The 62,432-nt window shown below is 36.0% G+C and overlaps 3 protein-coding genes and 1 long non-coding RNA gene across 5 annotated transcripts; 2 read left to right on the forward strand and 2 right to left on the reverse strand.

Moving 5' to 3' along the window:
• Positions 1–12,093: 12,093 nt before the first annotated feature.
• Positions 12,094–13,703, forward strand: LOC149989821 (uncharacterized). Its single transcript, XR_016506485.1, has 2 exons — positions 12,094–12,512; positions 12,805–13,703. It is a non-coding gene; the product is annotated as an uncharacterized LOC149989821 (long non-coding RNA).
• A 681-nt stretch (positions 13,704–14,384) lies between these two features.
• On the reverse strand, positions 14,385–20,184 carry LOC112281158 (uncharacterized). Of its 2 annotated transcripts, none has more exons than XM_024517395.3 (15): positions 19,562–20,184; positions 19,331–19,434; positions 19,062–19,197; positions 18,213–18,670; positions 17,800–18,105; positions 17,583–17,681; positions 17,403–17,465; positions 17,200–17,268; positions 17,032–17,077; positions 16,358–16,863; positions 15,958–16,071; positions 15,621–15,779; positions 15,384–15,438; positions 14,988–15,145; positions 14,385–14,758 (listed from the first exon to the last, which is right to left on the reverse strand). In XM_024517395.3, the coding sequence occupies exons 1-15, from the start codon at positions 19,635–19,637 to the stop codon at positions 14,600–14,602; spliced, it is 2,508 nt and encodes an 835-aa protein (XP_024373163.1). In that variant the 5' UTR covers positions 19,638–20,184; the 3' UTR covers positions 14,385–14,599. The 2 variants fall into 2 exon arrangements, with proteins under 2 accessions (XP_024373163.1, XP_024373157.1); XM_024517389.3 differs by having other exon boundaries at positions 17,403–17,477.
• A 3,563-nt stretch (positions 20,185–23,747) lies between these two features.
• On the forward strand, positions 23,748–25,615 carry LOC112280696 (uncharacterized). Its single transcript, XM_090254289.1, has 4 exons — positions 23,748–23,812; positions 24,416–24,519; positions 24,801–24,938; positions 25,079–25,615. The coding sequence occupies exons 2-4, from the start codon at positions 24,432–24,434 to the stop codon at positions 25,330–25,332; spliced, it is 480 nt and encodes a 159-aa protein (XP_090110415.1). The 5' UTR covers positions 23,748–23,812; positions 24,416–24,431; the 3' UTR covers positions 25,333–25,615.
• A 21,678-nt stretch (positions 25,616–47,293) lies between these two features.
• LOC112281373 (MAG2-interacting protein 2) lies at positions 47,294–56,312 on the reverse strand. The gene is made up of 9 exons (XM_024517803.3): positions 55,864–56,312; positions 55,670–55,725; positions 54,971–55,094; positions 54,159–54,846; positions 52,825–54,031; positions 52,286–52,645; positions 50,804–51,905; positions 50,325–50,578; positions 47,294–50,139 (listed from the first exon to the last, which is right to left on the reverse strand). The coding sequence occupies exons 1-9, from the start codon at positions 55,931–55,933 to the stop codon at positions 47,476–47,478; spliced, it is 6,525 nt and encodes a 2,174-aa protein (XP_024373571.1). The 5' UTR covers positions 55,934–56,312; the 3' UTR covers positions 47,294–47,475.
• Between the last annotated feature and the right edge of the window lie 6,120 nt (positions 56,313–62,432).

Consider the following 62,432-nt stretch of genomic DNA (forward strand, 5'->3'; position numbering starts at 1 on the left):
ATCATTTACTAAAAAAATCTATTTTGAAGGAGTTTTGTTACAATTTGAGCATTTTATACAAAGTAAAGGGATTTTTGGATGTTAAGACTTTATATGTATTGAAGATGGATATATAGAGCTATAATTAAATTTTGACATAAAAATAAGTTTTTGAAAGGAGATTATTGATTTTCTTTGGAATTATTTAAAATCCAACTTATCAGCAAATGATTAGTTATGATTTGGTGTAACCACGAATATTAGGAAATTTCTAGATATTTTAAAAAGCCTTATGTACAAATCTTCTTAAATATAAAAGATTTTATTAATATAATATCTTTTTGATATTGTAGTATTTATTTGACTTCTAGTTTAAAGGTTAAATAACTTATTGGAACTTGGCAAATAAGTTAAAACTACACTCTCTATAGCTAGGTACCCAATGTATTTCCAAATAAAAAACCATGCAATATGACAACATGCCTTCTAATAATATTTTACTTCACGAAACTCTAAAGAGTGTTTTTCATTCTATTTTTCATAGGTTTGAGGTGCCTCATGCTCCAACTATTGTGGTAAGAGCTCAAAGGCTTACCACTCATTGAAAGTGAAAGACCTTTGATGCTTCTTCTTTATTCATATTTGAAACATAAATTTCCAATCTGACAAAGAAATGCCTCCAACTCTTCTTGAAAATCTATCTCTCACTATATTACAAGGATCGTCTTTCATCTCGTAAAATCTCTCTATCCTTGGGATTAAAAGCATTTGAATAGCATTCAATACTGAAATAAGTTAAAAAGCCTTATTGGTATCCATCCCTAGCTTGAAGTTATTGGTGTGGTTATTATCTAAGTAGTTTGATAAGTGAGATCAATAATATTGATTCCTAGTATGTAATATAAAAGGGACTACTTGGGCACTTGTAACTATCTGAAGGCTAAAAGATAATCTCCATTTACAAAACTACCAAACTTTATAGTTTTCCAACAATCACCTCCGGATTATTATAGATCCAACATATCTATAAACAAAAAGATCTTGCTAGTCATCAATCCAACTTCATCCTTATAATATACCTATCAATATAAACTAGTATAAATACAAATTAGAATAATTATAGAAAATCTCTAGAACAATATCTTGAACTAGAAAAAGGTACCAAAAACAAAATCTAGAAATCCACACTAGATCCTAATCTTCAACAATACATAAGCAAAAATCAAAAATGAATCAAAGCAACCAATACTTGCCTATGGTTCATGGTTACAAATTACAGAACTAGTCATAATAAAAGATAATTATAATACAATGAAGATATAGAGAAGTGAGAGAAAATCAAAAACTCACTTAGAGAGCAATCAACATTTAGTGATGTCACTTCAATGCTCCAAATAATCTCCACTCTAAAAATTGAATATGCCAATAAATTATTTGGATCTTTTCTATATAAAATTGACTCAAAAATAATCAAATTTCGACTCCATATGCATTTGGAGGGCGCTTCCAAACTTGACACTTAAAAGTTCTAAACAATGTATTTATTTTTTTATTTTTTTATTTTTTTAATGCCTTATAACCATGCAATGAGGCTTATAACTATAGATCTGCTACCATGTGATCCATATTACTAAGCATATCTTATCACTATGGATCCTATGACTACAAAATCATATTACCATTGATTCTATATTTATAAAGATGTCTTGTAACCATATAACTTTGTAACCATGCTCACCTAAGACCATGGCTTAATGCCTTGAGTCATAGGAGGATGCTCCCTTGTCACTGTGTTTTGCTATCAACTGTCGTAAGCCATCATAAGAGGTCAATTTTTATGAGTGTAAATACTTCACACCAAGCACCTTACACCAAGAGGCGCTACATCAAAATCCTCTTACGTCTTGCAACTCCTACAATAAAAATCCTACATGATGATATCCATGTGTTGCCTTACAAATAGAGTCAATATCTCATTGACGCACCTTTATAATGTAGCCTTGCCTAATGATTTCCACTTCCTATAATTTTCCAGCATTGCAATTCCAAACTCTGACCTTGTTATCTCTCGCAACCTTGCAATATCAGCACCGCCTCACACTATTCTTTGTGATCAATCTCTACAACCCATATGCCTCTTTTACTACCTTCCTGCAATCGCGCTTTGATACATTCCATCTAATCTAGCTCTATCGTAGTAGCAGTAATAAGATGCACATTTGAGCTCTTATATGTCATTTCATAGCTTTGTCTTGCTTCGAAACCATATTGCTATCCCAACATAATATTACTTCATTGCAATACCATTGGTTACAATGCCCAACACATAATATGCTACTCCAATGCCACGCTGTTGTGTTTTGGTTCCACTACTATGTGAAAATATTGTGTTTATATATTTGATATAAAAATTATTAAGTAATATAATAAAAGCTATGTTAATATATTTTAATTGGTTTTAGAATGTTATTAGATTACTACTTTAAAAAGAGGTTGTTTAAAAGAATTACTATTAGATTTTTTTTATTTTTTTTTATTTTTTTATAGTAGCTTTTAAGGTTAATTTTGGTTGATAATAACTTTTATATATTTAAAGTTACTTTTGTTAGACATTGGTGATCTTAGAAGTCTTATTTTGTTTCTTTTATTTGATATTTAGGATATATATTATATAAATCTTATAAGAAAAAGGGTTGAAGAGGAGTTTTGGCAACAAAAAGAGTAATTAGGACATCCATATGGATGAATGGAGATGGACGATGAAAATCTCCATTCCTATTGGCCAAAAATCTTGCCCAATGGGCTTCAAGGAGGCTGCCCGAGGCCTTATTAGGGATTAAGGTTACTCTTTTAAGGGCATTTGAATTTTGGAGGCTAAGATCAGCAAGTTTATGTTTTTGGTTATGATTTTGGTAAAAATTTTGTGTGAATCGGAGTTTATATGAAAGAGATATAGACACTCAAAGTTAAGGTGTTGATTTTGTACCTACTGTCATTCTTTTGGATATAACACGCACGTACAAAAAACAATAAAGTATCGGCAATTAGAATTGAAGAGAAAACTCTTTTGGCTACATTTTTAGCATATTTTTTGCTAGATTCCAAGTTGAAATGAAGGAGATATTAGAGGTTGAAGTTAGCACTTACAATCTAAGGATAATAAGTACCCTAATTTAATAGTGGTTGTATTTTGAGCTATATCTTTAGCAAATTGACAAGATTTTGGCTCAAAATTTTTTAAAATGAGTACAATCGTGTAAATAAACTTTATGCATAAATTTTGTGGCATTTGAATTTTGGATTTTTGAGATATAAAGAAAATAGTGTTTAGATGCTTGTAAGTTAGGGTTTAGAGTACCTACTAGGATTTCTAAGATTCCAAAATATTGGTAGAGATTTTATGTTTTATTATTTTTTATAATAAATTTTAAAGATAATAGCTATGTTATATAAGAATTTTAAAGAAATTGAAAAATTGAATTAAGAGATATGAATTTCTAAAGTTCTAAAAGAAAAAATCCTTTACAGAAAAAAATATGTTTTGAGGGATTTTGTTACAATTTGGGCATTTTATATAAAGTAATGAGGAATAAAACTCTTATTGAAACTTAGCCAATAAGTAAAAACTAAACTCTTTAGACCTAAATATCTTATATATTTTTAGATTATAAAACATGCCATACGATAATGCTCCTATATTCTGCTCCAAGATAGCAACTATATCCCAACTAGATTCTAGCCCACAACAAAAAAAATCCAAATTGTAATTTTTTATTTATTTATTTACTTCATTTTAACATCCTATATTAGAAATTAAAGAAAAGAAGACATTCTTGTCAAGTAAAAGATTAGAAATCTATACCAAACTAAGTCAAGCTATCTTTCACATTACATAGAGGAAATTCAAGAGTATAAGTGTGAAAATAAGAAAAATCCTAAAGCTTTATTAAAATGGCTAGAATACCATAGCCGAGCAAATCCTAACAATAAGTACTTGTACTCTCAAAATCACTCACAAGACTTGACTTGATAAGAATGTCAAGTTAAGGATTTTTTTTTCACTTAAGTATTCAAAATTTAATTAACATGAATAAGTCAATTAACAAAAAATCTACCAATAGATGAAAAATCATTAATTAAACTAAACTACATACATTTGACAAAATTTGGCATCTAATGCCATATCATAAGACAGATATTTAATTGAAGTCATTTTTGAAAAGTTTCTAGAATTGAAGTTAGGGTAGTAGTTCATATGGGATCCTCCATAGAATCTTTTAAAAAGGCTTAGGATAGTTATCATGGTGGAATCTTCCTCTAAAATCTTTTAGAAGGACGGCTATCTTGATGGAACCAATCATTAGGAATATTCTAAAAAGTTCCAAGATAATTAAGTAAAGTATAAATAGAACTGATTCATGTCACTTGGATATTTAGTTAGATATGGCTTCAAACTCTTTTTTTTAATAAAGTTTGATTTTCTTTTTTTATTCTATTTAGTTTTGTTTTATTCTATTTCCTTTTACTCGGCCCTCTCTTTCAAGTTCTATTTGATTTAGTTACTTTTAATTTTATTTAAGTATGCTTGGTCTTGCGTTGTGTCAAAATCTTTATTATTATGGATTTGGTGAGGTTTTAAATTTTAAAAAATCTAATAATGTTTCACCACATCATCATCATTTTCAACATCTTCATTGTCTTCATTGCTAGTTCTAGTAATTATAGATACTTTTTGATCTACCTTCTTTGATTCTTCATCTTGATTTATATTTCTTCCATCTTTATTGTCATCATCTTTTTTTTCTTTTTTATTGGAAGTGAAGATGTATCCACAAATACACCATTATTTTTACTTGGATATATCTCTAAGTATTCATTGGCACTCTTATGCTCTAAAAATTCTACATCATGACTTTTGATGATCTTCTTGGTTTCTAAATACATAAACCTATACATCTTGGTATCTTTAAAATATCCAACAAACATATATTTTGTACCTTTTGCATCAAATTTGGACCTCATATAATCGAGTATCTTTGCATAAGCAATGCATCTAAAAATCCTTGTGTATAAATAACAAGGTTTTTTACCACTCCAAGCTTCTTGTGAAGTTATTGATGTGAGTATACTTATAGGGCACCTATTCCTTGTATAGACTGCTACAACCATGGCTTCTATTCAATATTCATGCCCAAAATTTTATATATGAAGTATACTCCTTTCTATTTCTAGAATGGTATAATTTTCTCTTTTAACAACTTCATTTTATTATGGAGTGTAAGGAGTCGAGGTTTCTCTTATAATACCTTGAATTTCCAAAAATTCTTCAAATTACTTTTACATATACTCATTTTTATTTTCTATGTATAATACTTTAATTTTTCACTTACATTGCTTTTCAACAAGTGCCTTAAATTCCTTAAACCTTGAAAAACATTCACTTTTTGATTTAAGAATGTAAATCCACATCTTTTTTTTAAAAATCATCAATAAATATAATAAAGTATTTTGTTCCTCCAATTCATGGCATCCTTATTGGTCTACAAATATTAGAATGCACAATCTTCAATAATTTTCTATTATGTGCTATAATTCTTCTTGAAAATAAAGATCTTTGTTATTTGCCTTGGATACAATCTTCACAAGCAAATATTATAGCATTGTGATTGAATTGACTAAGATTTAAGCTCCTTATTATAGATTCAAGGTCTTTTATGCTTTTGGAATTCAAATGATTAAGTTATTGATGCCAAATTTCAAATTTATCTTGATTTTGTATAAATTCAACAAAAACTGCTACTTCAATTTTATTTATCTTTTTACAATTGATAAAGTAGAGACTACCATCTCTTAGGCCTTTATCAACATGTTTTCCATCTAATGTCTTTATAAAATATTCATTTATATCAAATTGCATGTTACAACCATATGATACAAATTTGCTCATCAAAAGAAGGATCTTCTTCATCTTTGGTATATATAAGACTTCTTTCAATTCGATCTTTTTTATTTGGTCCTTTACTATAATCTCCACCATAATGGAGCCAATTTCAATGGCTTACACTATGCCATTGTCTTCCAACCAAATATTTGTTATTAGAATTACTTCATATGTGTCAAATAAATACTTATATGTTATTATATGCTTAGTAGTACCTGAATCTATAATTCACTAGGATATTGCAGCCATGGAGGCTCCTTTATTTACTATAAAAAGATGATCATCTCTACTAAAACTATCACTAGAATTTTTTGCATTCTCTCCAACTTTTTTTTGATCTTATAGTAATTTTTTACAAAGTAATTTGATTTTTTATAAATATAGTAATTTTTCATATTCTTTTTTGAATTATCACATTGGTGATAATAGTTACTTTTGCCTTATCTTGAGAATAGAGCTAAATTATCATTTTGAAGTTTATTTTGTTTCCTCTGGTCACTTTATAGACTAGTCTTGGCATGACATTATTCATAATAAGTTCCTTCATATTCATAGATTCCAATGCCATAATGAAGTAGTTGTATGTATCTAAAAAGCTCATAAGTAATGTCAACAAAATGTCCTTAACATCAACTAGCTTAATAAGAATTGTTAATTGATTTGCAAGTACTTTTACTTAGTTGATATGAGCCATGAAGTCATTTCTTTCTTCTATCTTTATTATTAAGGAATTCTTCCTTATTCATAAAATGTTGGCAAGGTTTTTAGTCTTATAGATGTTGTAAAGAATCTTCTATACTTCTAATGGTCTATTACAAGTAATTATATTTGAAAAATTGGTATCATCCAGATTTGTTGCAATTATATCAAAAGCCTTCTTTTTGTAATGTTTGTACTCTTTCTTCACCTTGACATCAGGATTGTCACTTAGAGACTCTTTACTTTCATCATCAATATTCCAAAGGTCCAATAAAGCCAATAAAAGATCTATTTTCTTCTCTTAATGATAAAATTATCAACTCTAAACTTTTCAATCACTCTCAAGCCCTCATCTTTAATTGAAGCCATATCTAAAAAAAAAGATGTATTAAAGAAAAAATAAAAAAATAAAAATAAAGCTCTTAAAATTAATAAAATGTTGCTACTTTGAAAATCCAAAATGCCCCTTTTGTGAGTAAATGAGTGATTTCACTCTTTAATCACTTTCAATTCTTACAAAAATACTTCTAATCTTAGAATTACCTTCTTATTATTATAAGAAAATCTTTAAAGAAATTCAGCACATAAAAACACAATACTAATGCATCGATGATATAACTTAGCAAACAAATACAACATTAGTATTCTAAAATATCATTCTAAGTTTTTGATACGTTTTAAGATAATAAATATACTTATCAACAAGTAAAAACAAAACTACATCAATAATTAAATACAAAAAAGAATTTAGAAGATATTAAATCCTAACATCAACAAAAATCATAAGATCAACTCTTCACAAGAAGCAAAACTTCAATAAGCTTCAAAACTCACAACTAAAGGTGAATGGATAGTATCAGCAAAGTTACTCACAAAGAGAGTATGAAATAAGATATCTCTCACTTCCAACACCCATTACTTATAGGCAATGGTTGTTGTCTTAATTGAAAACTTCCATCCTTTGATGAATACATACATCTAATATTATATCAAGACTATCTATTGATATCTTATCTACTATAAAAACATACCTTTAGTATATTCTTTATATCTTTAAGATCCTTTTTCTATTCATCTATCTTATTTCTTGGCCTTCTTACATACCAAAAGCCAACCTTTTGATCAATAGCAATTTACCTAAAGTAATATCTTCTACAATGTAATTTATTATATTTTTCTTTTTATTTATTTATTTTTTAAAAATATACTTTTTAAAAATAATATAATTATTTAAATATTTTTTATTTTTAAATACTTATAAATCAAATAAAAAATTTTTGTTATTATATGTATTTACAAAAAATTATATATATGTATATAGATACATAATTTTTAAAAATATCTAATATATAAATCACTATAAAATAATATAAATTATAAAAATTATATATATATATATATATATATACAAAAACAGATCATATTTATCAAATTTTAAACCTAAATAAGTTGGATTTAAAATTAAACTTTACAAAAAAAATTATAAGTATTTTAAGAAGACAACAGTATTGTCCACATAATGGTATTAGATTTGTAAATACTTAGATTTAAAGTCATTCTTATCTAACAAAATATTTTATTTTAGGATTTTTAGTGGTTTTTTTTGTTATATAAGCATAATGTGGTTATTAAAAAATTTAATGGATATGGCTTGTATAGAAGTTGAATTAATCTAAAGATTTTTTTTAGGTATAAAATATAAATAGAAGAATACAAGTAGATATATTTTATACAACTATTATTTAAAATGAAAATGTCATAAAAACATGTAAATGATGATTACTTTAGCATTTTATATAAATAAGATAATTATGGCTTTATACATCAAACTTATTATAAAAGAATTTTTTCAATATAATAACTGGTTTTGTAGAAATATGGTTGTAGTAATACATTGATGTCTTTAGCTTTAAGTAGTTTAAAAGAAAATATTAGTCAAATATATTGTTAAAGAGTGGAATGTTGGTATGAGTAAAAAATAAGTTTATATTAAATATAAAAAATAAAATTTAAATTTTTATAAATATTTTAAAAAATCAACTACTTGAAATTTTTTTATTACATTTGATAAATTTATTTGGTATTCAAAAATTATATAATCGATTTGAAACTATAGATATTTTAAAGCATTGGATATATAGATTGGATGCTCTGATATGTATATGTAGATGTGTTAATGTATTTTTTTGAATTGTAGTATTATATGTAAGAATTGATACAGATATTAATATAAAAAGGATTTTGAATTGACAATAGAATTGATATAGAAATAAATATGTTCTTATTATGTTATTTATTTAATTTTTTTGTATAAAATATTGGATATTAGAGGTATGTGGCCACAATTCAATGTAATCATTACTACCAAAGATATTAACTGTTGCTATTATTTTATAAAAACTTAAGTATAGCATATTCAATTTTTAAACTTAAATCTAATATAAAGGAGGGATATAGGAATATTAATAAAGTTAAGTTTACTACATAAATTAATTGCTAGTATTATTGAATAGACCATTGCTTAGACAAGGTTAACTTGCTCATATTCTTGCTATTTGTCAAGGCTACTATAATCAATATTACAATAGGCATTCAGAGAAAAGATGATGAGTTATATGTGTATTATATACTACCTACAAAAAATAATGCAAACTCTAAATTTTAATTAAAAAAATGTATGAGTAGTCTGAAAATTTTTATTAGAAATTTTAATAGGATTGAATAATAAATTATATTAGGATGAAACAACATTTTAAGATAAAAATAGCAAAATTAATAGTTATCAAATGGATTTCTTTTAATTTATCATTATTGGAATTTCTTACAAAGAAGGTACAAAGTTGATATAAAAGAAGTGTATCAAATGATGGACTTGAATAACATCTTTTGTTTAAAATTAATGAAGAAAAAGAAATAAAGAAATAAAAATAAGAGAAATAAGAAGTAAGCTATGCAATTTAGTATAAAGATTGCAAATATGGATATAATATCAAAATTTTATATAATAAGCAAAAGAATAGTAACATCAATTTTTTCTTAAAGGTTGGTGGCTAAAAAGATGTTGGTAGCTAGAAATACTATCAATTTAATGGATCAATGAGAGAAGCTAATAAGAGATTAAACTTTGAATTATCCTAACTTAGTTTTGATTCATAAAAAAATAATAGAAAAAATAAGAAGTTCATGAAGCTTCTAGATGAATACAAAGGAAGAGATGTTGCATTGTGAAGCCAAAACACTTGTAGTTCTAGGTAAGCTTTTACTAGACTTTCTTAATAGCTAATATTTATATAGAAGTAAAACTGAGACCATCTTCAATTTTATTAATATCTTTTTATATTTAAATGATAGTTTAAGATTTTTTAGTTTCTTTGTAATTAAAAATAGTTATTTTAATTTTTTATGTTATATATATATATATATATATATATATATATATATATATATAATTTTTTTTAAATATTTAAATTTATATTTGAAATAAAAACAACCAAATTTATTATATGAAAATTTTTATCTTTATGTAGAATATGGATAGAAATCTACCAACTATAATGAAAACAAAATCTCATTCAAACTATTGAATGAATTCTTATATATTTAATAGGTGTAGCATATGCAAGAATAAGACAAGATGGGGCTTTTATAGTTTAAACTCTTCTAGTAACATTAAAAATAGATAATTTAAAATAATTATTTAAAAATAATATTAAAAATATTTTTAGTAATTAATTTAATTCTTCATCTTAATTTAAATTATATATCTATTTCAAATTATAAATTTATATACATTTTCTTATATATAAATATATATATAATAAAAATAAAATAATAGAATTAAAAATATTATATCTTATTTATATTAAATATAAATATTATATAAAATTTTATTATTATTATTTGTACTATAAATTTTTATATATTTTTTATATATTAAACTTGTATATATATATTTTGTATATTTTAACTAAAATAAGTTTATTATAATATATATTTTATTTTTAAAATTAAATTATTTCTATTTTGAGAATAATTTTAATTTCTTTGTTATGCAATCCTCTAAGCATATTAATTACTGAATCTACCTTTTGCTATTAAATTATTTCATTTTGGTGATTGTTTGAATCTTTTAGCTATCTTAATATGAGATTTTTTAAAATAAATGTAGCATTAAAACTAAATTACAAATTTATGAGTTAGTTGTTGTGTATTATGAATCAGTTGTGAAAGAAATTCAAGCATATGTCAAGGATATGAATCTTGAAAAAAGAAAATCATCATTACTCTTTTGTATCATTGAAAAGAATTAGAAAGTCACTCAAAGATGATATAATATTGAACTAGAATGGCTATTGCCAAAAACAAGAAGACTGGAAAGTCTTAAAACAAGACTAAGGATTAAAAAGGCATTGACAAGAGTGAAGAAGGCTTCACTCTTACCTCTATATATACTCTTAAATAAGAGCTATGTAGTAATGTCCTATACGATCTCCAAAACATGTTGACTTTGCAAGACATGTATCTTAACTTGTAAAATAAGTTTTTTATATGTGCGCCACATAGTTAGCTTATTCCACAAGGTACCAATTTGTGGTTAACTTGTTGACCAAGTTTCTAACCTACCAATCAACTATGAGCACATGTAAAGTCAAAGCAATGTCTATGAAGCTTCTAGGAGGCTTTTCTAGAAGGTATTATGAAATTAACTTATTTTTATCTATTTTTACTTACTTATACCTAATCATATAGATATTTATTAGAATACATATGTATATTTATAACAGCATATGAACTGCATATTCCTACTGTTGGTGTGTTGTTTAAAGATAAAAGACGTAGTCATTCAAATATATATTAAGAAAAAATAAAACAAATAAAAGATTTATTAAGGTTTAAGATTTGCTATTATAGGACTGCTCAAGTTGGAGGAAGTAATTTTTAATAAAATTAATTGAATGAAAAATAATTAAAAGAATAGAATAATTTTTTTTATTTGGTGGAATGTTCTAACTTAAATTGTATATAATATTATAATTGAAAAGCGTCAAGAAGTGGTATTGAATGTATTTTAAGTATGTTTTAATTGCCTGACCACAAGCATACATTTTAATGTAATGTTGTGTAGTAATTAATTATAATATTAAGCATAAAATAAATTTTTAATTAAATAAATATTTATAAGAAGGTAACACTAAATATTATAAGATATTAATAAAAAAAAAATCAAATATCTAAAATTATTTAATCTTTGTAGTAATACAATAATTAAGAAATTTAGTGAGTAAAGCTCATTTGTTAAAAGATTTTTTTGGTTGTGTATTATAGCTTTTAGGATAGGATTTCTAAATATTAATTATTTATGGCTTAAGATTATAATTTTGGCTATAATATAAATTTAAATTGGAATTGAATTTTAGAGTTATTAAATATGATATTATTTTTATAAATTAGAATTAGATCATTAGAATATTTGTAGGAATTAAGTATTATTTTTAATATTATTTGATGTTTAACATATAGGATTTTTATTATATTTTTAGTACATAGAAAATAAGATTATATATTTAGTATAATAAAGTTTAAAACAATTAGTTTAGAATAAAATAAAAATCTAATATTTAATTATAAATATTTGGTGATAGGATGAAATTGAAATATTTGTAAGTAATTTATCATATTATATCTTTTGGACTTAATCAAGAATAGTTTGTGAATGGCATAGATGTCTTTATTTAATTTTTAAAACATGATATGAATAATGAAAATTAGTTGAGATATTTGGAGAAAAAGTCAAATCTTTGTTGTAGCATTGAAGATTTTATTAAAGAAAGAAGACATATTAAATAGAAACCGATGTATAAATCTATACAAGAAAGTTAAACATATTACTAAGGTATTTGATTACCTAATAATATGCAGTAGTAATAAATTACAACATAAGCCATTAATAAGAGAGTTATTTTTTGTATTGGAAAAATTATATTTACTAATGAAGGATTGTAGAGAAAAAAATTGATATAAATCAATTATTTATTAATTAAAAATTAAAATTAAAATTAAAAAAATATTTTGGAATTTAATTTATTGTTGTAATGTAATAAATAATATACTTATAAAGTACTATTCTAAAATATTTGAAGATAATACAATTACTACTTTTAACATGTTAACTTATGATGAAGTAGAAGATGATGGAAAATGTCTACAAGAAAGATTGATCTTAGCAAATTAAGAGTATTTTCAAAATTATGGATTAACAAAGGATCTATTACAAAGTTTTGAAGACTTTTGTCACATTAAAGGTGGCAAAGTGGATTATCTAAGATTATTATTAGATACAAAAGCACTTGAAATTATTAAATCCATATGCAAAGAATTTTGTAAAAAGGCTTTATAAATCAAGATGGTTGAGTCTTAAGTGTGCAATTTAAAAGATGGATGCTGAATTAAATTAGGTATATATTAAAGATGTGAGTATTTTAGTAAGTCTAAGCTATTCCAATTTGATAGTAAATTATTTTTCAATAAAAAATAATACAAAGAAAAGTATCAGATCTTCTACATTTAAAAAAATAAAATAAAATAAAATAAAATAATTTTTAATGATGGAGTAAATACAAACAAGTTTATGCAAGATACTTAAAAAAGAACATAAATGTGAGATTTTTGTCATTGATATTATGTCTCTAAATTTCTAAAGGAATGTATTACTTGAATGATAGGTATGTTTCACATTGTGATTTATAACTTGATAATATTTTGATTAATACTATTAGAATAAAAATTAGAAATAAGATTGTTTGACATGTCTCTATGAAAGTAATTGATTTTGAAATATCTAAGATTGAAGTTGAAAACAATCCAAAAGTTATAAAAAATAATTATGTTCATGGTACCACAAATTATATGGCTCCAAAGGAATTGAAGAGTACATTTCAAACAATAAACATTTCTCTTTTTGAAGTGGAAAAGTATTTATTTACAATGGTATGTTCTAAGATTATTGTTCAAAAATATCTATTTCATGATGTTTATGAGATAAAACAGATAATAAACAAAATGAAAAAGGTGAATAAAAAAAAAATCATCTAATTTTATATATATTTTTGAAATTTTATTAATTTTAAAAAATAAAATATTGATGTAATTAATTCAAATTATTACAAATCAAAGTTATTTTTAAAATTTAAGAATAAAACATAGCTTGGTATTGCAAGTTTCTTTGAAGTTTTTTTTTTCTTTTTAAATTCAATTTTGGGCTAAAAGAATTAATTAAAAAAGTGTGTATATATATATATATATATATATATATATATATTAAATAAAAATTTATACCTAAAATTATTTTGGTTGTATTTGTTAATAATATCTAATTATTTGTATTACATTAAAAAAAATCATGATTTTTTAGATAAGAGTTATAGATGTTTTGTGTTTATGTAATATTATCATTCATGTCATCTACTTTTCAGCACTGAAATTTTTATTTATTCATTAAAAAATTTAACTTTTAACTTTTCAGAAATATAAGATAATTCTGGCCTTGCAAAAGGAAAACTGAAAAATATATTTGGAATGTTGAAGTCATAACCTTTTGCTTAAAAATGGATGACAATGATATAGGGATTTTAAAAAAATTCATTGAAATATTACTACTTATTAAAATATCCATAAAATCAATTAAATTCTATTTTAAACAAGAGAAACAACAGCAGAATACTTTTGAATGAGATTATTATTTCTAAAGAAACATCATACACATGCATATAAAATACCTGCATTCCTTACATTTTTGTTTAATTTAAAAGTACATTATTTGAGTTTTCCTTTTTCTAAAAATATACTAAGAATATTGAATAGTATATTTATTTACAAGCCGAATGGAAACACAGTCAACTAGTTAAGCCAAGCTAAGGTAATCCCTGAGTGGTCAATTGCACCAGTTATTAATAAAGTTGACAAAAAGAGCTTTAAATGTCATCAATTGACCCAATCTCCAACAACATTGACGCACAAATTTGTTGGATTACCAACTCCAGTACAACTTTTTACAACCTTGTCTTCATCTTCACTTGCCAAAATGTGTTTAACCTTCACTTGAAGCCTTCTTTTCACATGGTTCACAAAACCCTCTTGCATCTAAAAAGAATAATTAAAATTAAGAAAATGAGATTTGGTGCTTGTTAAATTAAATAAAGATATTGAAATTAAAATTTTGAAAAAATTTCATTTTAATTTTTTAAAAAATTGCCATTGTGTGCAATTAAATTAATCATGTTTCTACATGTTTTTAAAGTTTTTAAGACAAAGAATTTACAACTATTCCAATTGGTGAATTTAAATGCTTTGATTTTATTGTAAAAGAAACCTGAAATGTTGCAAACTTGCAGTCAGCAGCAAAAATATTTGAAGTGAGATAATCATCTTCATTGCCATCTAGGAATACTTTAGAGGCTTCGCTGGGAGCCATGCGACGGGCATTATGTAACTTCACATAAACCTCTTTTGTTTCCTGGTATGTTTGTCCTGCAAATTTATTTTATTTATTTTTTATAATACAATACAAGCATGTTGTTTGAATTAGAAATGATCAAAAGTGCCGGGTGTTGTTTCAAAAAACTCACATCAGTTTAAAACAACTGGAACAAAAGAGCACTTTTGTGATAATTTCTAATTGATAGGTTGTCATATTTTTCAATAAAAAATATACTTAAATATTTCTAGAAGAATACAGATAAAATATTTTAAATGAACGAATATGTACCCAAAATGCCGTGCACTATTGGAGAAACTCTCACTTCATTCAATTGAAAATTGATCTATACATTATAAAAAAAAAAAAGAAAACATTTTTGTTGGAAAACATAAATTAATATTAGTTTTGGAAGTTTTAGCATACAAAAAACATAGTTAGAGCTTTCAAAATATCACAAAAAAATCAAAAGTACAAGATTAAGTTCATTTTAAAAAACACTGCGATACAATTATACTTATGACTCACATAATTTGCTCCAGATCCATGAATACCAAATGTGGGCTTCATTTTTGTTACATTGAAGTCCACTACATCGGGAATACGAACATGAACATATGTTGGGTAATAGCTAATAGTCATGCGATTGCTTTTGCTAATGAACTCATGGCCCATAGCAACATCCATCTACAATGTCATTGTTTTTGTTATTTTGAAGCAATTATGTTTATTATATAAATACGAAATTTAAAAACCATAATCAAATGTTTGCATTGTTAAACTCTATTATCACATACCTCATACAAGAAAAATTTATGTTACCACACCATTATTCATTCAATGAAAACATCTTATAATAACTTACATCATTTATTTGAACCACCATTTGTTTGCCAGTTGCTTGGGTTTTATTCACAAGAGGATGTATGTTGATGAGAATGTTGGAATCTTGATGTACAACACCGATCATTGATATGAACTACAAATATTAAAGTTAGTATTAGTTATTAACACCTCATATACTCCACATAAAAAAATAAAAAAGTAAAAAAACTAAATGATTTTATGCTCAATTCACCATATATACGTACATGTATATATACACATATACGAAAAGAAAAGGAAGAAGAAAGAGAACTGGTGGACGCGATGACCGCTAGACGAACGAAAGGATAGACGGATGAACGAACAGACAAACGAAAAGATGGAGGGGCGAACGAGGGACGAACGAAGGGTAGACAGAAGGGGGGGAGGAAGCCGCTCACAGAACTGCCGCGATGGATTCCTGGGAAGACATGCATGTTGATTTGCAGGCCTGGATCGCTGAGGACGCAGTAATTCCGGTTGTCTTTGCCGTGGAAATCGAAGCGCTCTCCATGTTTGCCGAAGAAGTGCGGATCTCCCTCAACGTAACCCGGGGGATGGTGCGATGGCGGTGGCGGTAGTGGACAACTACAGTCGCAAGCTGGAGGGGGTGGTGGTGCTTTTGGAGCACTGTTGGAGATGAAATCCGGAGGAGGGGGTCTGAAAATCTTCACAGGCCTAGGAGCGGGTGGTGGCGGTGATGGAGATGGCGGAGGTGGTGGAGATGGTGGAGGTGGGGATGGAGGCGGAGGTGGTGGTGATGGAGGTGGGGGTGGGGGTGAAGGGGGAGGCGGTGATGGAGGCGGAGGTGGTGAAGGCGGTGGGGGAGAAGGTGGAGGAGGCGGAAGCGTGCATTCCGGAGGCACCCAGTCGCACAGCGGGGGTGGCGGTGCCGAACAATTAACACCTGAAATCAAAATGGAGAAACCAGGAATGTCATCGCTGTGCATGAATGCCTTCACATTTTTGTTACTGTTCATGTTGCAATGCACAATAGTTCGTTCCAAACTGTTGCACGTTCAGTATCTGATGGAGTATATAATTCGAAATCATTGGCCTCAGACTAAGAGTTTACCGGGGCCTATAGGTGTGTCAAGAAAGACGTCATTAGAGGGCGCCATCTGCAAACCATGTGTGCTGGTGATTAAATGCATTTTCCATTTTTACCGTAAAAAACCACAACCAGTATTGGGAAGTGATCCAGATGAGGTTATGTATGAGAATCAAAGGTCATCGCTGATACCGAGTAGAGATCTTGCTCGCTGGGACAGAAGTCGCACGTCCCTCCTCCACAGTCAATGGCGTTATCATTCTACACACAATGCCCAGAAACCTATTTCATTACAACCACAAATGATGAGCGACTCTACAATCACCCTGATTGCAACCGTAGCTGCTATCAGATCTCTACCAGGACCTTGAGAAGGTATTGATTCAGGGAGTTACCGTTGTTTGACATCGCACGAAGTTGGCGGTTGCGAAGCTCTTCACTGCAACAGCGTGAACTCCCTGCAATATACCCTGCAAAAAACCTCCGGTAAGCCTCACATACAAAGCCCTTCTCATGAAACAATCTGAATAATACGGATAGAACTCATACTTGAGAGTTGGAAATCACTTGCATACCATTCCTTCTGTGCCAGAGAATACAGTCTTGTAAGCATCTAGCTCCACGCCGTGCGTATTATTTTGACCTGCTTGCAACTCTACATCACCTCCTGAATTCTACTTATCCAAAGCGCCGAAAATATCACTCAAATTAGTTCTCGCTTCATGCGAACGAATGGGCAAAGTTTTATATGTCGACAAAAGAAAAAAAGAAAAGGCCAGCATGAAGGTGTACATTGGCTTTATTGTTGATGAAGCTGGTCATCTTAAGGTGACCAACTGCTCCACTCGAGAGAAACGCCAGCAAAATGGCGCCTCCGTCCTCCCAGGCGGTATTATTAACAAAGCTGCAAGTTGAGCACTCGAATTTAGCTCCACCATCGCCAGGGCATCGACTGGGAGCGTCATCGACATAAACAGCCCCTCCCCAGCTCGCTTTGTTGTGCCAGAACGCAGTGTTCACAACCGTGACACACGTTTTCAAGCCACACTCCTCGGTCTCCTCCCTTGCTCCCACATAGAGAGCCGCTCCTTTGGAAGCCTACACAGACAAAGGAAACACGAACGGTCACCGAAATTTCAATCGTTAATCTGACAAGCCGGAAGGTGGCGAGGGATTCTTTCAGGGTGAAATGAAACTACACTTGCCTCGTTTCCTTCGAAGACGCAGCTGCGGATGTTGGCCAAGGCGCCAGCCTTCACCGTCACTGCTCCTCCTGTGCCTGAGACTGTGTTGTTACGAAAGACACTGTTGAGGGCTAATAAACGGCCTCCTCCGCCATGGATGCCACCCATGACTAGCACCGCCGCTCCTTCGCCACAACTTCCGCCTGTGATTTCCAAATCCTTCAGTGTGAGAGTGCCACCTACACCAACCACAAATATCTGGCCATTGCCACAGCCATCGATCCGGCAAGGGCCGTCGGTGCATAATCCCACTATGGTTATCTTCGATATGATTTCCGGAAGTGGTAACGACTCTGAAACGTCAAGATCAGCGTTGATAACGATCTGTGGCTCCTTAGCGAGGATGGCTTGCACCAGGCAGAGCGCATTGGAGCACTCGGGTAGACTTGATGTAATTCCAATAGTCATCGGGGCATCACCTGCAAAAACCCCAACGCACCAACAAACGTGAACATATATCAGCAACCCTCGTGAGAGATTCTGATAGAAATGCATGCAGATGATGAGCAGATTGTGTCATTTAATAATCTCTCGCAGGAGGTATTCTACTTATGAACGGGTCGCTATCTCTTTGCTAATCGCTTCAGATTCTTTTTCTTTTTTCTTACTGGAGCTTGTTCTGCCATCTTGAGAATAAGACCAAGTAATGTGGGATATATGAATACATTAAATGAGCTGCCTGAAGGCGAACAGTGTTGGGGACCTGTGTAAACAAATCACAATTGGTTTTTTTTTACCTTTAAATAGTTATTTTTGAGTGGCCCTCGTCTACAGAAACAGCGGATTGTTGCAACGCTGTGAACGGATTACCTGATAAATCTTCAGGCTGCTCCATAGTATCCCCTTGAGGGTGCAGATGAACACGGCAACCAGCAGAGTTACTTAGCATTGGATAAAAAGAATTTCGGTGACGCTTGGATCTGGGCCTTGGCACAAATGTGGATAGCTGCAACAATTTATTTTCCAGTGTAACATATACGTTACAACCAGTGACTGAAGGTCCTCATGAAAGTCACATGCCATGATTTCAGTACTAATGTTCATGAGAAATGGAGTGAATCTCTAGCTTTGGAGCTTACTTCACGGGAAATATGGGAGCTCTTGGTGGCTTGCTGCACCCAGCTGCGGGTACCGCGTGTAGCATCTTTCTTCATCTCGGGCCAACATGACGCTTTCGAGATAACTGTAGATAATGCACATGTGAATCTGAAAGTTAGCGAAGACGCGAAGGATTTCTGTGGTCATTGTTGTTTAGAACGTCTGGATATAGAAGTTCGGATACAAGGAATTTAATTGAACCGATGATGCACCTTGATTGAGCAACAGGGTGACCACGATCCATAGAGCTGAAGTTTTGCTACTCGCCCCAGCTCGCAGCAGCCCCATCTTAGCAGATAGACTTTACTCAAATCCCACCGTTATCTCTCATTACTCTCATATTTTCTTGCCTCCAGATATAAATGCCAATGGAATTAAATTCTAATTATTCCTTCGACTTGCGTAATCGAATTGACAATGTTGATTCATGTAATGAATAAATTCTTCTCACTAATGAACTAAGCATAAGCTTGTCAGCTTGTTCGTGCTCAGACTTTCGCGCACTCAGGAACATTTGACGATCAAGACAGTGTCAAAGATTTCGATTGAACGAATTCGTTTAACTGATAATCCTCATGACCTCCCTCACTTTCAAGGTGAGTGGTGAGACTTTGGCGAGCCTTCACCTGCTCTCCGGCTGTGAGCTTGCTTCGAGGCTATCAGGTTCAAATGGTTGAACCTTACAAAATCCCACCACTGCCTGAGGGAGGGACAGGGGCGCACACACACACACAAACATAGGGAGAGAGAGAGAGAGAGAGAGAGCAAGGCGAGTAGGACTCTTCCACAGAACTGAAGTGTAGATTGGGAGCCTGAGGTTTCTATGAGGTGAGGGTAAACTTTAACCAACGAAGGGGAAGGGTAGCAGTTACTCGTAACTGTCCGTTTCGACAGTTAGCCTTCCCTACTACCTGAACTCTTCTCCCTTGACTTCTTATCCACCTCGCTTCTCAAGCAGGGCCAATGCGAAACACTCCTAACCTCAGTTAGGATTGGCCCTCCGTTGTGTTCAGATGCCTCACAACCCCGCATTAGCTCGTGGGTGGCTCCATTCGAACCCACGTGCGCAAAAGCAAGAGGCAGTTTCCTTTCTCATCCACCTTCATTCGGCGGGGAAGGAATCCTGCCTACCCTCTCGAGACCAAGCACCGACTCGTTAGTTTCCCTCACATCGTAACAGACACACGACTTCCTAACCCACACGCGTGTTTACAGTTACGAGGCTGTTGAGTGACTCCAGATGGATATTTTGTTTTTTTCCCCCAACTCTCTGAACGCACAACAGCTTCTTCTGCGCTGTTGCACTCGCCGTGGGAGATCGCAAGCTATACACACACCCGAAATTCATGGGCAGGTGCCTGGTTCTACGCGATCAGCTTCAGTCTTCGCATCTTGCCAAGCTTTTTTGCTCGCGGTGTCGCGCTCTCTAACTGTGAGACGAATTTCGGGTTCAGGAGGGCCCACGAACACGAAACTCCCGGACCGCGGCTAGTTGGGTACCAGTTATAACCAAATTGTGAGAGGAAGGCGGTTGGTTGTGCAATTGGGTGTGGTAACCGACGCCCTTGAGTCGAGTGGCGTCGAGTCCCAAGTGGCTCCCATGCACCTCCACATCTGTCGTCCTGAGGCTTCCTCCCCCCCCCCCCCCCCCTCCATCTCCGTCATAGCCGAAGATAGCTGGCTCCTCGCCTCATCGCGGGGGTGCACCGAAACCTCTTTCACACGGGCCCAAGTGGTTTCCTACGTGGCGTGTATCTAACCAGAGGCATCATTTATTCCTTCGTTTGTTCATGAGTCTATTTTATTTTTCTAACTTGAAGGAACAAAACCAAAAAAGTAAGATTGATTTGCTTTTGAAATTGGAAGTAGAAAATATCTGAAAAGGGCGAATATCCGCTACGAACTGCTCGTGTGAAATTATCGGTGAACTGGAATACGATATTTAATCTACAGATCCTACGCTAGACTCATTTGAAGCTCATTCACTGCTTTTTCGTTTGGCTGCACAACTGGGGAGTGTTGTTTTCCAGGTCAACTGTTGTTTTATTTTACTCAAATTGTAATGCCTTTAGTGTTATAGAAAATTTGATAGTTACTTGTGCTTGGTAGATTTATTGCTCTCCTTCATAGATGCTTCTATATTTTAAGCAGAAAACTTTCATTCAGTTGTGACAAAACTGCATAAAAAACTCATAGTTTAATAATTACATTTATAACAACAAAAATAAAATTGGTAAAATACAAAATCACAACATTACTGCAATCAGTTCTTGAAGCCATTTAAGTGAGCACTTTTTTTGCAAAAAAGAACACACAATATTTGAGCCCTATCAACATTACAATATTCTTGAGCCCTATCAACATTACAACATTACAATATTCTTGATACTTAATCACAACATTACAATATTCTTGATTGGTTTACTAAAAAGGCGGGTCAATTTAATATTTTCCTTAAAAAATTATTTCTATTTTATTTAAGTTTATTCTAAATCTTTTTCTTTTGTATTACTCTTATTTTTAGTCAAAATGTTTGCTTGTGCACTACACTATCTAATAATTTTCTTTAAGAAACATATAGATATATATATATATATATATATATATATGTTTACATATTTAATCTATTTTTATATGTATATATATACATATATACAAAGAGAGAGAGAAAAAATTGTTACTGCTACATCCCCAATTGATATTGCTATATTCCCAATTGATGTTGCTATAGCTCACATGACCTCCACACAACTTAAATTGACTTAAAAGCAAGCTTCTACACTTAGGGTACGTTTGACAGCCCAATATTTAATCCTAAATGGATCCAAAAATAGAATAAATTAATAAAGAAGTATTAATGGCAATCAAATAAAAAAAAAATTAAGATAAGTATTTGGTTTAAAAAAAAAACAACTTGAAATATGTATTTTCATAAAGTATTCATTATCTCCCTTTCTACCACCACCATTTCTTAGGACAAAGAAAGAAAAAAATGCACAAAAAAAAGAGGCACATTATTAGCTAGTTGTCTATAAGAAGGACATGTAGGATACTTGATTATACTCTGCAGTCTTTTCTAAAACAAAAAATTGGAAACTTGAATAAAAACAACTTGAACCATACATCCTATAATATTGACTTAATGAGTAGGTTTTGTCTACCTTGGTAACATAAATTTTATAATTTCATTGTATGTTCATTACCACAATTTATTTATAGCATGTTATGCTTAGTGTTGTGATTAAGTTAAATGATATAAGATCTTACAAGTTAAAGATCCTACACAAAAATTCAAAATAATAGATTGAACTTCCAAAAGTTGGCATATTTATCATCAAATAATACCACAAGTAATATTATAAATAAAATAGTAAAGACAAAAAATTACAATACAATATAAATTGAAAAAACTGATTTGACACTATATTTTTGAAATATTAAAATTAATATATTAGAAATTTCTGTAATCAATAAAAGAAAATTTAGTAAAATTTATATATAATTTTAATGATTTTAAAACCTATACAAATGATTGTATAATTAAATGTAAAAAATTCTAATATTAACTAAAATACTATATTACATTTGTTTACACAAGAGTTGTATTTTTTTAAAAATATATATATATATATATATATACATCATCCTAAAGAATTAAATCATGCTACTCTAAAAATAACACAAAACTAAATAATACACATCTTTTACATGATTGATCTTAAAAAACAAAGAATTAATAATTATTTTTAATCTTTTTTGAATTTTTTACTTTCCATGTACAAAATTTTATTAACATTGTAATAGAATTCAACAATAATATAGGAAGTGTATGAGCTCAAATCATGCTTTAATATTCACGTTCATTCTCACAAGCCTGTTCATTCCACTAAATAACCTATTATTGATTTAAAAAATAATTAATAAATAAAATAAAACCATATTTAGTACTATCCCAATTCCACCTACTCATACCAATCAATATATTTGTTTATTTTTTTACAACACCATTTCCAATGAATTGTTTATTATCATTAACAATATCCCAAATACAATGCAATCTCACTTTTGTTCATTTATTTTTCCATTAGCGTCCATTCGTATTCTAATTTTACAAAAAATAAATAAATTCTCGTTGAGTAAATTTCAACTCAATAAGAATACCTCCCTTCCCTTCACTGACGCTCGTAAGCAGCGACCTACTACTGAGCGGGCCGACACGTGTCGTAAAATAGCAGTTGCCATCTGGACCGCCAGGTGGACTCCAAAAAAGGGGTCGAGAGTCTGAGCGGCGGTGACTCATGACTTGCGAAGTCTATCTCCCTATCACGCTCGGTGCTAAAAACGCCGACCCTTCGCCTTCAAATTCCTTACCAAAGCTCACTCATTCACTTACTATTTCACTGCAACGAGATCGAATCGGCGTCGTTACTGCCCGCTAATCCATTGCGCGTCGCGACCGCTTTGTGGGTATCTTGCAAACTCAGGACCTTAGACCTCTCTCTTATGTCAGTGCTCGACGTGATCTAAGGACTCCCGCACCATTGCTTTGTCCCGCGATGCATCGCAATCTGCGCACAAGAACGTAGAATTTTCGTTAGAATCTTGGGTTGATAGTTTGCTCGTCGATGTAGGGCGAACCGGAAGGGTGGTTAACGACCTGACCCACCGCCGCTGAAGCAGTTCGTCGCGTTCGAGATTGGGTTGACAGTTCATGTTCGTGATTTTGCGAGGAAGTGCTTGAGGTCTTTGAACCAAGTGGTCTGTCTGTTTTTTGTAGTTCGAGTGAGTATTTTTTTTGTGTGTGTTGACTGGGGGCCGGTCCACCCCGCCAGCTCCACTGTGCGAGTAGAGAGCCGATTCCTTGCATGCCGAAGCGTTCTTTGTGAGTTGACTTCCGTAATTTGGAATGTCATCTGTGTGTCGAGATGAATTGAAACGTGTGGACGGTGCGTCCCTTGCAAGGTCGCTGAGTGACGATGCTCTGTCCTTGTAGCTTGAATCGGTAATATGATACTCGACTGGTCTGGATCATACTAATCCAGGGTCTGCATGTTTGGGTGATGCAGGGCAGATACTTGGAAAATGAGAGGGGGGACATTGAAGATCGTGGCCCTTGTGGCTGTGCTGGCTTTTTTTGTGTTCTTGGAGTTCCAAACCGCAGAGGCACAACGTAAATTACTGCTCTCATAAATTCTTTAATTTTTTAATTATTATTATTATTATTATTATTACTATTTTCTGGCGCAGGCGTTGTGGGCTGTACTATATTATATATAAGTATTTTACTGTAAAAGAAAACCATCTGAAGTTTCAGGCTAATTTAGGGTGTCTGAACTGGTATGCAAGTGACGACATTCCATTCATTTTCAGAATACCAATTTATACTAAGAGGAGAATGTGTGCAGTTGATTTCCTCATGGACGATGTGACTTAATATGTCGTCTTCTGCAGTTGTTAATGAGTGCAGGTCACAGACACTCAATAATTGTGATGTAAATGCGTATTGTTATGACACTCCCAACTCATACTTCTGTCAATGCCGCCGCGGATGGTATGGGGATGGTCTCGTTGGACCGGGTTACAACGGATGTGAGTGCTTCATAATCAATATATTCTTAAGCTTTTCTCGTATACTGTTATTCAAGTGAAAATTCTCAGAGGATACTCGTTGAATTTCGTAGGCAAATTCTAAGCATTATCTCTAATTTCTTTTTTGCTACCGTGTGCAGGCACGCGACGTCGAATATCAACATGGCGAATTATAGTTTCTATCATTGGGTCGATTCTCGGTGCGCTTCTACTCGCGTGCTGCTTGGCGGGCTGTATCAGGAATTGTGTGAGGGCAAGATCACGCAGAGCCATGGAACCACAGGGTGATCCTGCATATGGATATCCTGCTCAGCAACCATATCCCCCGCAGCAGGGCGTTCCGATGCACGCAACTCAGACCAACAAAGTCCCTCCTCCAGCAGGAGTTGTTTAGATGGCTGGGAATTCCAATCAGTGACAGGAGCTGGGAGAAGTAGAATACTATTTATTTTTTATATCGATTACTTATAAGCTCTCGAGTTGTACATTACACGGAAACGGCTAGTCGCATGTTCTTTTAGATCACCTATGCATAAATAAGCTTGATAGTAATAGCTTGGTTAGTGCAAATTTCCATTCTTAGAGTACAGCAGGAAACAAGTGGCTTCTGTGATATGATCTCTTTTGAATTGTTGAAAACTCTTTCATAAATGATTTCTGTTATTTTCTTGTTCCAAGATTCAGTAACAATCACTACTTCCCAATGTTTCACCATGTAATGAAACAGACTTGCGTTTCCACATATACTCGATCAATTTTAGCCACATTCATAACGCATGTTGTTGTATTCTAATTTGACGGAATGTTTTGCATTAGTGGTCAAACCTGTGCTTGTGATAATGCAAAATGCTCCTCTGAATGCACTACATTATTTGAAAGCTCTAGATGAGGTAAATAAAAACAGCCAACCAATGACTCTTTGCTTTTGTACCACAATTTTGTGCATTATTCCAATGGAAATGACGGAGACGAGTAGCTTACGTGCACATGTATATATTACTTCGATTCTTGTGCACAGATGGCAGCTCACAATCACAGAAGAAAGTGTTCTCTCACTCGTACACAGCGAGGACAAAATATCCTTGTGGATTTGTGGATGCTCATCTAAATCAAGCATCTGGGTAGGTCCAAACTACTTTACAGTAATTGCTCACATTGGAAGCCTAAAAGTGATATAAAAAAATGATGAGAATATACTATCTTAAAATGGTGTTGCAATTGTGGTAAACATCGATAAAGGAAGTGATGGTCATCCAGACACTTAGATTCAAGCTAGAATTTTGTTTGAGACAAAGTTTGTACTACCCCACACGCAGATTTTGTCCTTGAGATTGGGTAGTTGCAATTTTTTTACCAAGTATAAAATGCAAATATTCTAAGTAACAATTTGATAAATGATTCCAATTTAATTTAATTTATTTTATTTTATTTTATTATTGATGAGTGAAAACTTGAATTGTGTTCCTTTCACTGTCATAAAGTGTTAGTTTGTTGATTGCAGATATCTTTAACCTTTTGCAACCCTATTTTGTATAATTAAATTATCCTTAGAGATTTAATGTGGTGGTTAATCAATACATATTCTATGCCTTATCATTGAAATCTATTTTATATGTAAAAAGGAGGAAACAGTGATTTGCTTTGTTAATAAAAGATCACCTTACATCAGGCACAGATAATTCAAAGGTACAATCTAGATTCTATTTTTTTTTTTTTTTTTTTTTTTTTTTGTAATTAAATTTTAATTACTATATAAAAACTTGCCCCATCTTCTTAGAGTCTTAGGTGGAGTTTTCAAGAATCTATGTCAAAAAAAATTCTATATATTTTACTCTCATGGATGTGATATATGATTTATCCATTTGGATAGCATTGTTGTTAAAAAATTAAAAAATTAAAAATTAAAATTAAAAATTAACATGCCTACCATTTCTTTACATACTTTCTTGAAAAAATAATTTTAATTTAATTTTAATTTAATTAATTAATTTTTATTATCCTATAAAATATTATTAATCATACTTTTAATCTTATAAAAAACCTTTGTAAGTCTATCCATGTAGAAGTAAAAACATACCTTTAATAAATTAAGATGCTATTTACAATAATTTTTCTTTTTGCCACACTACTTATATAAAATACTAAAAGTCAATATTTGTTTTAGTCTTTTAATTAAAAACTAGTGTTTGGCTTGAAGGATAATATTTAAGGCAAAAGATTCTAACAAGTTTGGATACTTTATTGTTATTAGTCCAATATAATTTTTAAAGTATCTTGCCAAAGACTTGGACCAATTTCGTTTTAATCTACAAACAATACTAAATTTTTTAAGATATTAATTTCTTTAGACAATTAATTTTTCTCACATTTTATAATTAAAGCAATATTATCCAAATATTAAAGTAAGATTGTTTATTCTTTCTTTTTGTTAGGACATAATCTTTAGAACCTTCTAGAAGCTTCTTAGTTGGTAGAAGATGTCAGGGACATAGTCCTTAGAATCTTCTAGAGATAAGTTTCTAGAACCTTCTAGAAGTAAGTCTTTGGAACCTTCTAGAAGCTTCCTAGTTAGTAGAAGTTGCTTGAGAAGCTTCCTAAATAGGAGTATATATTGGAATCGAGGCTGAAGAGTTCTTCAGTCTCGACAACACATCTCTTGGAGCTCTAGCTTACCTCTCTGGTGTTGTTCTCATCTGATTAATCTAGTCCTTGTCAGTTCTTCTTGAACTTCTTGTTAGATCTCGAGTCTGTATTTCTGTGTCCGTGACAATTTGTCGAGACTTCACTCACCTCAGATATTAGAGCTAGTTTCTTCTTTGTTAGAGTGTGGATTACTCCTCTGCTTAGAAGTGTACTAGCATTTTAGAGGTTGCGGATTACCTTCCTCTAAACTGATACTTCTTTTGTTACAATATTGGAGTCTTATTCTTCTTGGAGAGAGTGGATTACCCCTTTTCTTGAAGCTCTTAAGGCATTTTAGAGGTTGCGAAGTACCCTCCTCTAAACCAATATTGTCTTCTTATAGAGTCATTTCTGTCCTTCTCTTAGAATGGCCGGGGGCCAAGACATTAGTATGACGGAAAGTTCGGAGTCCAAGTTGGATGCTATCATGAATGCCCTCGCTACGTTATCGCAAAGAACTGCAGAGATTGAAGGAGTCGTGGCAAGGCTTCATAATGATGGAGCATCTGGGATGGCACAATCTAGGTTGCACCAACTTCAAACTTCTACACTTGGAGAAGCAACTTTGCCTCAGGTTCGACAAGCACCGCTGATTCTACAACATAAGGAGCCCCGAGTTATCCTTTCGGACAAGTTCGATGGTACGTATTCCAAGTTTCGAGGATTCATCAACCAAATCAGGTTAATAACAAATTTACAGCTCAAACGCTATCCAATGGAGGAGTCATGTGTTGGGCTTGTTGGAACCTTACTTACAGGACAAGCTCTATCATGGTTTGCTCCTTTGTTTGAGAAACGATTGTCCATACTAAACAACTTTGAAACCTTTTTGGAAGCATTTGCAGAAGCATTTGGTGAACACGACAAGGTTCGATGGGCTACAACAAAGATCCGATCACTACAACAAGAGATGCGCTCTACATCAGTCTATGCATCGGACTTTAAGCAATTAACATGCGATATCAATTGGGACGAAGAAGCGTTGATGAGTCAATTCTATTGCGATTTAAGGGATGATGTGAAGGATTTGCTATTAACTCTTCCTGATCCGCAAACGCTCAATGAAGCTATTAGCGAAGCTATGAAGTGTGATAACCACCTATTCCAACGCCACCAAGACCAACGTTCAAGACAACATACTATTCGCCACGCCCCAACTATGTCAACAAGCAACGTGAATTCACATTCAGAGGTAGAAGACATGCAAATTGATGCGGTACGTGTCAAATCTCTTACTCTAGAAGAAAAAAAGCGACGTATGGAGGAAGGTCTACGCTTGTATTGCGGTGAAGAAGGCCACAAAGTTGGAAACTGTCCCAAGAAGCAAAATTGACGTATTCTCAAGACTAGGGGTGCGTTTATTCAAAAAAATGAGGATGCCCAGTCACAATAGGAATCGTGCAGCTGAACAGTGAAATATTGCAACAACAACAAGGTTCCTTTCTTTTCGCTCAACCTGCCCTTTGTTTTACCATCCCTTTGCTTATTGGCCCTCAAAAACTGAAAACCTTACCATTATTAGATTCAAGAGCATCTGTTTGTTTTTTAGATGAAGAATTTATAAAGCATCATAAGATTCTTTTAGTAAAAAAATCCAAATCTGTTCACGTTGAGGTCATAGATGGGCGACCTTTATTGTCTGGTAGTGTCACCCATGAATCAGAACCTATAGAAGTGACGTTTAAGGGCCATAGTAGTCATATTATTTTCAATATTATTAGAACTCCATCAAATCTTGTTATTCTTGGTCTTTCCTGATTGGAAAAGCATAACCCATCCATAGATTGGAAGTTGCGGAAGATGACCTTTTCCACAAAACCACCTAAGAGCAAGCCTAGTAAAAAATTCCGAATAGAAAAATCCTTATTTATTAGAGCAAGTGCATTTATAAGATCGTCCAAGAAAAACCACACTGTTTGTCATTTATGCAGCTCCAACTACCACAGAGAAGATCTTGACAGCAAGTAAGGATTTTAAAGACATGTTTCAAAAGAAAAATGCTGACATGCTACCGGAACTCAGACCATATGATTGCACCATAGACTTACAAGAATGAGTACAACCGCCTTTTGGCCCAATCTACAATCTATCGCAGACGGAGTTGGCGGAGTTGCGAAAGTACATCGACAAGAATCTAGCCAAGAACTTCATCCGTCATTCAAAATCGTCAGCTGGAGCACCCATCTTATTTGTGAAGAAGAAAGATGGCTCATTGCGGATGTGCGTGGACTATCGAGGCTTCAATAAGGTAACAAAGAAGAATCGTTACCCGTTACCCTTGATTTCTGGTCTCTTAGAACAACTTGGACGTGCAAGGATCTTTACAAAAATTGATCTAAGGGGAGCTTACAACCTCGTACGAATCAAGGAAGGAGATGAGTGGAAGACAGCGTTCCGTACAAGGTATGGCCATTTTGAGTATAATGTCATGCCTTTTGGTCTTACCAATGCTCCAGCGGTCTTTCAACATATGATAAATGACATTTTCCGAGAGTACCTTGATGATTTTGTTATCATCTATTTAGATGATATTTTGATATTCTCCAAAAATGAAAAAGAGCATGAAACGTACGTTCGTTTGGTCTTCAAGAAACTACGCGAGCGAGGACTATATGCCAAGTTGGAGAAGTGTTTATTTCACCAAATAGAGATGGAGTTTTTGGGGTTCGTTGCGACTACGGAAGGCTTGAAGATGGATCCTAAGAAGGTGGAAGCAATCGTGTCTTGGGAGGTTTTGAAGACAGTGAGAGATTGTCATGGACACAAAATAGAGCCTTGAAATCTAACAAGAAGTTCAAAAAGAAGTGGCAGAACTAGATTAAACAGATGAGTACAAGAACAACACCAAAAAGGTGAGCTAGAACTCCAAGAGATGTGTTGTCGAGACTGAAGAACTCTTCAGCCTCGATCCCTATATATACTCCTATTTAGGAAGCTTCTCAAACTACTTCTATTAAATAGGAAGCTTCTAGAAGGTTCCAAAGGCTTCCTTTCTAGAAGGTTCTAGAAACTTCTCGAGCTACTTCTATTAACTAGGAAGCTTCTAGAAAGTTCCAAGGGATTCTTTTCTAGAAGCTTCTAGAAACTTCTCTTCTAGAAGATTCTAGAGACTTCCTTTCTAGAAGCTTCTAGAAACTTCTCTCTAAAAGGTTCCAGAGGCTTTTCTTCTAGAAGGTTCCAAAGGCTTGTTTTCTAGATGGTTCTAGAAACTTCTCTCTAGAAAGTTCTAAGGAATATGTCCCTAACATCACCCCTTCTTTTAGCTTCGAGGTCTCTGAGAAGCAATGTTGTTGATCAGTACCAACGCAAGAAAATAAAGATCTGTCGCATAACTTCTGCTATGAACTCCAACTGTTGTTCACGAGGCAAGTGGTTCATCGACCCTTGAAGCCAACGGTAGTGGCCCACGCCTTCGACTTCTGACTAAGCATGAAATTCCCTGTCCTCATTGTGAAATTGTCCTACAAACACGTTGTCGTGTTGTAACACGAGTATACAGTGAAAATAAAAAAGAAAGGGGAATTTTATTAATATTCAGTTACCTCGAATATTAAGAGCATCGACCAACTCCAGTACAAATACTGAGTGGTCAGGTTCAGTCACTCCGTTACAGTCAGCCGGGGCATACTGAAATGCTCCATTCGATTCCAATAACGGAAGTCAGCAGGAAGAGAAGGACCAATTCACACGACGGGTTCGAGGAGCCAATTGGATCCAATTTCGAGAATCCAATCCGGGTCCTCTTACCCAATATGAGACCTGTATTGGTGGGGCAATCCAATGCAGTCTAGTTACGGAAAAATCCAGGTCTTACTACGGGCCTCAGCCAGTCTGACGCGAAGACCAATTTGACCCAATTACGTGAGCATCCAGGTTACTACGGGCATCTTATCCAATATGGGACCTGAATTGGTCGGGCGACTCAATGTGGTCCCAATTACGGGGTTTCGATTCTGTTTCGGGCTGTCCTGTTCTTTGTGCCGTTTCAGAGAACGTTGTTTACGATAAATGGATCTCTTAAAAGTAAAAACGGAGGAGAAGGCCTTGATGACGTGAGCCAATTTGGGATCTAAGCTCTGACGGTGGGAGCCGATTTCGGATCAAAGATGGAAGATTGAAGAAATTCAGAGGATAAGGTTAGGGGAATCGGGGGGGGGAGCTAGTTTTCAAGCTTTTGCAAGGTTACCAGTTCGGGTTTCATTAGAGGTTTTTTGAAGATCAAGGGAATTAGAGAGAGGAGCTTCATGCTTCGGGTCGGGGAAGAAAAGACATAGAATTTGGATTTATCTTCTTCGTAGAGTTTTGGGAAGACTGAGGCAATCGCTGCTGAAGTCAGTGTTGTAATGGTGAATCAGGATTTTTCAATGAAGTGGGTTTGAATACTCTTGACTGTTTTGTAAAATCGAGTTATGTCTGTGATTGAAGGATTAAAGAGGTGTCTATAGGATTGAGTATGCGGAGTAAATGAAATTTATTGGGTTAATCTAACAAGACAGTCAGTGGATACAAGATCATAAGTACAAAGGGGTATTGAAGATTAACAGTTTGGGTTGTTCGGGGTTCTCTGTAACGTCTAGAGACCTACCGGCTGGGGCAAAAAAAAAAAAAAAAAAAGACTTCAACAAGCAGTCAAAGAGCATCCGTATAGATTTACGGTACATTATTGCAGTCGTTTATATTCCAGCAGTCAAAAACTGATAGACTGCTTGACTATCGGCGAATCTCCATACTACCTTCTACAGCCAGATGCCCGGCGCGTTCTCGAGCAGGAAAGCACGTAATACGACATAAGTGGTGAACCCGACGTGAAAGCATGAGGTGGAAGGTATTGGATTTCGGTTGATTTTATCTTTATTTTTATGGAAAACGAAAATAAAAATTTTGAAGGATTTTTGGGAGAAGTTTCTGGTGGTGAGTCTTCTAAAGGACAAGGTATGCACATGGATCCGTCTATTGCTAGTTTGTTTCAAGCCTTCTCATTGTCAATGCAGCAACAGCAAAGCAATGATCGAAAGGAAGCTTTGGCAACCAAAGCATTGCAAGCAGTGGTCAATAAAATTGATCAATTTGATGGGAGGAATATTTCAAGGTATTTAAGATGTTATGTTCGTGAAATGGAATTAAATCGGGTTTCTGAGAAGAAAATGGTTGTACTATTTGGACTTGCCACGATACTGGAGATAAGGGACCACATTACATCGATTACGGATCGTTGTGGGAATTCATGGGAGGATTTTTCACATGCATTGAAAGACGAATATTTCTTGGAAGATGCTGATCGTGTTACTAAGAAGCTGTTTCTGGGATGGATTGAACGGCCTAATAAGAATTTGCAAGCAACAGAGCTACTAAGGGAATCTGAAAGGCAGTACTCTCAATTATCGAAGGTAGAAAAATTGACATTGGAGCCGAACAAAGTTGATCTATTTCTTCAAGTTGCTGATGGAGAATTGCAAGAGAAATTAGAACTCCTTCTTGAAGACAAAGAAGAAGATGAAAGATTGACAATGAAGTGGAAGAACGTTGAAGATGTGGTGGGGTTGCTTACAAAAAAAGAAAGGAGGAAGGATAGGAGCAATATTCCAAAAACAGTACAAGCACCCAAAGCTCCAGTACGTACAACACCACCGACAATGCCTACAGTTCAACCTTCGACATCCTTGTCAAAGAAAGCAGATATGGGTATGGAAGAAATTATATGAGGAATGCGAGATCTTCAAATCAAATTGGCAAGACTTGAAGAGAATACTTCTATAAACAATTCGAAGAATGTTTCAAAACAAGGATATGTACAAAGATGCATTTGGTGTGATGATGCTTCACACATTAGAAAAGATTGCAATGAATTTAATAATATGATACGGCAGGGAATTATTTGCTGGAAAGATGGGAAGATAGCATTGAAAGATAGGGAGGATCTTCTTCAAACCAATTTTGGCAAGGAAGGAATGAGAGCATTGGTTTAAGATTACTTAAAAGAGCATGAAACAGTAGTACGAGAAAGTGCAAGTTATGGTGCTAGAGTAGATGATGAAATTGGTGGAATTACGGAAACTAGTGAGTTTTGGGCTTCTGCCATTTTTACAATGCAAGAAGGGAAATTACCTCGAGAAGCGTTATTGAGAACTGCAGCTACAATACAAGGAAGAACAGGTTGAGAGGATCCTGTTGAGTCTCTTTCAGTTCATGCATATATTGCTAAGAGCCAACATGAAGCTTTGATGGAAGAAAAAAGACGAGGAAATTTTGATGATACTAGAGAAGGAAATTCTTTTAAGAGGCAAACTCGAGGAGACAAGGCTCGGGAGGCAGCTTCACAAGAATTGCCTGTAAAGGATACCTCAGCATCATTGGGAGAAAAAACAACGGAGACAAAAGATAAGGGCAAATCAATAGCTTATAAGCTACTTTCTGACATTGAAGCGGCAACAAATTTGAAAGGAGTGTTGGAAGAACGTATATTAAACGCTAAGGTAGAATTTACATTGAAAGAAGTCTTGGGAATTGCAAAGAAGGAGTTTCATGATGTTATCATTGACAACATTAAGCGAAAGAGGCAATTAATGAGCGAAACTAGAATGAGTCATGCTATTGATGCAAGAATATGTAGAGATGAAGAAGAGGTTGATATTGGTTATAAGCAACCAACAAATGAAAAGATAGGTATAATCAGCGAGTACATTTCGAAGATTCTAGTGACAAGGAAATGGAAACTTTGAGCCATTATACTCGAAAGCATTGGGCAAGGGCAACTACTGAGGTATTGGTGAAGGTAGGAGATATAGAAGAACCAATAGTTGCTTTGATGGACCATGGTTCTGAAATAAATCTCATGTCTAAAGATCTTTATAAGAAGCAAAAATGGCCAATTGATATGGAACATGGATGGGCAATACGAGCAGCTAATAACACACGAGGCGAATTATATGGAGCTTGTCCAGATGTCAAAATTCGGATTGGGGATGTTGCTACGGAGCAACATTTCTTCGTTCAAGATACAAAATCTTATCCGTTGATTTTAGGACAACCTTATATCACGGCAACACGGATGGAAATAAAAGTACTTGACGATGGTTCTGCTTATGCAAGGATACGGAGCGAAGATGGGAGGAAAGTTGTACAATTTCTAACAGTACCTCCTAACCATGAACGGAATCGAGATAGGTTGAGGGAGAAACCATTGCCAAAGATTGTTGAAGGATTTAAGGATTTTGGGGAGGTACCACTGTAAAGCGAGATTATGGAGGTACAAAAGAGGAGGTACTCTCGCAAGATAAAGGTGCCTTTGATGCGAGTTTTATTGGTATATTGGAGAATGGAAATATTATGTATAAGAAAGTTGATGATTTTAAAAGAAAAGAAAGAAAAATATTATATGATATTGAAGGACAATTACGCAACATAGGTACATTGCAAGATGATGAGAGGATTTTGGATATTTATGAAGAAAATGGACTGGAAGATTCATTGGAATTGATTACATCTATTGGGTTAGGGGATAATGATAAGATTGTTGAGATTCATGCGAGAGAGGTTTATACCATGCTTGAATCTTTTCAAGCACCAGAAGTCACAGTAGAGACGAGATATAAAACGGCAGATAAGAAGGTAAAGCCTGTTGCCGGACTATTACCAAAGGATTCTAAAGAACAAATGGGAGAAGCATGAAAAGAAGCAAGTTTAAGAGATCCAATGACTATTGGACATCAGTTTACTGAAGAAACTTTTGAAGAATTGAAGATTGGTTCTGATGGTTCTTTATTGCCGGAGGAAATTACTTGCTTCAAAAAGATGTTGGCTAAACAAGGTAGATCGTTTGCCTTCGAATCTCATGAAATTGGGTGTGTGGATCCAAATATTATAACACCTATGGTTATCTTCACTGCACCGCATGTACCTTGGAATCTAAGACTGATTCCAGTACCAAGGGCACATTTACCTAAATTGGTGGAACTATTGAAAGACAAGATAAAGATGAAAATATTAGAACCTTCATTTGTGCCGTATTCTAGTCGATGGTTTACGGTACCTAAGAAGAATGGGTCACTATGGTTTATTCAAGATATGCAGCCGGTGAATGCTGTAACTGTCAGGAATGCAGGAATTGGACCTATTGTGGATGAATTTGCTGAGGCGTTTGCTGGAAGGGCGATCTATTCAATGGGTGATTTGTATTCAGGTTATGATCAATTTCAACTTACCGAAGGAAGTAGAGATATGACAACGATGAGGACACCGCTTGGATTGGTTAGAATGTGCACTCTTCTTCAAGGCGCGACCAACTCAGTTGCGCATATGATGAATGGGATGAATAAGGTATTGAGAGATTTTATTCCGAAAAAGACTATGCCTTTTCTGGATGATGTTCCTATAAAAGGGTGTAGAGAAGGAGACAAGGATGAAACTTTAGATACGAGGGGGTGTCGCAGATATGTTGTTGATAATATACAAGATTGTGAAAAGATTTTAACTCGGCTTGGAGAAGTTCATCTTACATTATCGGGAATGAAGTCCGTATTTGGAGTGCGAGAGGTTGTAATTATTGGACATTTATGCGGATCTTACGGAAGAAAACCAGATCCGACTAAAATTGATGCAATTGGAAGGATGAAAGACGATTGTGGTTCTTTAACAGAGATTCGCAGGTTTTTGGGTGCATGTGTATTTTATCGAATCTGGATCCCTCATTTTGCTCACATAGCGGATCCATTATATGAACTGTTATGCAAGGGTTACTGATTTGAACGGTAAGAAAGGCATATTCAGGCAATACAAAGATTGAAGAAATTATTGATGTCACCTCTAATATTGAGGAAGGTTGATTATAAGTGTAATAGACCAATAATTCTTACTGTAGACGCTAGTCCAATTGCCGTTGGATGGGCTGTGGGTCAAGATGATTCGAATGGGAGTAGATTTGCAATTCGATTTGGAGCTAAAGTTTTAAGTATTCGTCAGCGTGCATATTCGCAAGTCAAAAGAGAACTTTGGGGAGTCGTTTCGGCTATGAAAGCTGAAAAGGACTATTTGATTGGGGCAGTAGTAGTAATTGAAACAGATTGCTTGCCATTGCTTGGAATGATTATTAACTGTTCAACGCCAGATATTGCAATGTTGAGATGGATTGCTTATATTAAGTCACTAAATCCAAAATTTAAGCATATCACTGGAAAGGATAATTTAGTAGCAGACATGCTATTTCGAGCAAGATACGAGAGGGAGGACGAAATGGTTGAAGACATTGATGATGTCGGATTGAAATTCTATTCAATATCAAATCTCAACAGAGGAGACAAGCTATTTCTTGAAGAATCTTATGAAGGAGAATTATTGGATATTGGTCATTATTTGAATACCTTGTCTAAGCAGGGAAATTGGTCTACAGAAAAATTCAAACAAATAAGAAAAAAAGCATATGGATTTTTACTTCGAGATGGATTCTTATGGAAGAGACTGAAGAAAGGAATTGGAATGCCACAACGAGTGATAGGCAAAAGGGAAGAAAAACTAAAATTATTAAAGGAGTTTCATGATAGTTTATGGGCAGGGCATAGAGGAATCTAGGCTACTCTTGCTAAACTCAAGGAACGATATTGGTGGAAAAATATGTATCGAGATGTGCTCTCATTTGTAGAGTCATGTGAAATCTGTCAATCGTTTTCTAATATCCGACATCGAGATGGTCTTCATCCTACGTATCCTCTGGCTATTCATTTTAAATGGGTTGTTGATTTGGTTATTATGCCAGTTGGGTTATGGCAGATGAGATATTTGGTTTTAGCTTGTGAAGATTTATCAAATCAAGTAGAAGGAAGAGCATTGAAGACAAAATCTACAGAGGGGATTTGTAGGTTTTTGCTTGAAGATGTCATTTGCCGTTACGGGTGCATAGGAAAAATCATTGGAGATCGTGGAGAATTAAATGCACAAGAAGCTCGTAAGTTCTTTGAAAAATGTGGAGTTAAACTATCACTGACTACTACTTATAATCCAGAAGGGAATGCGAAAAGCGAACGCGGTCACCCGCCGATTGTGAAAGCATTGGTTAAAGCTTGTAATGGGAAGGTTAAAGAGTGGCCACGGCTTTTGTCATTTGCATTATGGGCTGATCGAACAACACATAGTTCGGTGATAGGATATATGCCAATAGAACTTATGACAGGTCAAAAACCAATTATGCCGATTGAAGAAAAGGTACTTACTTGGAGTATGCTACCATGGGAAGATGGATTGACAAGAGAAGAACTTCTGGCTATTAGGATTCGATAATTGGAGCAAAAAACGGAAGATGTCCAAATAGCATTGGAGAGGTTAAAAAGAGCAAGGTTACAAAACAAGGTGCGATTTGATAAGCAACATCGATTGAGAGCAAAAGCAATCGAATAAGATGATTGGGTACTTGTTTATGACAATAGTCTAGATAATCAATATAGTACTTTGCGGAAATTTTCAAAACGTTGGTTTGGACCATATGTTGTAACAACTGTTCATGATAATGCGACTTACTCATTACGGGAGTTAGATGGTACAAAATTGAAAATACCAATTGCAGGGAAGCAAGTAAAAATATTTAAACGAAGACACGCAGAGATGAATATGGAAGACCTTAATGAAGGTACAGAGATTCCGCAGCAAGAAGATGAAAGTGATTTGGATAATGAAGGTGACGAAGACGAATTGGACAAAGAAGTAGAGAATATATTCTGAATCAAACAGCAATTGGGTAAATTGGTGCATACCGGAGGATGCACAGGTTCAGAGGGGGTGGATGTCGTGTTGTAACACGAGTATACAGTGAAAATAAAAAAGAAAGGGGAATTTTATTAATATTCAGTTACCTCGAATATTAGGAGCATCGACCAACTCCAGTACAAATACTGAGTGGTCAGGTTCAGTCACTCCGTTACAGTCAGCCGAGGCATATTGAAATGCTCCATTCGATTCCAATAACGGAAGTCAGCAGGAAGAGAAGGACCAATTCACACGACGAGTTCGAGGAGCCAATTGGATCCAATTTCGAGAATCCAATCCGGGTCCTCTTACCCAATATGAGACCTGTATTGGTGGGGCAACCCAATGCAGTCTAGTTACGGAAAAATCCAGGTCTTACTACGGGCCTCAACCAGTCTGACGCGAAGACCAATTTGACACAATTACGTGAGCATCTAGGTTACTACGGGCATCTTATCCAATATGGGACCTGAATTGGTTGGGCGACTTAATGTGGTCCCGATTACGGGGTTTCGATTCTGTTTCGGGCTGTCCTGTTCTCTGTGCCGTTTCAGAGAACGTTGTTTACGATAAATGGATCTCTTAAAAGTAAAAACGGAAGAGAAGACCTTGATGACTTGAGCCAATTTCGGATCTAAGCTCTGACGGCGGGAGCCAATTCCGGATCTAAGATGGAAGATTGAAGAAATTCAGAGGAAAAGGTTAGGGGAATTGGGGGGGGGAGCTAGTTTTCAAGCTTTTGCAAGGTTACCAGTTTGGGTTTCATTGGAGGTTTTTTGAAGATCAAGGGAATTAGAGAGAGGAGCTTCATGCTTCGGGTCGGGGAAGAAAAGACATAGAATTTGGATTTATCTTCTTCGTAGAGTTTTGGGAAGACTGAGGCAATCGCTGCTGAAGTCAGTGTTGTAATGGTGAATCAGGATTTTTCAATGAAGTGGGTTTGAATACTCTTGACTGTTTTGTAAAATCGAGTTATGTCTGTGATTGAAGGATTAAAGAGGTGTCTATAGGATTGAGTATGCGGAGTAAATGAAATTTATTGGGTTAATCTAACGGGACAGTCAGTAGATACAAGATCGTAAGTACAAAGGGGTATTGAAGATTAACAGTTTGGGTTGTTCGGGGTTCTCTGTAACGTCTAGAGACCTACTGGTTGGGGCAAAAAAAAAAAAAAAAAAAAAAAAGACTTCAACAAGCAGTCGAAGAGCATCCGTATAGATTTACGGTACATTATTACAGTCGTTTATATTCCAGCAGTCAAAAATTGATAGACTGCTTGACTATCGGCGAATCTCCATACTACCTTCTACAACCAGATGCCCGGCGCGTTCTCGAGCAGGAAAGCACGTAATATGACAACGCCTTCTGGTTGACCATCGTAAGCAGGCTCGATCTCAAATACGATCACCAGTGATCGGTTACTTGGTATCCTCCGTCATCGTCGTGGTACATGTAGTTCTTCATCTCGGGATCGCCTTCGTGAGCTACTCGGTTGCGATACTCTGACTGGCATAGTATCTATCTCTTGGCTATCCATATCAAAAGACCAAACTACGATCTATCTTGGAGAAAATAACTACATCAACTATGAATTTAACTGGTGCTCTCCCCTTTTCTTATATTGTTGGGAGAACAAGCTTCAGAAAGAAGCTATCATCAAATTGATTTAGGTTTATCAGGATGTCGTTGATGAAACTCCTGTATCTTTTGTGGCGCATTCGTAAGATTTTCAGCTGGCTCCCACGTTCACTCATTAATGTCATAGCCGCACCAATGAACAAGATATTCTAACTTTCTCCACCTTCGCCGTGAATCCAATACCTTTTCAACCTTGTATTCTTCGTGGTTCTCGATTTCAATACTAGGTGGTGGACATTGCACTCTTCCAGAAAAAGATGACTCTCGATAAGGTTCCAACAGAGAAACATGAAAGAATGGATGTACCTTCATAGAAGCCGGTAACTCCAGCCGGTATGCCACTGGATTAATTTGCTTCTGGATGATAAATGGTCCCAATCTTCGATAGTCCAACTTATCACATGGTCGCTTGGTCTTGATATTTCGTCGAAGAAGCCAGGCTTTATCTCCAACTTTGAATGTAGGTGCTGGATTCCAAAATCAATCTGCAGACATCTTATAGGATTCTTGAGCGGATTGTAATTGAAGCTTCAACATAGTTTGAAGCTCTGATAGTTGCTTCGCAAATCTTTCAGCTGCTAGATTGTTATTTATTGACAGACTCAATAAATCAAGCTTTGGATGATACCCATAGTTCGAAAAGAATGGTGTTTGTTGAGTCGACGCATAGAGGGTGTTGTTATATGCAAACTCGGCTAGCGATAGATATGCAGTCCAATCGTCTTGCTGATAGTTGATACTGCATCGTAAGTACTGCTCCAAGACTTGGTTCACCCGTTCCGTTTGGCCATCAATTTGAGGATGAAAAGTTGAAGAAAGCTTGATATCCACCTTCAATATCCCAAAGAGAGATCTCCAAAACTTTGACACGAACTGGGTACCTCAATCTGATATGATATCATCTGGTAGTCCATGATATTGATACACATTATCGAGAAAGAGTCTTGCTGTGACTTCACTGGACGATGCCTTCTTACAAGGAACAAAGTGTGCCATCTTCGTAAGCCGATCTACCACGACAAAGATGCTGTCAAATGAGTTTGATGATGGCAAGTCCGTGATGAAGTCCATAGAAATTGAAGACCATGGTCGACGTGGAATTGGCAATGGCTGTAGAAGTCCATAAGGGTGATGCCGAGGATTCTTAGATCTTGAACAGATGTCACAAGAGAGGACAAAATCTTTCACATCCTTCCACATTTGAGGCCACCAAAAATCTCGGGAAATAAGCTCCAAGGTCTTATTGAATCCAAAATGTCCCGCAGTTGAAAAATCATGGCGAGATTGAAGAACTCGGAGTCGTGCTAGTCCTTTTGGAATGTACAATCGCTCTTCAAAGTATAAAAGATCTCCCTCCACCTTGAACTTGTCGTCATTGGTACGTTGCTTGATATCAATGGCTACTGAATCTTTAATGGTCATAGCACGTACCTGGTTTAGGAAGTCAGCATCAAATGATACAATAGTAGCACAAAGTTGAAATCTCTCTGGCTTCAATAACGTTGTACATTGTTGATCAAACGCTGCTTCTCCAGCCTTTGGTGCAAGATACGATCTCCTTGATAAAGCATCGGATAGTCCTTGCTGCCTTCCAAGTCGATAAGTGATAACAAAATCGAATCTAGATAGCGACATATTCCATCGAGCTTGACGCCGATTAAAAACTCGAGCCGTCATGAAATACTCCAAATTCTTGTGATCCGTATATATGGTTACTGGATGTGCAGCTCCTTCAAGAAAGTGATGCCATTCTTCGAAAGAATCCACTATAGCAAGAAGTTCCTTATCGTGGATCTCATAATTGATTTCAGCAGCAGAGAACTTCCGAGAATAGAATGCAACTAGATGGAGCTTCTTATCTTCACTCATTTGTGAAAGCACAGCTCCCAAAGCAAAATCAGAAGCATCAGTTGTACCAAAATTGGAGCTGTAGTAAATGTTGTCTTCAAATCTTGAAACGCCTTCTCCGCCAAAGGTCCCCATTCCAACTTATCCTTGCATGTTAATCGAGTGAGAGGAGCAGCAACTTGAGAATAATTCTTGATGAAGATCCGATAGAAGTTAGCAAAACCAAGAAAGCATTGTACGTCTCTAACCGTCTTCGGAACCTCCCAAGACATGATTGCTTCTACTTTCTTGGGGTCCATCTTCAAACCTTCTGTACTCGCAATGAACCCCAAAAATTCCATCTCTGTCTGGTGAAATAAACACTTTTTTAATTTGGCATATAATCCTCGCTTGCGTAGTTTCTCCAAGACCAAACGAACATGCTCCTCATGCTCTTCCTCGTTTTTAGAGAATATTAGAATATCGTCCAAGTAGATGACAACAAAATCGTCGAGGTGTTCTCAAAAGATGTCATTCATCATATGTTGGAAAACCACTGGAGCATTGGTAAGACCAAAAGGCATGACATTATATTCGAAATGACCATACCTTGTACGGAATGCTGTCTTCCACTCATCTCCTTCCTTGATTCATACGAGATTATAAGCTCTCCTTAGATCAATTTTTGTAAAGATCTTCGCACGTCCAAGTTATTCTAAGAGACTAGAAATCAAGGGTAATGGGTAACGATTTTTCTTTGTTACCTTGTTGAGGCCTCGATAGTCCACACACATCCGTAATGATCCATCTTTCTTCTTCACAAATAAGATGGGTGCTCCAGCTGATGATTTTGAATGACGAATGAAGTTCTTGGCTAGATTCTCATCGATGTACTTTCGTAACTCTGCCAACTCCGTTTGTGATAGATTGTAGATTGGGCCAAAAGGCGGTTGTGCTCCTTCTTGCAAGTCTATGGCACAATCATATGGTCGGTGTTCCGGTAGTATGTCGGCATTCTTCTTTTGAAACACGTCTTCAAAATCTTTATATTGCTCTGGTATACTTGCTGTTGAGATCTTCTCCTCGGTAGTTGGAGCCGCATAAATGACAAATGAAGTGCCTTCCTTAGATGATCTTATAAACGCTCTTGCTCCAATGAATAAGGATTTCTTTTTTCAAGGTTTTTTACTAGGTTTTTTCTTGGGTGGGTTTGTGAGAAAAGTCATCTTCCGCAACCTCCAATCTATCAATGGATTATGTTTTTTCAACCAAGAAAGACCAAGAATAATAGGATTTGATGGGGTTCTAATAATATTGAAAATAATATGACTACTATGGTCTTTAAACGTTACTTCTATAGGTTTTGATTCATGGGTGATGCTACCAGACAATAAAGGTCGTCCATCTATGACCTCAACATGAACAGGTTTTGATTTTTGTATTAAAGGGATCTTATGACGCTTTGCAAATTCTTCGTTTAAAAAACAAGCAGATGCTCCTGAGTCTAGTAGTGCTAAGGTTCTCAGTTTTTGAGGGCCGATAAACAGAGGATTGTAAAACAAAGTGCGGGTTGGGCAGAAAGAAAGGAACCTGATTGTTGTTGGGATATTTCATTGTCCAGCCGCACGGTTCCTACTGTGGCTGGGCATCCTTGTTTTCCTGAACAAATACTCCCCTAGTCTTGAGTATGCCTCGATTTTACTTTTTGGAGCAGTTTCTGACTTTGTGGCCTTCTCCACCACAATACAAGCATAAATTTTCCTCCATACGTCGCTTTTTTTCTTCTATAGTAAGAGATTTGATACGTACCGCATCAATTTGTATGTCTTCCACCTCTGAATGCAGATTCACACCGCTTGCCAACATAGTTGGAGCATGGCGAATTGTATGTTGTCTTGAGCGTTGATCTTGGCAACGTTGGAATAGGCGATTATCGCACTTCACAGCTTGGCTAATGGCTTCATTGAGCGTTCGTGGATTAGGAAGAGTTAACAGCAAATCCTTCACATCATCTCTTAAACCCCAATAGAATTGACTCATCAACGCTTCTTCATCCCAATTGATGTCGCATACTAATTGCTTGAAATCCGAAGCATAGACTAATGTAGAACGCATCCCTTGTCGTAGCGACCGGATCTTTATTGTAGCCCATCGAACCTTATCGTGTTCACCAAATGCTTCCGCAAATGCTTCCAAAAAGGTTTCGAAGTTGTTTAATATGGATGATCGTTTCTCAAACAAAGGAGCAAACCATGATAGAGCTTGTCTCGTAAGTAAGGTTCCAACAAGCCCAACACATGACTCCTCCGTTGGATATCGTTCGGGCTGTAAAACTGTTATCAACCTGATTTAATTGACGAATCCTCAAAACTTGGAACGTGTTCCATCAAACTTATCTGGAAGGCTAACTCGAGGCTCCTTATGTTGTAGAACTAGTGGTTCTTGTCGAACCTGAAGTAAAGTTGTTTCTCCAAGTGCCAAAATTTGAGGCTAGTGTAGTTTAGATTGTGCTATCCCAGATACTCCATCATTATGAAGCCTTGCCACCACTCCTTCAATCTCTGCAGTTCTTTGTGATAACGTAGCGAGGGCATTCATAATAGCATCTAACTTAGACTCTGAACTTTCTGTCATACTAATGTCTTGACCTCCGGCCATTCTAAAAGAAGGACAAAAATGACCCTATAAGAGGCAATATTGGTTTATAGGAGGGTAATCCACAACCTATAAAATGCCTTAAGAAATTCAAGAAGAGGGATAATCCACTCTCTCCAAGAAGAATAAGACTCCAATATTGTAACAGAAGAAGTATCAGTTTAGAGGAGGATAATCCGCAACTTCTAAAAAATGCTAGTATACCTTCAAGTAGAGGGATAATCTACACTCTACTAAGAAAGAACTAGCTCTGATATCTCAAGTTAGTGTAGTCTCGACAAACTGTCACGGACACAAAATACAGACTTGAAATCTAACAAGAAGTTCAAGAAGAAGTGACAGAACTAGATTAAACAGATGAGTACAAGAACAACACCAGAAAGGTGAGCTAGAACTCCAAGAGATGTGTTGTTGAGACTGAAGAACTCTTCAGCCTCGATCCCTATATATACTCCTACTTAGGAAGCTTCTCGAGCTACTTCTATTAACTAGGAAGCTTCTAGAAGGTTCCAAAGGCTTCCTTTCTAGAAGGTTCTAGAAACTTCTCGAGCTACTTCTATTAACTAGGAAGCTTCTAGAAAGTTCCAAGGGATTCTTTTCTAAAAGCTTCTAGAAACTTCTCTTCTAGAAGGTTCTAGAGACTTCCTTTTTAGAAGCTTCTAGAAACTTCTCTCTAAAAGGTTCCAGAGGCTTCTCTTCTAGAAGGTTCCAAAGGCTTGTTTTCTAGAAGGTTCTAGAAACTTCTCTCTAGAAAGTTCTAAGGAATATGTCCTTAACATTGTAAGGATGTTTTTAGAATTTCTTATTTCTTGAGTCTCACTATAGTATCTTTTATTATTAAAATGATTTTAAAATTGGAGTTGTTTTTTTTATATCTAGTTGTATATTCTCTTTATTTCTATTCTTATATTCTTTTTAAATTAGATAGTTGTGAGTATGTTCTTGATGTTTCTTACATAATGACTCTATTGATAGCAACTACATTACTATCAGCTACATGGACCACTTATATATATGATATCAAAATCAATTGCTATTATTTCAAGTCAAACATCAAAGATGCTATCAAAGATATTATCATTGTTGACAATTAATCTTCAATTTTTTTGTTGTTAGAGTTGAAGAATTCTTATTCTCATATTAAATTGAAGATGTTTGTTCACAAAATTAAACTTCCCTATTTGTTTCCCTTTACATTTGTTGGTGTACTTTTGTCTTCTAAATATTATCATCAATATAATTGATTTGTTTACAATTATCTATTCACGCTTTGAATATTTCTTGTCTTTTTATATTAATGTCCATTTGGTCACTATTAGGATATGTATTGATATGGTATTTCAATGTACTTACTTGGATCTCCAATCTAGGGATTGTATTGTGGTTCTATTAGTATCTAAAATATTTATTAACCACCAAGTTAAAGCCAATTTTTTTGTTATATGGACCCTATTTCGTTGATAAAATTGGTTCTTATCTTTGTTACTTATTCCCGCTTACCTTGTTTATATTAAGTATTCAATTCAATTCCTATGTCTCTTGCTAAAAAATCTATTCTTCTTAAGTGTAATTCCTTCAAAAGCAATTAATGTAGGACAATTTTATTCAAAATAAAACCAACATCAAATCAACAAATGCTTGTAGTTAACTATTTATTTTTATTTTATTTTATTTTAATAATAATTAAAATGCGTTCAAGTTTCTATCTATCATCACCTTAAATTTCCATACAAAACTTGAAATTCCAAATCCTAGTACTTTTTTGGACCAATTCCAAAGACTTCATCCAACTTAATTGCAACTTAAGGGGCAATTGACCTAAATGTATTTGATATATTTTTTTAGAGTGATCCATATTAAACTTTTTAGTGTGCTTAAGCTAAATAAAGTATTTTTTCTATATTTCCTTGAAATGAAGTTTTAGAATCTACAATAGAAATATATAATTCCATAATTAGCTCTACAAGATGATGGAATGAAGGTTTTTTTACATCACTTTCTTTTATTCATATTTCAAGTAACAAAATCTCTTGCTAATGCATCTTTGCAATGTTATTAGATCCTTTTTGATGCCTCTAACACATATATCTAATTTTCCAAATTCTTTCAAAGATCATACTCTATCTATGAAGTAAGCAATAATTTTATATTTTTACAAGTAAATATTTTTCACCTGAATTGCATCAATGTCAACAATAATTTCACGACCAACCATTTGAACAAATAGTTTTAATAAAATCAAACTACATCTAGTTAAATTTACTCTGCAATAAAAAATAAAAAATAAAATAAAAACACTCAAACAAACTACCAAGCTTTTGTGCACAACTGAGGCTATGCCAAATCCTAATTCTTGATATTTTTGTTGCACTCTAAAAACTACAAAACTGTGCTGTCCATTATAGCAATTCGTTTCATATAATTGGAATGTTTTTCTTTGAACCACAGGCCATTTAGTTCACACTAGAACCACAGACCACGACCACACTACTTACACCTAATCTAGTTGTGAATATATATTGGAACTTTGTATGCATGAACTACATAAATTATTTGCTCATTCCTTTAACTTGCTTGATTTTACATATGGACAAAGGTGGTTGGCTACCTCCATCTTAACTTGTATCAACCCCAGGCAGCTGATAGATATTCTGAGGAAAAGTGACTCTTTGTATCCTTCTTAACTTAAGCCTATTCAGACAATATCAAGTAACGCTTCTACTTCGGAAGTCTGTTCAAGGATGCACGGTTTTACAGCCGAAGTGATGCAGGTTGCTATGGGTTGTAAAGCAAGCACATAGTAAATTGTATTGTTTACAAACTTGTTTAGGATTGGGTGTGTTAGAATTCTGATTTACAAGTGGTTGCTTACAGATGGATAATCTAAACATGTTTCTCCACACCCACTACCCACTAGTAATGATTCGTACTCTAAAGTTCAGATACTTGCTCACTGGGACCCCAAAATTTAGTCTAAAAATTCAGAAACTTGTCGAGTCTGTTGTTAGTATCCGGTAGACTCAAGAGGCTTCATGTCCTTGGTGAGCACAGCCAATCCTGCCCGTGGAATATCTTTCATTCGATTAGCAAGGTGATGCATCGTTACTGGCAAGTTCGAACTCCTCCGACTGCCCTCCATACACCATTCTGCATCCATCTCAAATTCGCACAGGACCTCCAAATAGCGTTTGAGAGCTGTGTATGCAGCACTCCAGACAGCCAGGGAGGGTGGCACACGCATGAATTGCAGTACCAGGGCACCAGCAGCGGAATAAAACTTAGCACGAGTAAGCTCCGCAACGAATAAAGGGAAAGCAATGAGGAGGAGGGGGCCGTCTTTGGCAGAGACGCTAGATCCTTCTAGCTCTTCTAATTGACGAATCTGCAGTTCGCCTGCCAGACGTCCAAGAGCCCGACATACAGCAGCAAAGAGCCTAGGAAAACTAGAATTATCAGCCACTGTGGGCAAAATGTCTGCAGAGAGTAGGAGTCCAACCAGTTCTTCGTCCACGCTAGATGTCAGTGCGGTCTTCTGCCCAGCAGGTTCTCCCTGAAGTCCACCTTCAAAGGAATCTAGCATATCCGTTTGAGAGTTGTCCCTCAGCTCATCTTCCACAAGAGCTAGCATGGTCATTCGGAGGGAGCTATAGGGGAGGAGAAGAGAAACTTTGAGCGCAGATGATTTGTTATGAGATTTAATGCTTGTAACCAGCTCATCACCTTCAGCTTCAGTTAGGATAGCAATAGAGGAATGTACCAACGCTCCATCCAGTATATGTAACACATTTGTTAAGCATCCGGCAGCCACCATTTTTAGCAAAAGATTCTTCCAACATAAGTGCAATGCATGAATCTTCAATTCATCGTCAAATTCTTCCCAACCTTCATCAACTCCCCACCCTGATTCTTCAGACACCTCAGATTGTTCCTTGCTTGTTTCAGCTTCAAATATAGGATCCCATTCCTTCAAAAGAGAACTCAAATTCAGCAGATGTTCACGCGTCGATGCATCTGCTAGTAGATCTGTGAACAATGTAGTGGCCGAATCTACTGTGGCAAGGTCTTCACTGGATATTTGTCTTTCCGGCCAGAGGCGACGAACTACCTCAGTAGATTTCAAGGCCACAAGGCTATTTTGAGACTGAAATACATCAGCTGTTCTGGTTCCTCCAACTTGATCATTGGACGATATATCCCAATCACCCCAAGACAGAGGAAGCCCATCTCGTCCATCCAATTTCCCCATGCTGAAGGCTTCTTGGAGCTCCAATATAGAGATGCGCTTATTTGTTGGAACTTGGTCATCGTGAGCATAAACCCTCAGCCGTTGCCACACGAGCTGCCTGGTCTCAGACAGGAGGTTTAGCGATGGTGTATCCTCGGCCTCAAAATCTCTTTCATCACCATAGGAACATAGTGAGGTCAAGGCACCTAATAAATTCTCCTTGTTAGTACTATCGTCTTTTTTAAACAGACTCGACTCATTGGTCTCCAAAGATGAGTCAACTATGAGCGAGTAGATTCTGGTTATGAATTGCTGCAAATCTTGAGAGTCTGCCAGAATCTGGTCATCATCCTTAACACTACCGACATGGTTTGCTGCCGCCAGAGACTTCACGACTTCCAACACAGCTCTCAAAGAACAACCAGCTGAAACCATTTGGCTTAAAAACTTCATACAAGCATCGAGAGTTTTCACCCCTGTAAAATGTGCTGAAGAGTCAAAGATTAAGGACAGAGGTTCTCCAGCGAAGTCGGATAAGTGTGCCTCTCTCACGATACCATTTTCAACTTCCCAACTTTGCCGTCCACTGATTATTTTCTGGTCCAAAGTATCCTGAAACGTCCTGCAGCAAGTGTGTGCTGCGTTCAGTTGTTGCAAGAAAACATCCTCTTCATTATCCTGCAACCTCGACCCAAGCGACCGTTCTGCATCTCCAAAAACTTTGGTCCACAATCGCAGCATGATAGCCGCAGCATGTTGGCCACCCTCTGTATAAACACCATTCCACTTTGAGATACTCTTCCGCAGAACGATATTAACAAATCTGAGCAGATCCTCCGGAGACAATAGGTGACAATAGACACAGCAGTCATTGTATCTTTCCAAAATATTCTCGAAGATCTCCACTTGCTTGATAGATGCCGCCTCTTTCTCGGAGTTGACCAAATCACTACCTAATACCTTCTCAACAAAAGCCATATATACAGCATTGGAAGTAGGGAACTGGTCGCCCGCTGCAAATTCATGTAGGTGGCTTATGATAGAAGCTAAATGGTCAACATTTGACGAATCCACGTGGTGTGCTACTTCTAGCAACGCGTGAGAGTGAACAGATTCCAATCCAACAATAAGCTTGAAATCCAGATATGCAGCTACTCTTGATGCCTCAAGTGACTCCTTTGCAGCTACACCCCAGTAATTGCTCTTCCTCTTGTACTCGCTTTCATTCTCAAGTACACTGGCACAATCAGCAAGTACTTGAAAATATTGACACAAACGCTTCTTATTCACACCATCTAAATCCGCGTACACAGGAATGAGTTCATCAAGAACAGCTTCTGGCCGTTCCAAAAGTTGCCGCCCGTATTGTCGCCAAAACAGTGTGACCTCATCCTCGGTAACCAATTCAGACCAGAACAGTGATTCCAACTGATGGATTAGCACCTGAAACTCAAACGTGTTCACTTTAGTTTACGACAATACCTGATGTTTCGTTTAACCTCCAGAAAGATAGAACCAACAGCTTTTCAAACAATGAAGTAAGAAAATGTGCTAACGGCCAAATACTTAAAGCACAGTCATAATACAAAGCATAAAATATTAAAAGAACAGAAAGTTGACGAAATTACCTGCCATCTATCAACTCTATATTGTTCAGCAAGTGCCAAAACATCAGTTAGGTTGATCTTCTTTGCATTTGGGCCCACTAATTCAAGAACCTTGGAAGTAATATATTCATGATCTCCTTGAAAGAAACGTGCAACGTCAGCATCTGGTATCATTCTTTCAAGTGTCCTCACTTGACCCATCTCTTTCAGCTTTTCTTCCGTTCTCACCCTCCGATTCGTCCACCGAGATGATTCAGTTCCTTGCTTGTCAGATTCTGCACACAAAAAGTAGTAGACTAGCTCAACATCTGATTAACAAGAAGCATCAGAGAAGCAACTAAGGGAATTCTAAAAGAGTTAAAAATACAAAAAACATAAAAAGGTGATATGAAATTTAATAACTGTAAGAGGGAACAAAAATAGTAGTTTCAAAGTCGAGAAGCTTCTAAAATCATGTTATGAACCTCCACAAGGAATCTAAAAAATTGAAATTTGCGAACCTGTTAAGGAAGAAAGGGATGAAAGCAAAATCTCCCTCCTTTCAGAGAATAGGCTTGAGCTTAAGCTTGCGTCCTGCACAGCAGCATACAACCGGGCCAAGTGCATAACTTGCACAGTTTCCTCGTATAGATGGCGTTTGCTCACCTCTTGCTCCAAGACCTCTGCACCCATGTGAGCATCTTTCACGTTCATCAAATAACCGCAACCAACTTTATCATTGTAGTTGCTGCGTGAACTAAGTGCTTCTTGAGCCAGTTTTACAACAAGGTGGTCGCTCCAGACGAGGCCATGACTAGCTAAATCATGAACTAAAAGACCAGTGGCAATTGCACTCGGCTTGCTACACTCTCTTGCCAACTCGTGGCAAATGTCGGCATTACTTTCAGCCTCTCTTGAGTTGTCATTTGAGCTTAGCTCCAAAAGCCCAGGGAACTGAATACAAGTAACGCTTGCATTTTTTCTATGCTCTGGTCTGAATATATCAGGACTCTGTTCATCAGATACAATAATGCTAGAAAGAGCTTCAAGACTTGATGTTCCTTCTGGATCCATCCCAGCTGCTGGAGAGAGACCTAACATGCGACATTCCTGGAGCATGCTTTCGTCCTTCCACTCTGCCAGTAGCTGTCCTATTGACTCTGCATCACAATGGGAAAGAGCAAATCCCATCAATTGTGCACGTGATTTGAAATCCATACTCTCTGTTTGAGAACCTCGAGCGAGAGCAGCACACAAATCCCAAATTTCGCCGTGGTCCTTTTTCACAAGACCTAGACAGAGATCTTGGGCAAGGGCAAAGTCCCCTTCTCCAGCTGCTTCTCGGGCAATGGCAGCTTCAACTCTTGCAATATCACGAGGAGAATTCAGCCCAAGAAGCATTGCCACTTCCATAAGCTCGGGAAGATTGAGGTACGCATCCGGACGTGCTGATAAAGCCATTCGCAACACATCCATTTTGTCCTGCACTTGCTGGAACTCCAGTGGCAAGAGTGAGACTCCTAGCATCGGCAATTTCACGGTAACGGCTTCGATTGTATTTTCTTCCATTGTCACTGCCTGGTTCCTTGGAAGGAGAGCGAGACAATTCCTTGCCATCTCAATCTGCAACAACAATTCAAGATTACATCAAACTCCCTATTTAAGGATTTTTATCGTCGACACAAACAGTCTGAGGATCCATCCCCGACAGTTCCTAAATCCAGCAGTGATCTAGGATAGGCGAAGCATAAACACTGGCCTTAATTCATTGTTGGCTTTGGGTAACTGTTGGGGATGGGTTCTCTACCTAAAATGATTCAACCTCAACATCAGAGCTCAACACACCTCCTGTAAGGCAAAGCACACAATTCAGTTGACTATCTGGAGCACAAGATACCTCCCGAAGTATCAAAGAAAAGATCAGAAGGTGCGAAAGGCACCAACAGTAATCAAGTGAAATAAGAGTTTCGCCCCAACCTCAAACCAAAAATAGACGGACTTACAGCTGGTGATTCTAAGGACGGTGCTGAGTAGAAGAAGTCACGGGCAGTATCCAACACAACTAATTCTGCCTTGTCAGGATGCAATGACATGTTTCCGGTACCCGTCAAATAGTTCTTGGCCAAAGAAAATTTTCCAGCTTGCATCGAACCCTTGCACAACTCAGCTAGCAAATAATCCTTCTCCAAAAAAGGAAAGACTTTATCCTGTAGTGTACACAGATCACGCCATAAAACCATCCATTCACTGTCCGATCTTGGTGGATTTCGACTTGAAAATTTCCGCAGCAGAGTCTCTAATAGCTGCTTGGCTCCATTAACATTCTCTTCGCAGTTCATCAGAAATTTCATTGTTGTTTCAACCTTCAAAAAGCATACATGCGTCAAAACTTCTGCTGATCACATGAAACACTTACTTTTGAATCTAAAAAAAAAAATTGAGGGTACATTCAACTAATACAGGAAAGCCAAGAATCAGCCAAATGCGGTTTTAACGATACTACATAGGAATATTGTTATGAACAAGAAACATATACTCTTACCTCGTACTGAAACAAAAGTTGGCCAGCGTCCACTAATGCCTCGGCTTGTCGAAGTCTCACATCACCGAGATTTAAACTAGCTCTATGACTGCCACCTTCAGTCTCCATATCAGGTGGTGGTTTACTGCTAACAGAACTGCGAAAACGACTTACTAATCCCTTCCTCAGACCCACTCTCCGGGGAGAATCCTGGAAGTGACCACCACCACCACCACCCTTACCTGGGGAGTCTAAGCTGTGACCAAGCTTGGCTAAAATGGTCTTCATTAACAGCCACTGATCCACAGCCGGACACAAATAGATACAGCTCAATGCCACTCCTACCATGTCTGATTCGTTTACAAATAGGCCATTTCCATTCGAACCGCTTGAAGCTTCCTCAAATACAGCAGCACAAAGCTCAAGCCTATTCTGCTGTGCTATCTCTCCCAACCAAGTAGCCAAAACGGAGGACACTGTAGTAGAAGACTCATTGGATGGTAAAGATGAAGATAATTGGTGGTGACGCCGATGCAAAAAGGGAATAGCCTGCTCTCTGAGCCTGTCCATTATAGTGTCGGTTTGAGCACCTTCCAGCATCACCTGGAACTTCTTGTATTCATCCAGAGATTCCCACTCTTCTAGGTCCAAAACCAATGTTGAATCTTCAGATTTGTCACTAGTCAAAACAACCTTAATCAGGTCCGACACATCCTCAAACAATGAGTCTAACCCTGTAACTCCTTTACGTTGACCCCAGTCCAATAAGGACAAACTATTCTCCAGCTGTCCGCTTATCCTATCAATTGTTCGTGCTCGATTTTTGTACCATTCTGTAATTTCCACCTCTGTAGGCCATGAAAGACCGAGTGTCAAGTTTACAATATGCTCTGTGCTTTCCAATAATTTCACGTCATCCACCATTTGACCCAGTGTATCCCTGACAGAGTTCAGTCTAGCAACGGTATTCATACTCTCCACCCAGTCACGATCTTCACGAACGAGGAAAGCCCGTGGAGGCGTGACTTCAGGTAAAAGTGATGAATAACTGTGCGGTGGAAGAGTCTCAGGAAGTGCATCTAAAATATTCAGCACAGCTGGAGCTAAAGAGTATACGTGACGCTTGAAAAGCACACTCAAAGGTCCTATTCTTCCCCCTTCAGCATATTCACATGCGAGGCGTTGTAAGCTCGCGGAGCAAAAATAGGCATACTCTTTTGGAAAATATCTGTTCATAACAAGACGGTTTGTGCAACTTTAAATACATTGAAAAAGATGCAAAGAAGATGCGAGACAAAGCTTCAAAAACAAGTACGACCAAAGTAGTTCAGATCTGCAAGTGTAAAACACTTTACCTGCCGCTATACATGCCCAAAAATGTCTCCAGCCTGTCTTTACGTTGTAAGAGGCGGAGTCTTTCATAGCGGAACCACCAAGTAGAATCGACATCATTGTCACCTTCTTCCTCGTGCCTGTAAGGTTCAGTCTCCACAAGACCATACAAAAGTAGGGCATCCATGGCTTCCTGAGTTTGACACACTCTAGTCCGACATTCATTCACAACCCACTTTCGATCATGCAATTTAGCAAGATTCTCTTGGATCGCCTCCCGCCCATAATCGGACAGAACCCAGCGAGTTTTGTAAACCTCGTCAGTATCCAGCGCATACTTGTCAGCCAACCTCAAAGCAGCAGCATAATTCCCCTCAGTAATCTCACGTAAAAAACTGGAGATGGCCCAACGGGCATTGTACACTTCTTCGGCATCTAGCGCATACTTTCCAGCCAACCTCAAAGCAGCAGGATACTTCTCCTCCGCAATATTAATTAACAAGGTGTATAAAGTTCCAAACATGAAACGGCTGATGAGTAATAAGGACAATTCTAAAAGAGTAACAGCACCCATGAATCCATAACCAAGCATTGCAGAAGTTCTTGTCTTTCCAATAGGTTGACCTGGTACGAAAGGGAGTACAGAAAGCCCAACAGCGATGACTGTTAACAAGATGTAGACCCGGAGCAATTTGGAGTTTCCTTTCAACCCTGTCACACCAAAGGACCATCTTGTAAGCCCATTACTAACGTCATTTTAACCAGCTCTAAGTAAAACCCTGTCAGAATCCTAAACCCTCTCAAGGAATAAGGAAAGCAGTAAAACAATGCACACCTAATGTTCCCAGGATCACAGCTGCTCCACCAAAGACACAAGAAGCGACCAGCTCGTAATTGAGAGAGTGTCCCCTGAGTGCTCCTAAACACACCCATATGGTTTTCAAGATCTGCAATAGAGCCTGCAAAGCGACAAAATTTAATTGCCTCACAACACATGAAAGAAAAGCCCCACCAGACTTGTGAACATCACTACGTTCTTACAAAACTAAGTGTTCTCCTTTGAAGTCTTATTAAACTCCACAGCCAAGCATGTCCTCGTAGCTTTTCATATTGCTCCTCTTGAAAAAATTGTACAATCCTACACTGAAGAGAATAATCTTGAAAATGAAACATCGCAAATAAAACTACTTGACTACTCTTTCTTTCACTAGCCATTAGCCAGATGCTTCATACCAAGTGAGAGGCCTTAAAAGACAAATCATACAAACTCGCCAACCAGTGCGACCGTTGCAAAACCAGGGCTCCACAAAGTGATCCAGAAAGAGTGCAATATGTTTCTGGCAAACAGAAGTAAAGAATCCCCAACTGGCACCTAAATTCTTTGAGAGTAGTGAACTAGAACCCACTTTCTACAAACCTTGCACCCATCCATAACTTGCAGACGCGAGCTCACGAAAACCCACCACCAACGGATTGGCGACCCTAAGTCTCATCAACCAACCTAACTAACAAGGTAGCCTAATTCAGAACATACCTGCAACGCGATAAACTTCTGCAGCGTCGCACGCCCTTCCGCCGATCTCTTATACCCTACACACCCAAAAATCAAACTAAATTGCCCTCCGCAAAACCAGACTCCAATTCTCCAGAAGTGTCTTACATCACGCACACAAAACCGAATCGCAACTGAAGCAAAAGAGAAATCAATCCACAAAAGCAGCAACTCACGTTCATCAAAAGTCTTGTGAGAGGCGTAGTCAAATCCGCTCATGTCCACAGAGCCGCTGCCCTCGTCCATCTTGACGAAGTAGCAAGCTCCCACAGCTCCACTCCGCCCACCAAATCAAGACCCCGCCGTGATTGAATCAATCAATTGATCCTGAAACCAATTCCCAATCCTACAACGTCAGGATGGCAGCATTGCCTTCGTCATCCAAGCCATCGCGCTCGCAATGTCCGAGTGGAATCCGTCGCTCTGCTGAGCAGAGATTGCAAAGGGTGGAAGAGAAGAGAATCCTTTGCCCTCAAAATATGAAAACACAAACCCGGGAGAAGACTGGGCAGGAATTAACACAATGCTTTTCCAGCAAGTTGTGCGATGGGGATGAACAAGCAACGAATCAGCAAGAAAAAAGAAAAAAGAAAAACGGAGCGAAGAAAAATTCGCAACAAGGGAGAGCAACGAAAAGCGACAACACGAAGCTCAGCATCCCGGCGACAATTAGGACGACTCCGTGCGAAGACGACGACGGATTCCGTCTGGAATCGCTCATGCAAATGGAGAGGACGACTGTTCCATGTCCTTGCTGGCATGAGCAATCCAGTTCACAGCACCATTCCTCCGCGGAAATATGAGCTTGAACGATTCAAGGTCGGAAGCCCGAGTTATCCTACGACCATTACATTTTTGAAGATCAAGTAACACCTAATACAGAGTTCATAATACAACTTCTATTGATTTTTGCATACATATATACTCGTAATAAAATGAAGGGTGTTTTCAAAATAAATATTGGTTGTTAATGAAGAATAGAAGTATTTGAATGTACAAATATATTGGCTTTAATATAATATAAATTAATTAATATGTAAATAATAAATTAACATGTATTTCATAATATTTATTATTCATTTTGACCTTATTAATAAAATTACAATATATATTTTAATATATTAATTTTAAAAAATAAATTTAATATTGATATTTAAAAAGTATAATAAAAATTATATAGCACAAAAAAAACATAAACATGTACTTAAATTTTAAAAGAACTTATATATATATATATATATATATATACATTTAGATACATATTTATTGATTTTTTGAATTATTTATAATTCTTCGTTTTATATATTACAAATTAACATGGCAAAGTAAATATATAAACAACACTATGCATCTCAATTATCAAAAAATAATACATATATTTTTTAATTTATATAATCATCAATACTTAAACATAAAATTTTAAATATATACATTTAGGGTATTACTAATGCCACCACAATTAGTTAGTGTCACAACAATTTATCATCCACAACATGTGTCACGGCCATAATCATGTAAGCTAATAATTACAAAGAGAAATAGGTAGAAGTAAGTAAAAGTAGATAAAAGTAAGTTAATTGTATAATATTTAATATAGAAGCTTCCTAGAAACTTCCTAGACGCTGCTTTGACTTCATAGGTGTCTTTAATTGACTTTTTGGATTAGAAACGTGGTCAACAAGTTGGCCATGTGCCACACATGTTGTTAGCTTGAAGATCAAGCTAACTATGTGGCCCACACGTAGAAAAACTTGCCTTGTAAGTCAAGGCATGTGTCCTACAAAGTCAACACATATTGGAGGTCCTATAGAACGTCGCCACGTAGCCCCTAGTTAGATAGTATATATAGAGACAAGAGTGAAGGCTTCTTCACTCTTGTCAACTCCTTTCTTGCTTCTAGTCCAGGTTCAAGAGTCTTTAGTTTCTTGTCTTGCGGCAATAGCCATTCCAGTTTCCTTTTAATATACCTACTTGTTTATATTTTGACTTATTATATCGAGATAGCCTTTTGGTGTATATTTTTCCTCATCGAGTCTTTGTCCTTGACAGATTGACAAGAGTATACTTACAATATCAGAGCTTTGTTTTTTCTTGAGTAAGAGTGGATTACCCCTTTCTCTTGACAAGACATAAGCGTATTAGAAGTTTGCGGATTACCCACTTCTAAACTGATATTGTTCTTAGTATCTTCTTTGTTATCAAGTCTTTCTTTTCTTTTGTCTTGAGCAATATCAAACAAATTTTTCTTCTTAATGTCATTATGGCAGAGCTTGTTGAAATGAAGAGTGCAATGGCACAAATGCAAGAGCAAATGAGGGAGTTAATGCTTGCGATGCATCAACTCAATTCACCAACATAGGAAAGAACAAGAATAGCAGAAAGTGGAGATATAGAGATGATCGGAGCTGCTTCAACATCTACAACAAATCACGTTCCTTCTCCAATTGTACAACACCCTATAAGCACTAGAGAACCAAGAATTGCCTTACCTGAGAAATTTGATGGTACGAGATCAAAGTTTTGAGGGTTTATCAATCAAGTACAATTGGCAATTGAACTTCAACCGCAAAGCTATCCAACTCCAGGATCACAAGTCAGGTTTATTGGCACTCTACTTTCTGGTTCTGCATTATCGTGGTTTTCGTCTTTTCTTGAACAACGAAATCCAATATTGGACAATTTGGAAGCTTTTTTGGCGGAGTTTCGATCTATGTATGGTGAACACGATGCAACTCGTGTTGCAACAAATAAGATCCGAATTCTGTGACAAGGAAATCGCTCAGTAACAGTATATGCTTCACAATTTCGACAACTTGCAATTGACATCAAGTGGGATGATGCTGCACTCATCAGTCAATTTCTTTATGGATTGCAATACGAAGTAAAGAAATTGATGCTCAACTTACCTGATCCTCAAACTTTGAGTCAAGCAATCGATTTTGCGGTAAAATGTGATAATCGACTTTTTGAATTTTGATCTGAGAATCATTCACGGGAACCTCAACGTTATTACTCAATGGCAACATCAACATCTTTACCAAACGTACATTCGAAAGTAGAAGACATGCAAATTGACGCGGTACGTTTTAAACCTCTAACTGAGCAAGAAAAGATTCGTCGTCGTCAAGAAGGATTATGTTTATATTGCGGAGAACCTAAGCACACTGCTCAATATTGTCCAAAGAAACGACGCAACTATAAAATGAGGGGTACGACGGTCAAAGAAGACAACATGTCGGAAAACGGATTCGTCCAGCTACAATAGGGACCGTGCAGCTGGAACCTTGTACAATTCCTAATGAAGGTCCTATCCTCTCCTCAGAACCCTCTCCTTGTTTTATAATAGACTTATATTTAGGACCTAAGAATTACAAAGCCTCTGCTTTATTAGATTCGGGAGCCTCAGCATGTTTTTTAGATGAACAATTTGTTAAAAGTCATAAAATACCCTTTGTACAGAAACCTAAACCAGTACATGTAGAAGTCATAGATGGTCGTCCCTTGTCTTCTGGAGATGTCACTCATGAAAGTCATCCTATAAAAGTAACAATAGACAGTCATGATAGCTACATAGCTTTTAACATAATTAAATCCCCGTCCAATCTAGTTATTTTAGGTTTATCCTGGCTAGAAAAATATAACCCTCGAATAGGATGGAATTCGCGTAAACTTGACTTTTCCAAAAGCGTTATTAATAGTTCTACGAACCAAGTAAAAAATTATAAGTCTAGTACAGTAAAACTCGTACTGATAGGTGCAAAAGCATTTATACACGCAGCAAAAGAAGGATCAACTTTTGCTATTTATGCTGCACCTATTTCTGAAAACGTAAAGACTTCAAGTGGCATTCCAAGTCAATATCAGGAGTATCAAGACGTTTTTGAGAAAAAAAATGCAGATATTCTTCCTGAGCATCGTCCATATGATTGTTCAATCGACCTCAAGGAAGGAACTCAGCCACCATTTGGACCAATTTACAGTTTATCGCAAGATGAGATGGCTGAACTCAAGACATATATTGACGAGAATTTAGCAAAGAATTTCATACGCCATTCAAAATCTCCAGCAGGAGCTCCAATTCTATTCGTAAAGAAAAAAGATGGATCTTTACGAATGTGTGTTGATTATCGAGGACTCAACAAGATCACAATCAAGAACAGGTATCCATTACCTTTGATATCAGGACTCCTTGACCAGTTGAATCAAGCTAAGATCTATACAAAAATAGATCTAAGAGGAGCATATAATCTAGTACGGATCAAAGAAGGAGATGAATGGAAGACTGCGTTTCGAACCAGGTATAGACATTTCGAATATAATGTCATGCCCTTTGGACTCACGAATGCACTAGCTGCTTTTCAATATCTCATGAATGATGTATTTCGTGAATTCTTAGACAATTTTGTCGTCTGCTATCTAGACGATATCCTGATCTATTCCAAGAACGTCGAAGAACATGAAATACATGTTCGTCAAGTATTACAAAAACTTAGAGATGCAGGATTGTACGCCAAGATGGAAAAGTGTGTATTTCACACTACTCAAGTTGACTTTTTAGGATACATCATTTCAAATGATGGTCTCATGATGGATTCTAAGAAAGTCCAAACAATCGTGGATTGGAAGATTCCAAGGACGGTAAGAGATGTCCAATGTTTCTTGGGATTTGCCAATTACTATCGGATCTTCATCAAAGATTTCTCACGAGTTGCAGCTCCACTTACACGCTTGACTAGTAAAGATAAATTTCAATGGAATCAAGAAGCGGAAGCAGCATTTGAAGCCTTGAAGACATCGTTTGTCTCTGCACCAGTCTTATATCGTGTTGACTTTTCCAAGGCATTTTTTATGGAAACAGATGCATCAGATTTTGCCTTGGGTGCAGTTTTATCACAAATGGGAACAGATGACAAACTCCATCCGATAGCTTTTCATTCAAGAAAATTCTCAACAGCCGAGATCAATTATGAGATCCACGATAAAGAACTTCTTGCGATCGTGGATTCCTTTCAAGAATGGCGTCATTATCTAGAAGGCGCTTCTAGTCCAGTCACTGTGTATACAGATCACAAGAACCTCGAGTATTTCATGTCAGCACGCGTGTTGAATCGTCGTCAAGCTCGTTGGAGTATGTCTTTGTCAAGATTCGAGTTCATTATCACTTATCGGCCAGGAAAACAACAAGGTTTATCCGATGCCTTATCTAGACGTTCTTATTTTGCACCAAAAGAAGGAGATGCAGCTTTTGAGCAACAAAGAACGGTCCTCTTGAAACCGGAGCAATTTCATCTCCGAGCAATGAAATCAACATTGACTGTTGATTCAACTTTTCTCAAGCAAATCCAGTCCAGTATGTCCTCAGACCCTCTTGTTTATGATATCGAGAATAATTCTTCCAAGTCTCATGATCCTTTTAAGTTTGAGTTCAAGAATAATCTATTATATTTTGAAGGACGCCTATATGTTCCAGAAGGAGAAGCACGTTTACGTGTTCTTCAAGCACGTCATGACTTTCCAGCAGCAGGGCACTTTGGATATAATAAGACTTTGGAACTCATATCAAGAGATTTTTGGTGGCCAAAAATGTGGAAGTCAGTCAAAGACTTTGTACAATCATGTGATATTTGTTCAAGATCAAAAATTCCTCGTCATCGACCTTACGGACTTCTTCAGCCATTACCTATACCAGAACAACCATGGTCTTCTGTTTCTATGGATTTCATCACAGATCTTCCAAGCTCAAGATCTTATGATTCTATATTTGTGATAGTAGATCGTTTCACCAAGATGGCACATTTTGTGCCATGTACAAAATCTATCACAGGTGAAGAAACAGCTAAGCTTTTCATTGATAATATCTATCGCTATCATGGATTACCTAAAGATATCATATCGGATAGGGGAACTCAATTTGTGTCAAGATTTTGGAGGACCCTTTTCAAGATTTTAAAAGTGGACATAAAGCTATCTTCGGCTTTCCATCCTCAAACTGATAGACAAACAAAGCGCGTAAACCAAGTCTTGGAGCAATATTTAAGGTGTACTATCAACTACCAATAAGATGATTGGACAACCCTTCTGCCATTGGCAGAGTTTGCTTATAATAATACGGTACATTCTTCCACGCAAGAAACACCTTTCTTTGCCAATTATGGCTATCATCCACGACTTGATACTTTTGATTTTTCGAAAGTTGATAATCCTGCAGCAGAAGATATGGCAAATCGGTTGTCAGAGTTACATGCAATAATGAAGACACAATTGAAGGAAGCTCAAGAACGACAAAAGATAAATGCAGATCTATATCGTAAGGAGCAACCACAAATCAACGTGGGTGATAAGGTATGGCTACTTCGTCGCAATATCAAGACTACTCGACCTTGTGACAAGTTGGACTATCGTAGGCTTGGCCCCTTTTCTGTTTCTGAACAGATCAACCCAGTTGCATATCGGTTACATCTACCGGAGTCAATGAAGATCCATCCTGTATTCCACGTATCTCTTCTTGAACCATATAAGACAGTGGATATACAAGGAAGAAGACAAATGCCACCGCCTCCTATAGAAGTAGATAATAATGAAGAATTTGAGGTGGAAGAGATATTAGACTCAAGGCGACGCCGAAATAAGCTGGAATATCTTATTCATTGGCGCGGATATGATATTAGTGAATGCACATGGGAGCCATCCAGGAATCTAGCAAATGCATCAGCTAAAGTCAAAGTTTTTCATCAACGACATCCAT

This window comes from Physcomitrium patens, chromosome 1 (assembly GCF_059467195.1).
Source record: "Physcomitrium patens ecotype Gransden chromosome 1, ASM5946719v1, whole genome shotgun sequence".
In the NCBI taxonomy this organism is placed as follows: Eukaryota; Viridiplantae; Streptophyta; class Bryopsida; order Funariales; family Funariaceae; genus Physcomitrium; species Physcomitrium patens.

Bases quoted from the DNA above. Each gene is read 5' to 3' on its own strand.
- LOC112281373 (XM_024517803.3), bottom strand. From the start codon at position 55,933: ATGGACGAGGGCAGCGGCTCTGTGGACATGAGCGGATTTGACTACGCC. The intron at 55,726-55,863 runs GTGAGTTGCTGC...TTGGGTGTGTAG, and splicing joins TCACAAGACTTTTGATGAAC to GGTATAAGAGATCGGCGGAA. The intron at 54,847-54,970 runs GTGTGCATTGTT...TTGGTGTGACAG, and splicing joins TGTGATCCTGGGAACATTAG to GGTTGAAAGGAAACTCCAAA.
- LOC112280696 (XM_090254289.1), top strand. From the start codon at position 24,432: ATGAGAGGGGGGACATTGAAGATCGTGGCCCTTGTGGCTGTGCTGGCT. The intron at 24,520-24,800 runs GTAAATTACTGC...CGTCTTCTGCAG, and splicing joins CCAAACCGCAGAGGCACAAC to TTGTTAATGAGTGCAGGTCA. The intron at 24,939-25,078 runs GTGAGTGCTTCA...TACCGTGTGCAG, and splicing joins TGGACCGGGTTACAACGGAT to GCACGCGACGTCGAATATCA.
- LOC112281158 (XM_024517389.3), bottom strand. From the start codon at position 19,637: ATGGGGCTGCTGCGAGCTGGGGCGAGTAGCAAAACTTCAGCTCTATGG. The intron at 18,106-18,212 runs GCAAGTGTAGTT...TTGTCTGTGTAG, and splicing joins GCGTCTTCGAAGGAAACGAG to GCTTCCAAAGGAGCGGCTCT. The intron at 17,269-17,402 runs GTAACTCCCTGA...CATTGTGTGTAG, and splicing joins TCGTGCGATGTCAAACAACG to AATGATAACGCCATTGACTG.